Source organism: Balaenoptera acutorostrata, chromosome 2 (assembly GCF_949987535.1).
Source record: "Balaenoptera acutorostrata chromosome 2, mBalAcu1.1, whole genome shotgun sequence".
NCBI classification, from domain to species: domain Eukaryota; kingdom Metazoa; phylum Chordata; class Mammalia; order Artiodactyla; family Balaenopteridae; genus Balaenoptera; species Balaenoptera acutorostrata.
Window position 1 is genome coordinate 180,501,656 of NC_080065.1, and position 66,439 is coordinate 180,568,094.

Sequence of the window (66,439 nt, forward strand, 5' to 3'; positions counted from 1 at the left end):
ATAAATAAATAAAGGCTACACTCCCTTCCCCTCCTGAAGAAGGCCATGAGCCTTGGATGTGCTTGTCATTACAGGAAGTTAAGGCCCCATTTTCAGAAGTAGAAGTGGCGGACAAGGGAGGAGGGGGCAATGGGGCAGAAGAAAGTCACGGCTGTCCCCCACCTCCCTCCCTCCGGCGCCTATGCGCCTTGCTCTTTCTGAAGATGCCAGCTCAGTCACCCACACCCCACAGAAGACACAGCACAGGGCCCGGGCTTTCCCCATCATCTTCTCGGAAGTTTATTTCCAGCCCCGCCCCTCCGAGGCCTGGCCACGCCCCCAGGCCAGCGCCCCACCCCCCCGCAAGCGCAACCTTAGGCTACTCGGCCCGCAGGCGACAGCAGCGAGCTCCGGTCCAGTCCATGCCGGCGCACTGGCAGTGGCACGTGGTCTCGGCGCGCACGTCCCACGAGCCACAGGCAGAGCCACAGGTGCAGCCGGTGACGGCGAAACCTGCGAGGGGGAGCAAGGAGGAGAGAGCCTGGACTCTGAGCCAGAGGCTGCGGGCCTGGGGTTCCAGGGGGCTGGCAGCGTGGGCGGCGGGGAGGCCGGGGGCCTGGACACCAGTGTCCTGAGGAAATGGGGTCCGGGAGTTGGGGGAAGGGACAAGGCTGGGAGTGCAGACCAGGACATTGCAGAAATAGAGGCTGAGACTCCGTGGTCCTAGAGAGATAGAGGCTGGACGTAGGGGAGGGGGTTATGGGGTACTGAGAACAGAACTGAGAGCCTGGACAACGGGTTCTGTACTCACCTGAGGGGCAAGAGGCCAGGTCCCCCCTGGAGGTGACACTCCGGCAGTCCAGGCCAATGTTCCTTATTGCCTCAGGAACTATGGAAGGAGTGACGGAGGTAACTGTGAAACCGAGCTGCCCCTCCCCCAATCTCATGCTGCCCAGGCCCTGGTGGTTTGGAGATGGGCAGGGGGCTCAAGAAAACGCCCCTGGGGAAGGCCCAGGTGGTCGGGAGCGCATCACCTCCCAAGATTCTGTTTTGAGGTGGGTGTTTTGGAGGGAGGAGGGTTTGGAGCTGTTGTTAAAGGTGGAGCTGGGTGGGAAATGGCGTTGGGTTGGGTTTGGGGTTGAGATTTGGTTGGGGTTGGAGTTGGGGTTGGCTTGATGTTCGCTCCATGTCAGGAATCAGGGGGGCCCCTGAGGCCCCTGCCGAGGTTGGATGCGAGGGCGCTCACTTAGGGAGCTGGTGACTTCCTGGATCTTCTCACTGATGGCTTTATCCATGGGACACAGCAAATTGCCACACACCAGCAGCCCCAGGACTGGGAGGAGGAGGAGGGAGAGAGCCTTCATCCTGTAGGTGCTGCAAGAGGGAACCGAGAGACCCCAGCTGGGTCAGCCCCTCTCCAACCTGGGAAGGGTCAGGCCCACAGAATGTGTGGGATTGGAAACCCTGGGTCCCCATGGGGGATGGGGCTGGAGGCCCAGCTTTGCCCCTAAAGGCGGGAGCAACTGTCACTTACCCTCTCTGTGGACTCAGCAGGCCAAATTTTGGACACGAATGACATGCCTCTGCCTCAGCTCTCTCTTTAAGGCCTCCAAGTGTGGGGCTTCCTGTCTTGGCTAAGACCCCTGGCATCCTGGGCCTCCCTTCCCACATCCGGGGCTAAGAGGAAGCCCTCCGGGTAGAGTCCAGGGACCTAGTGGTGCCACAGCCTCTCCTTCAAGAGCCTTCCCTTCCCACATCCAGGCTGGGACTGGTCCAGAGGGTAGAACCTGCGGGATAATTCCAGGAACCATAGTCGACGGGGCAGAGAGAGATACAGGAGCTTGCACGGAGGGGAGGGGGGCACACAAACATAACCAAAATAATGTCCTTGTTTGAGAACTGCATGCATCTTCATTCCCAAATACCTATCACCATAGAAGAGATAGATAAAAATCATCGTTTATTCCTTCGATACAATAATCGACAACTGAAGTGTGCAAACTACGGCCCATGGGCCAGATCTAGCCCACCATCCTTTTTTTTTTTTTTTTTTTTTGGCCACACTGAGCATCATGAGGGATCTTACTTCCCCAACCAGGGATCGAACACCCGTGCCCCCTGCAATGGAAGCACGGAGTCTTAACCACTAGACCACCAGGGAAGTCCCACCTACCATCTATTTTTGTACGACTCATGAGCTAAGAATGGTTTTCACATTGTTTGGGTTTGTTTTGTTTCCAATATGGATGGATTTTTAAAAATTGTGGTAAAACACACGTAACATAAAATGTACCATTTTAACCATTTTCAAGTGTAAATTCAGCAGCATTAAGGCAGTGTGACCACCGAGGCAGACACTGGAACACTGTGGCCACAAGCCAAGGAATGCCAGAAGCCACCAGAAGCTGGAAGAAGCAAAGAACTGACTTTTCCCCTAGTCTTTAGAGGGAGTATGGCTTGATTTCAGCCATACGGTGTTGTGTAATCATCACCCCTGTCCATTTCCAGAACTTTTTTTCTATCATCCTAAACTGAAACCTTACCTATTAAACACTAACTCCCACTTCCTCTTCCTGCAGCCCCTGGTAATCTCTAATCTAGTTTCTATTTCTATGAATTTGCCTATTCATATAGCAAATAAGTGGAATCATACAATATTTATCCTTTTGCGCCTGCCTTATTTCACCGAGCATAACATTTTAAGATTCATCCATGTTGTAGCATGGATCAGAACCTCATTCCTTTTTAAGGCTAATATTCAATTTTATGTCCATACCGCATTTCGTGTATCATCTGTTGATGGACAGTTGGGTTGTTCCCACCTTTTGGCTATTGTGAAGGATACTGCTGTGAACCTAGGGGCAGGACAGGATAAAGACACAGACGTAGAGATGGACTTGAGGACACGGGGAGGGGGAAGAGTAAGCTGGGGCGAAGTGAGAGAGTAACATTGACATATATACGCTACCAAATGTAAAATAGATAGCTAGTGGGAAGCAGCTGCCTAGCACAGGGAGATCAGCTCAGTGCTTTGCGACCACCTAGAGGGGTGGGATAGGGAGGGTGGGAGGGAGACGCAAGAGGGAGGGGATATGGGGATATACGTATGCATATAGCTGATTCACTTTGTTATAAAGCAGAAACTAACACACCATTGTAAAGCAGTTATACTCCAATAAAGATGTTTAAAAAAATTAAAAAAAAAAAGAGGAATGGTGTGGAGGCGAGAGGGAGAGTCTGACCACAGCTTCCTGACAGCCTTCACCTCGTGCCCCATTTCACAGATGGGAGAACTGATGTTGGGTGAGGCTAAGTCACTCCCGAAGGGGAGATTTCAGATCCAGATTTGTTGGATGCCGAAGTCCTTATTTATTTATTTATTTATTTGTTTGTTTGTTTGTTTGGGAGCAGCTCTTGGCTTGTAGGATCTTACTTTCCGGACCAGGGATTGATCCTGGGCCCCCAGCAGTGAAAGCACTGAGTCCTAACCACTGGACCGCCAGGGAAGTCCCTCAAAGTCCTTACTTTTAACCAAGGCATTTTTCCACCCGTACCATGAGGTGGGGGGTACATGGAGTAGGCAGGGTGTCGGGGGAGAACACGTGGAGGGCAAAGTAAGGGGCAGGTAGGCACAGTTTCCTAGAACCCCTTCTGACCAGCCCAGCTCTTGGGGCCCTGACCACCCAGGATGAGCTGTCTCCCCAGCCCCTTCCTGTGGTACCTGCCCACTCTCCCCTGCCCAGCATATCCAAGCAACAAGAGCAGATGTCAAGGAGCTTCAGGGATGTTCTGGTGGTGATGCCCGCGGAGGCTGCAACCCCCTTCCTGGGAGTCCCAGCTCAGCCACTGACTAGCTGCATGACTTTGAGCAAGTGGCTAAAGCACCTCTGCACTTCAGTTTCCCCATCTGTAAAATGGGATTATTCTCAGTGACTACCTCACAGGGCCTGGGTGACAATTAAGTGAGTACTCCCACCCCCGCAGCTTTATTGAGACACAACTGACATATAACACTGTGTGCGTTTAAGGTGTATTACGTGACGATATGATACATGTGTTATGTTGCAACATGATTACCACATAAGGTTAGATAACATCTCCATCACCTCACATAAGTACCTCTTTGCGTGTGTGGTGAGAACACTGAAGATCTACTCTCTTATCAGCTTTCCAGTACACAATACAGTGTTACCTGTAATCACCATGCTGTCCATTAGCTCCCCAGAATTCATTCATCATCTAACTGAAATTTTGTCTCCTTTGACAAACATCTCCCCATTTCCCCCACCTCCCAGGTCCTGGTCACCACCATTCTGTTCTCTGCTTCTATAGCTCAACGTTTTTAGATTTCACATATAAATCTTTAAAAAAAAACCAAAAAAAAAAAAAAACAAACCAAACTCACAGAAACAGAGATTGGCAGTTACCAGGGGCTGGGAGGTCGCAGAAATGGGTGAAGGTGGTCAAAAGGAACAAACTTCCAGTTATAGGAGGAATAAATTCTGGGGGTGTAATGTACAACATAATGACGATGGTTAACAATACTGTATATTGTGTATTGAAAAGTTGCTGCGAGAGGAGAATTTAAAAGTTCTCACCACATGCACACAGCAACTATGTGAGGGGATGGATCTGCTATCTGACCTCATTGAGGTTATCATTTTGCAATGTGTTGTCGACGAAAATAATCAATAAACCATCTATAATAGGAATAGAGAAGAGAGGTTTTTTTGTTTTTGTTTTTGTTTTTGGGCCACGCCACAAGGCTTGTGGGATCTTAGTTCCCCGACCAGAGATCAAACCCGGGCCCACAGTAGTGAAAACGCCGAGTCTTAACCACTGGACCACTAGGGAAGTCCCAGAAAAGAGTTTTATTTGAGCCAAACTGAGGACTATAGCCTGGAAGACGGCCTCTCTGATTACTCTGAGGAACTGCCCCAGAGACGCATGGTTTTCAGCGCAGTTTTATATCTTGTCAGAAAAAAGAACATCAAACAAGTCATGGAGACACTCCTTCAAGGTTTCAAAAAAAAAACAGATCATCATGTACACAGCGAGTCGGTATGACCTCGGTGCCTGGGAAGGGAGTCTTATCATCAAAGGAGGACCAGCCCTAGCATCCCAGGAAGGGAGGCATTTAATCTTTATTTTGAACATGGACATTCTTGACTTCGGTCATTGTGCCCTTTTCTTTAATAATTAAAGCAGATGCACAATCTAGTTTTCATAGGCCACAAACAGGCTGTTCTAGTTAGCATAAAATTCAAGTTAACTCATGTATAAGCCAGAATGACTTTCCCTATATCTCAATATGTGAACATTTCTTTGATCAGTATGTACGTATTAAATCACTACGTTGTACACCTTAAGCTTATCTCAACGAAGCTGGGGGAGAAACAGATTCTACATTTAAGTATTTGTCTGTCTCCATCTGACTTATTTCATCCAGCAAGTACTTTATGTAAATCTATGTAGATGATACAGAATGAGGCACGGTATGTAGTGGATGCTTCAAACGTCGCTTTTTTTCGGGGGGGGGGGATCAATATTTTCCCAGAATTTCCCCAGCCACAGACAGGGATCAAGGCTCCGAGTGATCATTCAATGTGGAGGGGCCACCAACCAGGACTTCCTCTTCCTGTCCTGTCCCCTCAATACCTCAGCCCTGGGGACCCCATCTCAGCCCAACAGGAACAGAACTTTCCCACTTTCAGGGCTATTTCCTCACCTCCAGGAGTCTTTTCACAATATTCTTGGCAGTAGCTGTTGGTTAACTTGTGTTTTCAGATTTTGAGCAACTTTACAGGAAAAAAAAAAAGGGGGGGGGAAGCTTGCCTTGCTTCCTTAACGTCTTCTGGGTTCCCCGGGGCCACTCAGCCCCTCCCCCAGAGGCCTCAGGCAATTCTTGCTTTGCTAGGGTCCTGGGGGTTTCACCATCCCACCTCCACCCCTCTCCGCCCAGCCGGCAGCTCCACCATGTCTGGGACCCTCACTTTTTCGTTCTTTTTTAAAGCAGCTTTATTGAAGTATAATTTACATACCACATTCATCCATTTCAATTGTACAACTCAATGATCTGTAGTAAGTTTCACAGGGTTGCACAGCCATTACCACAATCCAATTCTGGAAAGTTTCTATCACCCCTAAAAGGAATCTTGTGCTCCTTTGCAGTCACTCTCTATTCCCACCCCCACCCCCTAGGCAACCACTTTCTGTCTGTGAATTTGCTTATTCTGGACATTTCATATAAATGGAATCGTACACTATGTGGTCTTTTGCATCAAGCTTATTTACTTAGCATAGTGTTTTGAGGTTCATTAATGTCGTAACATGTATTTTGGTCCTTGACTGAGCTGCATTCCATCGCCTGGATGTACCACATTGATTTCCATTCACCAGTTGATGGGCATTTGGATTGTTTCCACCTTTTGGCTATTATGAATAAGGCCATGAACATTCCTGGACACGTCTTTGTGTGGATGTATATTTTCCTTTCTCTTGGGTGAATTCTTTTTAATGCAGGGTCAGTTTCCATTATCTAAATGTACCGTAAAGTATTTAACCTTTTATTTTTTTAGCTTTTTAAAAAAACTGAAGTAGAGTTGATTTACAATGCTGTGTTAGTTTCAAGTGTACAGCAAAGTGATGCAGTTATACGCACATATATATATATATATATATTCTTTTTCAGATTCTTTTCCATTATAGGTTATTACAAGATACTGAGTATAGTTCCCTGTGCTATACAGTAGGTCCTTGTTGTTTACCTATTTTATATATAGTCGTGTGTCTATGTTAATTCCAAACTCCTGGGAATTCCCTGGTGGTTCAGTGGTTAGGACTCAGCACTTTCATTGCCATGGGCCCGGGGTTCCATCCCTGGTAGGGGAACTAAGATCTGCACAGTGCAGCCAAAAAAAAAAAAAAAAAAAGAAAAGAAAAGAAAAGAAATCCAAACTCCTAATTTATTTCCCCCGCTCACTTTTTTTTTTTTAAGTAGAGCAAATTCAAGACCACAAACTTTTCCCTCCTGTTAACTTGGATGAGATATAGTTCTAGAAGAGCCCCCTGCCCTGCACAGCGCGGGCTGAGAACTCTCCCTGCTATGACGTGTCCCCATGTCCCCACAACCAAGAACATCAGTGCTCACGACCCCAGGGGTGCCCTCCTGACCTTCCGAAGCCCTGATGCTGACCTGAGGAATCCTTTTTTCTCACTTTGTGGAGTCCTCCTTCTTAGCACATCCTGAGAACCACCACCCAGCCGGGGCCAGACCATTTTACAGTATTAAATAATGATGTATTATTATATTAATACTATATTATCGTGGTATATATTAATATTATATTAATGTATTATTATTGTGGCAGTCAGTGGTTCCTGGATGTTGCCTCTAAGCTTATACCATGACCACCGGTGACTCTGGGGTCTGTTCCCACCCCAGGCCTCCCCGATGAGCCCGTGTGTCCAGCTGCCTCCCGGGGATTCAGCGACGTAATCCACACCCACAATAACACGTAACAAAACGCGCTAGGTTGTAACTTTCCATACGAACCAACTTTAGTAGTTGCTGAGAGTCCTTTCAAGAAGGATCCCAGCTGATTCCAGTGGGAGGAATGACAAGTTTGAAAATAATCTTCAAGAGATATTGGCAATAAATAAATAGATAAAATTTTAAAGTACAGGAAAAAAAAATTGGAGAATTCCCTGGCAGTCCAGTGGTTAGGACTCTGCGCTTTCACTGCGGTGGCCTGGGTTCAATCCCTCGTTGGGGAACTAAGATGCCACAAGCCTCGCAGCGTCGGGGAAAAAAATAATAAAATTAAATTAAAAAAAAAAAAGGAGAGATCGGAGGGAATCCATGGCTGCTAAAACCTTTACGTGGAGAGTTGCTGGAAACCAGGGACACCTGCCCCCGGCCCCCAACCCACCGACCAATTGTAGGGACATGACATCATGGAGCTCCTGACGTGAGGCTTCATAGGATGCAGAGAGAGAGGGTGGATTTTACTCTCACACGAGGGTTTTGAGAATTCTGTGTAATGCGTGTGGAGGGCTTGGCAGGATGCCTGGGACGTGATCAGGGCCTGACACTACCGGCTGCTGTGGCCCATTTGCGGGGGCGGGGATGGGGGTGGTCCGTGAATATTTGTACAATCAAAATGTCCTGAGGTGGGAGACTTTACAACATCATCTACGTACAAATAAGGGCCAGAGGCCGAGGCGATTTAAGCAACAGAGTTTCGCTGGCGCTGAGAACTATTGAGTAACTCATGACCTTCTCCCCCTCCCCCACCCCCGCCGTCTCTAACTAGGGTCACCCAAGCTCGGGTTACAGACGCTAAAGATCAAAGCAGCCGGCAAATTGAGCCACAGCGCCCCCTGGCTGACCTACCTTAAGCGGGTTCCGGAGGAAAACCGCGGCTTCCCCAGGAGGCGAGTTTAAAAGTTAAACTTTTTAAATAAATAAATAATTAATTGATTGATTTTTGGCTGCGTTGGGTCTTCCTTGCTGCGCGTGGTGGCGTGGCAGCTACTCTTCGTTGCGGTGCGCGGTCTTCTCATTGCGGTGGCTTCTCTTGTTGCGGAGCACCGGCTCTAGGTGTGCGGGCTCAGCAGTTGTGGCTCGAGAGCTTAGCTGCTCCGTGGCATGTGGGATCTTCCCCCACCACGGATCGAACCCGTGTCCCCTGCATTGACAGGCAGATTCTTAACCACTGCGCCACCAGGGAAGTCCCTAAAAGTTAAATTTTTAAAACCATCTCCCTCCCACTCCGTCTCCCAGTTGAAAGGCTTCCCTGCCAAGGCCGTAAGGGGGGGGGTCATCCAGGGTTGGCCGTCTCAGTGGTCTGAGATGACCCACTTTCTCCCCTGCACCCCATCTACTCAACAGCCTTGCACGTCCATCTTTCTGCCCTATTAGGCATTTCGCATAAATCTTAGTAGAATTGCTGAATCGGAGGGGTTTTTGCTTCTCCAAGGCCCTACCTGCAAAACTGTCCGTGCGATTTTTCTGGGAAGAGTGTCTTTAGATTTCTCTGAAGTCTCAAAAGGATAGGTGACCTCAAAATCAGGGCCAAGTCTTCCGTGGGCAGGGAAGGAGGGCCCCAGGTGTCCTGTGTCCGCCCACGCCACCCTGGTCCCAGCCTTGGAGGGGTCACAACTCCAGAGGTGACAGGATGGAAATGAGTAGCACTCCACTGGGGGGGCGCTACACCCAATTTACCCGCCCACCAGGGCCCCCTCCCCAGGCACTCATCCCAGCTGAGCCCCATCGCCAACATTAGACTTGAGGTCCCCACCTGACCCTGCTCAGATCCTTTCTGTAGCTTCCCATCACCCCAGCAGGGGCCAAATCCTCACTCAGGCCCCAGGTGGCTCTCAGACATTGTCGTCCCTCAAGACCTTTCCCTCTGGCTCCATTCTGCTCTCTTGCCTTTGCCTCCACTGTGCCCTCCCCTCCCTTCCCAGACTCCTCTTCACTTTCATTCTCGTAAGTGCCACCTCCTCCAGGAAGCCTTCCCCGGCTGCCCCTGACTGAGTGGATTACCGTGTTCTTGGGGCTCCCACAGCCACCTGTGCCACAGACTGCCAGCCTGGCTGTGTGTCTGTGCCCCAGAGAGAAGGGCCTTCATCTATCTTATTCAGGCTGTGAACACTCACTTTAGCTGAGTGTTATGGGCTGAACTGTGTCCCCATAAAATTCATATGCTGAAATCCTAACCCCCATGCCTCAGAATGTGACTGTATTTGGAGACGAGACTTTTAAAAGATAATTAAGTCAAAATGAGGTCATTAGTGTAGACTTTAAGCCAATATGACTGGTATCCTTATAAGAAGAGGAGATTAGGGGCTTCCCTGGTGGCACAGTGGTTAAGAATCCACCTGCCAATGCAGGGGACATGGGTTCGAGCCCTGGTCCGGGAAGATCCCACATGCCGCCGAGCAACTAAGCCCGTGCGCCACAACTACTGAAGCCCACGTGCCACAACTACTGAAGCCCGCACGCCTAGAGCCCATGCTCCACAACAAGAGAAGCCACCACAATGAGAAGCCCGTGCACCTCAACGACGGGTAGCCCCCGCTCGCTGCAACTAGAGAAAGCCCACGTGCAGCAACGAAGACCCAATGCAGCCAAAAATAAAATAAATTAAAATAAATAAATTAAAACAAAAAAAGAAGAAGAAGAGGAGATTAGGACACAGACACACAGAGAGGGAAGATCATGTGAGGACACAGGGAAAAGACGGCCATCTACAAGCCAAGGAGAGAGGTTTTAGAAGAAATCAACCCCGCCGGCACCTTGATCTTGGACTCCCCGTCTCCAGAACTGTGAGAGAATAACCTCTGTTGTGTAGGTCACCGGAATGTGGCACTTTGTTATGGCAGCCTTAGCAAACTAACACACCCAGTGAAGGGTCTGATAAGTCCTGCAGTTAGGAGCCCCTGTGAACAGCCTGGAGAAAGTGGGGGTGGGGAGGAGGATAAGCAGGGGGAGTTCCTACTCTCTGGGGCGGGAACTGGGCATCGTTTGCTGTGTTCCTGTCCTCACACAAATGCAGATTCTGATCCTAGGAGCCTGAGAAGACCCCCGGCCTTGTGCGGCTGCAGGCCCCACTGAGACAGTTCCTGAAGCGCTGGGGGTGCTGGGATACAGGGCCTGTTCTGCTTGTCACTACTACTACCGATGGTCCCGTCGGAGCAGCCGAGATAACCCTAGTACCAGCAGGGGAGCAGCTGCTGTCGCTTTCCCGTGCCGTCAGCTTTCGGCGCCATTTCACCTCCTCTGCAAAGCCACTGCCGTCATTGGCCCCCATGTTTTTGGAAGGGGAACCCAAGAAGTTGGCCAAAACTTAGCAGCTAGTACATCTTGGAGCCAATATTCAAATTAGAGCTTGGGATGCCCTCTGGAAGGACCACAGGGTGGGGTGGGGCCTGAGGCACAGGTCAGGGAATGGGACCCAAGGGTGGCGGTCCCCGTCTAGCTCCCATGTAAAGAAAGTGAGGTGGGTGCCAGCTGGCAGAAAGATGGGCGTTTATTTCTCTGAAAAGGGAGGGGGCAGGTCAGGCGGGGGCGGGAGGGTCAGGGCAGGGAAATGTCCTCCAGCTTCTGGTCCAGCGTCTTGAGGTCATCCAGGAAGCGGGTCGGGGTGAGGATGTGTGAGGAGCCTGGGCAGGAGGATGGGGCTGGGGGAGCGGCCTCGGCCCCTGACACCCCCCAGGTGGGGTGCTCGGGAAACCAGGCCCTGATTCTAAGGATTCAGAAGGCTCACCCCTTGGAAAGAGAGGGGTCCACTCCTAGGTGACCCCTTCCCTGGGAAGCCAAGCCCTAGCCCCTCAGGTATCCGGTATCCTCTCACCCAGGCCCTGCGGAGGCTCTAGGCTTTGGGGACCCAGAAGGCACGCAGCTGTCAGTCCCCCAGGGACCCACACACACAGGGGCAGGCTCCCGGCCCCACCCCAGCCCAGGGGCCCCAGTCCTGGCCACTCACCAATAAGTACCTCCCACTTGCCATCAGTGGCCCTGGTCACCTCATAGGCGGCCCGCATCTCTGACATCGCCACACCGCCCATGATGTAGACGATAAGCCGGGGCCCTGCCCGTGCCTCCACGCCCGTCTTGCTCTTGTGCCAGTGGCCGAAGCGGGCGCTGTCCGGGGGAGACAGGGAAAGGTCGGTCTCAACAGCAGACCACCACCCCCATACCCAAGCCTCACCTCCCACGGGCCTGGGCACAGTGAGGGGGGGCATCCCTGGGCCTCACCTGACGGCAGCCTGGGAGCTGGGCGTGGGTGCAGGGTCAGACACGAAGGGCCACACCTTCCGGTCCAGCCGGTCCTCCACGGCATCCTGGGGCCAGAGGAGGAGGGTGAAGAGAGGGGCCCGGGCGCCGGGGCCCAGGGTCTGGAGCCCCCTCCATAGGGTGTGTTCATGGGCCAAGGTCCTGGCAGACAGGAGCCACCATCTGTATCTCCAGCCCCTTGGCGACCCAGGACCCTGGGCCCCTAGCTTCTTAAGGACCCTGCTCCCGCTCAGCTCCTCAGGGACCCAGGAGTGTGGACCCACAGACCCATGGGAACCCAGGATTCTGAGCTCCCTGCCCCTCAGGTACCCAGGAGTCTCAGCATCCAGAGTCCATGGGGATACGGGGGCCAAGGGCACTGGCCTCCAAGCAGGCGGAGGCGCCAGGACTCCACACAGACGGCAGGAAGCCAGGAAGCCAGGCCCCTGGCCTGGTCCTTTTTGTTGTCGCTGCTTTTGGTTCCCAGCATGGGCAGGGACTGGCATGGGGAGGGCAAAGGGGGACCCAGGGGGCTTTCTGGGGGGCAGGAGCGAACAGAGGGGGACAGAGGAGGGGACCAGCAGGTGGAGAGGAAATGAAGCTCCCCTATGAGGGACCCCTCCGACACCCCACTTCCTCCAGTGTGGGCTTGGGATGCCCCCATGACACAGCAAATCGGATGCCACAGGGATGCCCATAATGAAGGATTTCCCCTTAAGCCCGGGGGCTTAGGACAGTGAGCAGGAAGAGGGCTGGGCGTTGCCTGGATAGGGGCGGGGGTTGGGGGTCAGGCCCCAACCCCCCACCAGCGGTACCTCCATCACATCCTTGATGATTGGGGTCCAGCGGGACAGCTGATAGGTGGGCTCCAAGCGCTCCCTCCGCTCCAGCCGGCTTGTGGTCCCAGAGCCCTACAGGCGGGGTGGGGCGGGGCGGGGTCAGTGGGGGAATCAGGGAGAACGAGGCGGGTCATAAATGGGGCTGGGGGCTTGTCGGACTTGGGAAGGTTGCAGACAAAGATGGAGAAAGGGAACAGAGAACCAGAGAGAAAGATAGAAGGAGGGAGGGAGACAGAGAGAGAGACAGACACAGAGAGAGCGAGGAAGGGAAAATGAGAGAGAGGGAGGAAGAAATACAGAGGCAGTGAGACAAAGATGCGACAAAGAGAGAGATCAGGACTAAGAGAGAAAGATGGAGACAGATGTGGGAGGACACAGAAACAAGGGAACTGAGAGGTGGCGGACAGGGCGACAGACGGGTGCCTGGGAGAGAGACGGAGGACCAACTGGCGAGGGGAGAACATGAGAGATGCGCGCGGCCAGAGGCGGAGGCAGGGTCAGGGGAAGCGGGATGTGTGGAGATCGGAGCACAGGAAGCTGCCATGTGTGTCCCGGCCGGGTTGGTGGCCCTCAGACCTCTGGGAGCCCAGGGTCAACTGTGTGCCCCATGCTGGTGACCCGGCTATCCGCCCCCGGGACTCAGACCACACGGACTGGGGCTCTGGCTACGCCTCACCCGCCCTGTTTCTCCTATGACCGCCGAGGCTGGGGACAGCCCTGGTGCCCCCCGGTCCCCAGACCCCACTCAAGCCTCCCTGTCCTCCAAGAACCACATCATGCCCTGCGTATCCCTGCCCTGGTGATGTGCCCTCCGCCCCCAGTCACTGCCCTCTGACTCAGTGCCCGCTCCCCAGGCGGCCCCACCCCCATATCCGCCTCCCCCTCCCAGTCTCTGACCCAGCGTACCCCGGGGTTGGTGACAGTGCCCCCCAGCTGCTCCAGGTTCCGGATGAGGCTGCTGTGCGCCTGCACGTTGGCGTGCTGGATCAACTTGGCCAGGTTCTCCTCGCTCACACCTGGAGGAGGCCGACGGGCGGGCGGACGTGGATGGGACGCTCACGGGGTGGCGGGGGGGAGGGGAGGGTGGGGGGACGGAGGTGGCCATGCACGCTTCTGGGTTGAGGGGCTTGCGGTGGGGTGAGGAGGTGCCAGAACCATGAGCAGCCTGCAGTTCAGAGGCCCTCGGGACCAGGGGAGCCACCCAGGCTGGCGCGGGGGGATTCCTGATGTTAGAATTCTGGATGCGAATCCCAGAGGGGGTAGTAGACTGGGGGATCCTCTGGAATCAGTTGAGGGGGCCAAATTTGGAGACGTCATAGATTTGCAGGCTCTCCATGCCAACGGAGGCCAATGGAGGGAGGCCCAGGGTCCAGAGGGGTATCTGTGGGGTTTGGGGGCATCCCGAGGACAGGGCAACTGTGGGGTTTAGAGAGTCCCAGGATCACTGGAGACTGCGGTGAGTGGCGGTATTCCAAGGCCGCCGCCTTGCCCCCTACCCACCGTTCCGTAGAAGAATGTAGAGCAATAGAACCCGGATCTTGTCGTAGGCTGGCACCGCGGCGTCCAGAAGCACCGGCACGATCAGCTTCATGGCGTCCTTGATCTTCTCGCCCTCTGCGTCAGAGCCCATGGCTAAGTCCTGTGGGGCATGGGGGTCAGCCACTATGTGAGGGGACAGGGCAGGGCAGGGACATCCCAGGGGCCTCGGTAAGATCTTTGGGCTTCATTTCATCCTACCACCAGGTCTCTGAAGGTTCTACACGTGTTTGCAGAGAGGCCCCAGCCCTCGCACAGACCACACCTCTCCATAGGCCCCGCCCCTTACCCTGGTCCTACCTTTCCATGGGCCTGGCACCCCCACAAGCCATACTCTACCCCAGAAAACGCCCCTCCAAGGCCCCGCCCCCACAGCCCCCGCCTCCCTCGCAGGCCCCGCCTCCCCACAGACCCCGCCTCCTCCACCGACCCCGCCCCCACATGCCCAGCCTCCCCTCCACAGACCCCACCCCTGCCCCGGGCTCACCCCACCTGCTCCACACTGCACAGCTTCTCCACACTGCCCTTGAAGTGCTTCATGCAGTCATCGGCTAAATGCAGGTGCGTAGAATACTGAGGGGCAGGGGTGGGAGTTGGGGTAACAGAGGCTGAGTCAGGGTGGAGACGGGGTGGCAGTTGGAGGGGGCAGGTTCCCCGCCCCCGCTCACCTTGTTCAGCTCCTTCTGGTACTGTGGCATCTTTTTCAGGATGTGGGACAGGTCTTTGATGTTGGCCTGGGGACAGGGAGGGGCGTGAGCCAGGCCCTGCCTACCGGAGGCCCCTGCTGCAGGCTAGGGATCCAGACTGAGGCCCCGCCCCCATCTTTGGGGGGGGGCGTGGGAGGGGCGTTCCTCCCAAGCTGCCCACCCTGACACAGGCCCACACCCTACCTTGTCTGTGGTCAGCCTCTTGCTCTCACAGAATGTCTTCAGGAGCTCCGTGACCTTCCTGGCGGTGAGAGCGGGCAGGCGGGAGGGTGGGGACGGGTGCCAAGACCGTAGTTTGATGGCAGAGTTGGGGGGGCATTGCACGGGCAGGGGATGGGAGCCAGGAGACACAGGCCACGTGCGAGCCCACAATGGGGACGCATCGGGGAGGCCAGCGGAGAGGTGTGGCTCGTGGAGGGGCGCTCACCCAGAGCGGGAGGCCACGTACCCGGTCCACAAAGCGGGGGGAGGGGGTGGGGACCGCGTGCGGAAGGGCCCACACCCCCGGCGCCCACCACGTGCCCGTACTTGGACACATCTGCGATGTGCATGTGCCGCAGGTCCACCCACAGGTCATCATCCTCGTCCAGCAGCACGGCCTTCTCCCGGGCCTCACTGAGCCCCGTGGTCTCATACCTGGGGGAGCAGGAGACGTGAGGGTCGGGAGCACTGGCTGAGGACCCAGGTCCGCAGTGATGGCAGATGGCGAGTCCCGGGGTCCACCCACCTGTACGTGTCCTGCTCGATGTCCAGCAGGTCATAGGCCATGGCCTGGAAGGTGAGCTCGTGCAACAGTGGGGACACGGGGTCGGCCGCCCGGTCCATGATGAGTAGCTGTGAGCGACTTTTCTCAGGGCCCTGGGGTAGAGGGGGTGGGCAGGGATGAGGACATTGACCCTGACCCTGGCTGGGCCCTCCCCCCACCTCCCCAGAAAGCCCCCTCACCTCGCCCAGACTGGGAGTGTCTGCCTTGAAGGCGTTCAGCTTGGCTAGGACGGCGTGGGCCAGCTGGGCCGTGTCCTCTGGGCCCCTGGGGGTGGGGTGGGCAGATGTGTGTGGGGGAGCTCAGGGCGTGGGGTTGGGGAGGGCCAGGCGCAGACTGGGGGTCGGGGATGGGGTTAGGGACCAGGGTGAGGACTGGGGCTGGGGTTGGAAACAGGATGGGGTCAAGGTCAGAGGGTGGCATCCAGGTGGGGTCCCTACTTGTGGTAGCGGATGGCCGGGTACTCTTGCAGTGTGGCGCACAGGGTGGCGATCTGCTGGGCCAACGCTTCGAGCTGCCGTGCCCGCTCGCCGGCCCGGAAGGGGCAGTAGAGATTGTAGGTGCTGTGCGGGGCATCCAAGGAGAACACCTGGGAGGGCACAGAGCCGCCGCTGGAGGTGTACCCCTGCTCAACTCCAGCAGCCGCCATCTGCCACTCCCCGGGGCTTCCTCTGGTCTCTGGAGCCTGCTCTGCCATCTAGGAGGCAGGCCTGGGGCAGCCCCCAACTCCTGTCTAGAGGAGGAGGTGGAGAAATACCTCAGCCCCCTCCAACTTGGGTGGGACGACGCTGAGGTGAGCTCTATGCTGCCCCCTGCCGTTGCCCATTGGGACAGAACTCCGGGTGCCACAGCGCTACGAGCTCATCCTGTCCGGTGTTGGCTCCTTTGCTTTCTGATTCAGTGTCCCCTTTACTTGTCTCGGTGCCTGTTTCTGACGGAACCTGGGACGTTTAGTGACAGACCCCCACCCCTGCCCAGGACTAGGCTGGGCTGTACCTGAGCCTCGTATGGGAGGAAGGCAAGGTGGATCTCTTTCAGCGTCTTCACCACCTTCGCCAGCCGGGAGCGGCTCAGCTCACAGAACAGGGGCTCGGGGCAGGCTGGGGTGGGCAAGAGGGGGCATCAGGCCAGGGCAGCCCACACACCCCCTCGCCCTGACCCCCACCCCACTGGCTCTCCTCACTCACTGTCGGTGAAGAAGACGTGTGCCGCTTTGTAGGTGAAGGTCGGGGTCCCCTGGAAGTCTGCGATCAGGGCCTGCACCGACTGAGGAATGCGGATCACTCTCCAGGCCTGGCCCCTAGACCGACCGTCCCCTGCCCCAGCCTCCAGCCAGCTGCCTGTCCCCCATACACTGCAGACATGCCCACACACACCCGCTCACATAGGCACCTTCTCCGTGGGGCTCAGCAGATAAATGGCCTCCAGACTGGGGATGGGTTCTCGCCGTTTGTTGATATCCTCCACAACTAGTAGGAACAGAGGAAGGGGCACATGTGGATGGCAGTGGGGCCAGGGCACATGGGGAGTCTCTGACTCAGGGAGCTGGACACTTGGGAAGGAGGGTCAGATCCTGGGGTGAAGCAGGGGGACTGCACTCCCTAAGGGTCCTAAGCAGGAGGTGCACACCCATGGGTCACACGGCTAAGAGCTACATGGGCAGGGTTCTGCACATTCGGGGGTCACAGTCATACCCCCTGGGGATCGCCCATAGAAAGTTATCCATTCTGGAGGTCACACACTGAGAGTCCTACATGGGGTTCCACACACAGGGGCTGCACAGCCAGGGAGGCTGACCCCTTAGAGATCACAGCCAGGGAGCCCTGCATGGGAAGTCTGCCTATCATGGGTTCCCAAATCAGGGCTGTCTGTACAGTAAGCTGCATATTTGGAAGTTCTGGAGAATTTGAGGGGATCCCACACTCAGGTCCCATCTGGGCAGCATGGGGTGGGAGTGTCCACTCACTGGTGATGCCCTCAGCCAGGATGTCTGACATCTTGCAGCAGGACGACAAGATGCGCATACTCGGGTGGTCCATGATGAGCACCTGTCCAGATGGATGCACAGATGGACCGGTGGACAGACAAGAGGGCGGGAGAGGCTGAAGCTGTCCCTCAGGAGGGGCTGGGGCAGTGGGCAGGCCTGACAGCTTCAAGAGCTGGTTGAACACGAGGACCCAGGACCCCATCCCCACTCCACCCCATCCCAGACTGGCCCACCTGACCCCACCTCTGTGGACCAGCAACCTCCTCAAGGATTTGGAGGGAGTCCCACATTCAGGGCCCCCCACATGGGTTTGGACAAGGCATTCCAAGTCTCAGCCCTACCTTCCACTCCCCATCCTTCTTGACGCTCCGAATGACTCCGCTCAAAATTTCTGCGGGGAAGTGAGGGGTAGGCTCAGGATGCCAGGTCCTCTGGCCCCACCGTGCCCCCAAACCTTCTGGGTCCCGGGCTGGACCTCCATCTGAACTCCCATTTACTCCTTCCCCCAGTCCTGTGAGGTAGCTCCTAGTCACCCCCAATTTATAGACAGGGCCACTGAGGTTCAGAGAAGAGAAGTAAGTTGCATAAGCACCCTCAGCACTTAAGTGGCGAGTGCCTGAGGCATAAGTAGCCACTGGATAACTATGCTTTAGATAAACGAAAAACTGGAAAGCCAAGACTCACATAACAGGTCTACCTGCCTCCAGAGCTGGGCTCTCAGCCTCCCTATCTGCTACTCAAGTACTCCTGGCCTGTATATTTCAGCCACACTCTTATTCCATCTCCGTCAGTTTCCCCTGGACCAGAACGCAGGACCCCTGGATCCCTGGTCTGAGGCACGCCTGGCTGTGGTCATCCCATTACCCAACATCCAGCCTCAGTTTCCTCATCTGTAAAATGGAATCAGCGATTCTCCTGTCTCCCCATTAACTCCTATGTAGGAGGCTCCTTTTTCAGTTGGGGTTTTGGGGGTTTGAGCCATACTGGGCCCTGCCTGGCAAGAGTGTCGTGTCCACAGTTATCATGACGGCCAGGGCGGAAGGAGCCGCTGAGGCCGGAACTACCGGAGGTGGGGGAGGGGGCGACCTCCACCCCTCCCCCAAGAACCCAGCCTGCGGGGCCTGGATGCCTGGGTCCTCACGCTGCATGGGGCTCTTAGCGACCGGGCAAGGAGGAAGGCGTCCCCCACCCATGGACCTGGATAGGGGCTCGGACGCGCCCCCTGAGCACTCTCACCACCTGGGGTCGCTGACCAGCGCACCCAGGCCCGGCCCCCGTCCGCACCATGGGGCCCCAAGAGTCCAGCTCGCCGGACTTCGCCCGGCTCAGAGATCCGGGAGTCTGGATGTCCAGCTGTGCCCTCCCCCCGCTGGCACCCTAGGGGTCCCAGGAGTCCCTGCCCAGCGCCTGTCTACGCCACCCTTAGTCTGATTCCTTTGGGTCCCCGGAGTTCCGTCTCCCAACTTTGTTCCGCTCCCTCCAGGGAGAGACGGGACATCCAGCTGAGGCCAAGTCCCCGTCCGCCCCCTCGAACGTCAGGTGCTCGACGCCCAGCCAGGCCCCCAACTCCCCGCCGCTTGGGTCCCAGAGTCCGTGCGCACCCGGCCCCCAGCCCCCAGGGGGCGGCACTCACTTTCCCCCACCACCGCCTTCAGCCCCGAGGGCGCCATCTTCCCCTAAGGGCGCCGCCGCTTCCGGGTCTGTTCCAAGGTGGGGGCGTGGCCCTGAGCGTCATCCACGTGGACTCCGCCCCGCGGGGCCTGGCTCCCGCCCCCTGCGCACCTGGCCCCGCCCCGCCGTCGGTTTTCAGAGAGGAAGATGGGTTCCGTGTGGAGCCGACCCGCGAATGAGTCCACGCAGACGCGCACCAAGTCGCCGGACGACGCACTCACAGACGTGAGCTCAGGCACACTTCCCTAGCTTGTGTGCAGCGAGAAAGTAGGATCGCAAGGCAGTAATAACCTCTTCATCTTCCCCAGGCACAGCTCCACCCTGCCCGAAGTTTCTCTCTGTCTGAAAGATACTGTGTGCCCACCCGGAGCCGCGGGGCCACAAACCCGTGACCCACTTATGTAATGTCCCCGAGTTTAGCAGCAGCAGCGGGCTTGGGCAACACTTGATAAACTGGGGAGGAGGCCTGGTTAAAGCTAAGCCTGCACCTACTGTGTGCTAGGGACCTGTGCCAGGTCGATCCTGCCAGAGACCCTGACGGGAGATGCGGGATAGACAATGAAACAGCGGCTCGGCCGGACCCTTGTCCAAGGCCACGTGATGAGTAGGCCTATTGCAATCTGAAACACGAGTCTGTCCCAGGAGGTATGCTGGTCATGGCCTTGCTGATACGCACGTGGATTCAGTGGCATGCTCAACCGCTTGCATACTCTCTCTCTCACACACACACACACACACACACCTCAATTCACGCTCGACTAGAAATTTCAGGGCCTGCCCCTGCTGTGCACCAGCAAAGGGCTGACACCTTGTCATTGCAAAGGGCCCAGTCCAGCAGCACCTCATCCTTTAAATGAGGATTTAAAGTGTGACACACGTGTGTGAATGCAGAGTCCTAAGCTGGTTCAGTCCTGAACCCGTGCTTTTATTTGGCCGTGTTTCTTAAGAGTCGGCCAGGTGCCAGGTCCTCTGCCACTTTCATGGGACAGGCATGGGACTGACGACAGTGAATAAGACCAGAAAGCCTGCCAGGCAGCACTTAAAGTTGAATGGAGGAGGAGGGGATAGAAAATAATCGGTTATGCCTTAAGGAAATAAACAGTGACCTGATAACAAGTGCCCCGGTGGGGGGGTGCTTTATGGAGGGTGGTACCAGAGGGGTACCCTATGGGTGTGGCCTTTAGGCTTAACCCTGAATGACATCAGGGGGCAACCATGCAGAGAGAAGGGAGGGATGAGCTCAGAGGAGTGGCTGGAGTGAGGTGAGGTTGGAGGGGCCACGGAGGCCAGACCTCTGTGGGACATGGTAGGACTAACCCGATTTGCCTTGGATTGAGAGGTTCACAGGACCCAGGACTTTCAGTGCTAAAATTGGGACAGTCCTGGGCAAACCAGGATGGCTGTTCTCTCTATGTAGGAGTTTGGGGTTTTCTTTCCTTTTTCCTTTTCTCTATTTCTTTCTCTTTCTCTTTCTTGCTCACCTTCTCTTTCTCTCTCCCTCTCCCTCCCATCCTCTCCTTTTCCCTCCTTCTTTCATAGTTTTATTGCAATATAATTCACATACCATACAATTTGATCACTGAGAGCATACAATTTAATGGCTTTTAGCATATTCACAGTTGTGTATCCATCACCAGTCAATTTTGTTTTTTTAAATTTATTTTATTGACGTATAGTTGATATACAATGTTAATTTCTGCTGTACAGCAAAGTGATTCTCAGAATATACATATATGTATATATATATATTTTTTAAATTAATTAATTTATTTATTTTTGGCTGCGTTGGGTCTTCCTTGCTGCGTGCAGGCTTTCTCTAGTTGCGGCAAGTGGGGGCTACTCCTCATTGCCGTGCACGGGCTTCTTATTGCGGTGGCCTCTTGTTGCAGAGCAGGGCTCTGGGAGTGGTGGCTTCAGTAGTTGTGGCACACGGGCTCAGTAGTTGTGGCTCATGGGCTCAGTAGTTGTGGCTTGCAGGCTCTAGAGTGCGGGCTCAGTAGCTGTGGCTCACGGGCTTAGTTGCTCCAGGGCATGTGGGATCTTCCTGGAGCAGGGCTCAAACCCGTGTCCCCTGAATTGGCAGGTGGATTCTCAACCACTGTGCCACCAGGGGAGTCCCTATGTATATATTCTTTTCCATTATGGTTTATCACAGGATACTGAATATAGTTCCCTGTGCTGTACAGTAGGACTTTGTTGTTTATCCATTCTATGTATAATAGTTTGCATCTGCTAATCCCAAACTCCCAATCCATCCCCCATTCCCCACCTTGGCAACCACAAGTCTGTTCTCCATGTCTGTGAGTCCATTTTTGTTTTGTAGATAAGTTCATTTGTGTCCTATTTTAGATTCCACATATAAGTGATATCATATGGTATTTGTCTTTCTCTTTCTGACTTACTTCACTTAGTATGATAATCTCTAGGTCCATCCATGTTGCTGCAAACGGCATTATTTCATTCTTTTTCATGACTAATATTCCATTGTATATATTTACCACATCTTTATCCATTCCTCTGTCAATGGATATTTAGATTGCTTCCATGTCTTGACTATTGTAAACAATGCTGCAGTGAACACTGGGGTGCATGTATCTTTTCAAATTATAGTTTTGTCTGGGTATATGCCCAGGAGTGGGATTGCTGGATCATAATGTAGTTCTATTTTTAGTTTTTTGAGGAACCTCCACACTGTTTTCCATAGTGGCTGCACCAATTTACATCCCCACCAATGGTGTAGGAGGGTTCCCTTTTCTCCACACCCTCACTAGCATTTGTTATTTGTAGATTTTTAAATGATGGCCAGCATAACCAGTCAAGTTTAGAACATTCCCATGATCCCAAGGTGCTCGGGTTTTCTCCTGAGGACAATGGGGGCCAAGAGTGTTCTGAGCAGGGGAAGGAGGGGACCCTTGCAGCTCCTGGGAGGAAGGATGGATTGCAGGGGCAAAGGAGGGAGCTGGGAGACCCTGAGGAAGCTGGGACCACCTCTAGCTTCTCAGCCTGTCCCCTGGTGGTGAGGCTCTGTAGGGTCTGCCACCTCTCATTATACTCAGTGAGGGTGACCAAGGTCTTCTGCTGTTATGGGCTCAAGGCTGCCCACGGAACAAAAAAGCGTGTTGAAGTCCTAACCCCCAGAACCTTAGAACGTGCCCTTATTTGGAAATAGGGTTTCTGCAGGTGCAATTAGTAAAGATGAGGTCGTGCTGCAGGAGGGTGAATCCCTAAAGCAACGTGACTGGTGTCCATGTCTTATGACAGCCATGTGAAGGACACAAGGGGGACATCTGTGACAACAGAGGCACAGACTGAAGTCCTGCTGCTACAAGCCAAGGGACACCAAGGACTGCCGGCAGCCACGAGAACCCAGGGAGAGGCAAGGAAAGACCCTCTCTTCCATGCTACAGGAGTATAGCCCTGCCAACACCTCGATTCTGTACTTCCGGCCTCCAGAACGGTATGACAATAAACGTCTGTTGCTCTAAGCTACCCAGTTTGGGACACTTTGTTAAGGCAGCCTGGGAAACTAATATGTCCGGGGAGGAGCAGGACATCACGTTGGCATCTGGGTCTCGGGGCCATGGAGAGGGTGTGAATGGGGGCTCTGGATGGTGGAGGGCTGCCTGGGGAGGAGGACCAAGCTTTTCAATTAAGCAGAGGTGATGAAAGCGTGGCCCATGTATTCCCAGAAGAAACTTTAACTGGTTTCCAGAAAGGCATCCTGGGGATGGGGTGGGGTGCAGGTGGGATCCTCCCAGCAGCACCCTCTCACGGGGCGCTGAGGGAGAGCCATAGCTGCTCAGCGGAGGGGGCAGGGGCTTTCCTCCCCAGGAGTCTAGCCTCCAGTCCCTAGGCCGGGCTGGGGGGAAAGATCAGAGGAGACAGACCAACTTGGCATTGGCGGTGGGGAGACAGGAGCTACCAGACCTTCTTGTTTTGGGAGTCGGGGGTGGACAACCAGACCAGGGGAGAGTGAGTAGAGGAAGGGTGGCCAGTAGACAGAGGCCAGCTGGTGGTGCCTCAGGGGTCCTCGGGCCCAGCTTCCCCTCCTCCCACCACCTGCGGATGGCAACTGCCTTTCTGGCAGATATGGGTGGGCAAGCTGGGTAGCTTCAGACCTCACCTCGGCTGCCCTATGGCCCTGTCCTCTCCCTAGGGGACCCAGCCAGCCCAAGCTCCCCACTGTGGGGACGCTGCTTTGGCCAACTGCTGCACCCCACCTGAGAGTCTTTGGGGCCCAGCGAGTCCTGCTGGGCCAACAATGTCCGAACCCAGGTCACCCTGCCTCCTACCCCCCACAGCAGCCCCAGCCTCATGCTGCAAAAACAATTATCTGGATCATCTTTATGGGGCTTAAGCTTGGGTGGGAGCAGATGGGGCGTGAACTGGGGATTTGGGGCTGGGTATCCACTCCCCGCCATGTCCCAGTCTCTTAAAAAGCCTTCTCTGGCACGGGGCCAGGGCAGAGGCCAGTGGAGAGGTGGACAGGACCCAGGGGAGGGGAGCAGGGACAATGATGGACCAGGAAGAGAAGGAGGATGGGGGCTCAGCCTCCTGCGACAAGGTGAGCAGGCCCCGCCCCCCCCACACCGCCAACTCAAGGACCCATGAATGACAAGGCTAATTAGTTTGTAGGGCACCTAATTAGCAAGTGAGTCTCCTGGGACCCCCGACCCAGTTGCCGCCCAAGAAGGTGCTGGTGGGCGGGAGGGTCCGAGTGCCTAACCCAACCCCAGGGCAGAGGTCAGGGCTCTCAGTGGTGACCTCCTGTGAGGTGAGGGATGCTGGGATTTAGGAGCTGTCAGGGGGACGTTCCCCTGGCTCGTGTCCCAGCCCCCGGGCCACCCCACAGTCAGGCCCCAATCTAGGACGGTGGCCCTCTCCCTCGGGGCAGCACCACGTGACATTGCACTGCTGGTGGGGCCCCTGGGGCGGGGGCCAGGATTGAGAAGGAGACTCATGTCTCATTTGGAGCAGCTCTGCAGAGCAGCACACCGGCGGGCACCATGGTGAGAGCCACAGAAGGGGCAGGGCAGGCCCGGGGGTCGGGGGGAAGCTGGCCGGCCAGGAGGGGAGTTGAGGGCTCCTCCAGCTGAGGGGCCGGCCGGACTGAGTGTGTCTGTCCCCCAGGCAGGCTCCCCAGACCAGGAGGGCTTCTTCAACCTGCTGAGCCACGTGCAGGGCGGCCGGATGGAGGAGCAGCGCTGCTCACTGCAGGCGGGGCCGGGCCCAGCCTCCGAGAGCCGTGAGAGTGGGCAGGGAGGTGTGCGGAAGTGGGTGTGATGGGGGGGCGTGAATGGGGCAAGTGGCCATCTGGGGGACCAGTGGGCAAGGGTCTGAGAAAGTGAGCAGGCAAGTGGGGACAGAGATGCCTGTGGGTTGCGGGCAGATGTGAGCATGCTTCCTGGAGGGTGTGAGTGGGGGTGGAGGGGTGGGTTGGGGGCCTCCAGCTGGGCTGTCTGAGTTCTTCCCCACGGCCTCTGCTTCATGCAGAGAGTGGCCCTGCACCCGAGATGGACAGTCTCATGGACATGCTGGCCAGTACCCAGGGCCGCCGCATGGATGACCAGCGTGTGACAGTCAGCGCCTTGCCTGGCTTCCAGCCTGTGGGCCCCAAGGTAGGTGATGTTCTGCCAGGGCTGAGGAGAGACCAGCCACACTGACCCCTCTAACCCTGCCTCCCACCCCCACCCCTGTCCATCATCCGCCCCTGGGGATGAACGCCTGGTAGGAGCGCCCACCCTGCGTACTTGCCAGTCACAAGACCCCGGCCAATCCAATACCCCAGTTCAGAGGTACGACAAAGGCCCAGACAGGGCTGGGAAGAGATCAAGATCATGCAGGGGGCATGTTAAAGTCAGAGCTGTGGCCAGAACTTGTGGCTCCTGCTCCCAAGTCTGAGAACTTCAAGGAGGCGAGAGAGAATAGACCCGCTCCTGGGAAGACACCTTGAGGGTGGAGGGCACGCGAGCTCATGCCCAGGACACATCCAGACACCCATGTGTCCATGTCACACGTACTCACCCACAGCTTGGGTTCTGATCAGGATCCCAGGGATGTCCCCAAGACCCATCAGCTCCCAAATACCACCCTAAATGTTGAGTAACTGAGGAGTGGAGAAGCTCAGGGATGGTGGGGGCAGATGGGGGGAGGTGGGACTCCGGTTGCCACCTGCACTGGCCAGCACTGCCCTTGGCCCTCTGGCTGACCCCTCTGCATCCACAGGATGGAGTGCAGAAACGAGCCGGGACCCTCAGCCCCCAACCCCTCCTCACCCCTCAGGACCCGACTGCACTCAGCTTCCGTCGAAACAGCAGCCCCCAGCCCCAGACACAAGCCCCATGAGGGCCTGAGGTGTCCTGGGCCCCACTTGGCCCCCAAAAGCAGACAATAAAACACTTCCACGAGCAATGAAGAACCGTGTATGTGTGTCATTCTGTGGGCGGAGAGGCAGGGATTCAGGCACTTGGAGGCCTCAGGACCTCTGCTGGGCAGCACGAAGGAGCTTTTCCTCCCGCTGCTTCCGTATCCTTTCTTTGAATTCTTCTAGCTCTTGGCGCTGGGTAAGGGAGTGGGATGGGAACAAAGGAGGGGCGTACACACCTCAGGGCCTGGACCCCTTTCCCAGCATCCCTCCCCTTAATCCCCCAGACCACCACTTCACAGTTCAGTGTCTACACTGGAAGCCTGTGCCAATTATAACCCGGGTCCAAGTGGGATTAGCTTCAACCTTCAGGGAGAGGGCAGTAAGGAAATCATGTGTCCCTCCACTCTCGGTTCCCTGCCCATGACTGAGGGTCCCATCATGGCCACAGGAACCCAGGCTCTTCCCTCCTCTGATGGGAGAAAAAGTAGGTTGCTTACCTGGTCTTCCTTCTCAGGGGGCCACAGCTCCCTCTGTAGGGACAAAGTCACAGCTGGATACACAAGCCAGGAGCCTCCAGAGCCCCACATCCGGGGCAGGGTTGGCTCAGGGGACGCAGACACTGGTCCCCATCAGGTTGGTGCCCCATACCCTCCCCCACCCCCGGAATGAACCTGTGCCCACCTTGCGCTGTACGACATAGTCCTCAAACCACTCGGCCTGATTGGCAATCCAGAACATAGCCACAGGGAAGGTGAGGTAGATGGTCATCTGGAAGGGCAGGGGCGGGATAAGTAAAGCCAGGAGTCACCCCCACCCCCCCAAAACTGTGCAGAGGCTGCTTAGAGCCTGGAGGACCATCCCCTGACAGAGACCAGTGGTGCTTCCCCAGCGCCCTCAGAACCCCAAAACTCCCATCAAGGGTACAGAAGCCACACACCTTAAAGTCTAGCCTCCATAATCCAAGAGCCCCCTCCAAAAGCCCCCCCTCCGAGTCTGGGAGACTCCCTCTCAAAGAAAGACACACACACTCTCTCTTACACACACACACACACACACACACACACACACACACACACACACACACTCGCCCCAGGAACAGAAAAACTCATACTACAGTAAAGGCATCTCTTTGAGACCTCATTATCCCACCCCCAGTTAGATCCCGGAGCACATTCAGACCTAGGCCTCATTTTTCAGTCTACTCCCCTAACTCTAGGAGTATGCCTACGAGAAAGACGCACACCCACTCTGACCCCCGAGAGCTCCCCCAGAACCTGAAGCCTTCCTTCTTAGAGCCCCCTCCCCAGATCACCCTTCTCACAAGGCTTTCCTCACACCAGCCCTCCCAGAGCCCCGAACCCTGTGCCCCCTTCTATGGGGTTCCAACCGTAAAGGTCCCTCTCAAATCTCAGGAGCTTTCGCTCCAGAGCTCCCTCTCTCAGAGGTCCCCGTTTTCAGAGCCTCCTCCTCAACCAGGAAGACCCCGCGCTCAGGCCTGCAACCGCTCCATTCCTCACTGACCCGAAACACCTCCAGCTTCACCCCCATCTCGCTCTTCTCAGGCTTCAAAGCCACTTCCGCCCAAACCCAACCATCCAGCAAGACAGCAGCTCATTGGGAGTCCGAGGGTTCCACTGCTGAACCTGATTGGTCCGATGAGCTTCGTGATGACGTCATATTCAGGCGCTTCTTCTCTGCTTCCGGTAGCTGGACGCCTACGTGAAAGTCAACAACGCAGGGCGCGCAATCGGGAAGGGTTCAACCAATAGGAAATGGGCCTGGTTCAAGGGGGCGGGCCTTCAGCCGGAGACGTCATTATAACGCGACTCCTGCGCGTACCTGGAGTGCCAGGAAAATGGTGGTGATGGCGCGCCTCTCGAGGCCCGAGCGGCCGGACCTTGTCTTCGTGAGTCCGCGGCGGGCCCGGGGGTGGCCTGCCTGGGGGCACTGGGACTTAGATGCCTCAGGAGATTCGGGCCTGGCCGCCCGGGGGATCTAGGCCAAAGTTATGCCGGTCTGAGGGCAGGAGGACCCTTACGGGCCAGAGACCGGATCATGATGTACGGACCAGGCTGGTCAGGAGCAAAGGTCTGGTGCTAGAGCCCAGGTGACCTGAGTAAAGAGCAGGTGGTTGAAGTTCAGGGCCTGGCGTCCTGGGCCTGGGGCGGAAATGGGAGTGGGCGAGAAGGGAGACTCGCGTAGCTCAATCTTGAGAGGCCTGGTGTTTGAAGTAAAGGCATGACGACCAGTCCAGGTCTCTGGTTTCAGTGGTAAAATCTTGGTGTCTTGGGTAACGGTCTAGGTTTGGTCCTGAGCGTTATAGTTTCTGGGATAAGGGCATGGTGTCTGGACCGGGAGAACCCTGGAATCATAAGTAAAGACCGGGTGATGTGGAGCTGATCAGGCGATGGCCCGTGGAATCCTGAAGAGTCAAAGGCTTGGTGTTTGAAGTTGAAGCCTGGCATCTTCACTAGATTCTTGGTGTCTCGAGTTAAAGGCTAGGCATCTTGTACATACTTTTCTTTTTGAGATAAGGGTCTAGCTTCTAAGTTCTGGGGCAGAGTTGAGCTAGACTCTGGCTAGTGGGGGCCTGAGGTGCCAAACGTCTGGTGTCTGGGAAGAGCCATGTTGTGAGGAGGTGACACTTGACGTCTAGGGCAGAGGCCTGGCGTCGGACCAGGGTCTTGGTGGCAAAAGAGTCTGGTGATCTGGGCCAGAGAGTGGATAGCTTGATTAGGAAGGCCAAAAGAGTGATGTCTGGGTGACAGTCTCATATCTGGCCTAGAACGCTATGACCAAGGAGTCTGATGGTCTGGGTCAGATTGTAGGCAGTAGTATTCTGAAGGGTCTGGACCAGATTCCTGGTATCTGGGTGTCTGGTGACCGGGCTCCCGATGGTGGGGAGTGGGATCTGGGACCTGGGGAGGGGTCTGGAGTTTGGAGTGGAGTCGTGCTGCACGCAGGCTCTGAGAACAGGTCTGTCTTCTCCCCGTACCCCGGCCCTGGCAGGAGGAGGAGGACCTCCCCTATGAGGAGGAAATCATGCGGAACCAGTTCTCCGTCAAATGCTGGCTCCGCTACATTGAGTTTAAGCAGGGTGCCCCGAAGCCCAGACTCAATCAGCTGTATGAGCGGGCGCTGAAGCTGCTGCCCTGCAGGTGAGATTGGTTGCAGCTGCCCTGCCTGCCGCAGCCCCACACCCACCCCACCTTATCCAGTCACCCCAGAACCTGCTAGTAGGTCCCACGTGACTGCTATGTGTTGTGTCGCCGAGTATACATCCCCTGATCAGTGAACACACCTTCCCTGACGTCCCGGCCATTCTCCCATCGCAGAGACTTGTCACCCCTCCCTGGGCGCCTTCTCCCAGCACTTGTCTCGTGGGGCAGAATGAAGGGTCCTGAGGTCCATAAAGCTGACCAATCGCTGTCTGCCCCTCCCCTCTCCCCCCATCCCCCCAGCTACAAACTCTGGTACCGCTACCTGAAGGCGCGCCGGGCACAGGTGAAGCATCGCTGTGTGACCGACCCTGCCTACGAAGATGTCAACAACTGCCACGAGAGGGCCTTTGTGTTCATGCACAAGGTGGGGAGGGGGCCTGGCTGGGCCAGCGGATGAGTGGGGAGGTGGGGCTCAGAGTCCACGGAGGTGGAGAGAGCAGGGGGTTGGAGTCCTGTGGCCTCTGTGCACTCAGGGTTGAGCGAGACTTGGTTCCAGGGGGACGGGAGTTCCGGGTCCTGCTGCAATGGACATCTGGTGTCTTCATGGCCTGGTGGTGGTGCTGGCAGCTCAGACCCTGCCTCTCCCCACACCTCCAGATGCCCCGGCTGTGGCTAGATTACTGCCAGTTCCTGATGGACCAGGGACGCGTCACACACACGCGCCGCACTTTCGACCGTGCCCTCCGAGCGTTGCCCATCACACAGCACTCTCGTATTTGGCCCTTGTACCTGCGCTTCCTGCGCTCACACCCCCTGCCTGAGACCGCCGTGCGGGGCTACCGGCGCTTCCTCAAGGTAAGCCCCTCAGTTGGCGAGATGGGGCCAGGCTCAGGCAGGTGGGCCAGTTCCCCCAGGTCAAGACTTTCCAAAAACTGGCTCGTTGGGACACTGTCTGCCCTAACAGACAGAATATGGGAACAAGGCTTCTTAAGACAGAGTTTTGTTTGTGAGTTCTGTGTTTAATCTCCAGACAGTTTGCTAGTTACCACATCAAGCATTAAGACAGGTGCCGGGGACAGCGTGGCTAAGACAGCCGCTGCCTCCACGGAGCTTTCAGTCTAACTTTGCAGACAGATGCATATGACCTGACCACACAAATCAGAGTAAAAGTGCAACCATGGGAGGGCAGGGAATAGGAGATAAACGACTAGGGAAACAGATAACAGGCAGGGCTGAGAGTCGAGGTGCAAATAGCGGGGAGGCATTGTGCAGTTTTCCTGAACTTATAATGTCTCTTATGCGTCGTGAAATGCTTAGCATAGTACTGTTTAGGGGCTTGTGATGAAAGCAAGTCTTGGCCTGTGCAGGCTGGACCACTGATGTCTAAGCTAGACCAGTCAGGACTGAGACTGGACCAGTGGGGCCCAGGTTGGACCAGTCAGGGCTGGGGCTGGACCAGTCAGGGCTGGGGCTAAACCAGTGGGGCCCAGGCTGGACCAGTCAGGACTGAAACTAGACCAGTCGGGGCCCAGGCTGGACCAGTCAGGGCTGGAGCTGGACCAGTGCGGCCCAGGCTGGACAGGTGTGGCTGTGAGTGGGTGTGCGGGGCGAGCTCTTGCCCGGGACAGTGGTGGGCGGCTGACAGAGAGCCCAGAGTGGGAGGGGGCACGGTGGCATGGCCCCGTGGCCCCACTGACAGCTGGCGGGTGGGTGGGTGCCCAGCTGAGCCCCGAGAGTGCCGAGGAGTACATCGAGTACCTCAAGTCGAGCGACCGGCTGGACGAGGCTGCACAGCGCCTGGCCACCGTGGTGAACGACGAGCGCTTCGTGTCCAAGGCCGGCAAGTCCAACTACCAGGTGGGCCCCGGGGTGGCGGCTGGGCGGGAGGGCTCGCCCCCTTAGGGACAAGGGTGACGCTCCTTCCCGTGCCTTGCAGCTGTGGCACGAGCTCTGCGACCTCATCTCCCAGAACCCAGACAAGGTGCAGTCTCTCAGTGTGGACGCCATCATCCGCGGGGGCCTCACCCGCTTCACCGACCAACTGGGCAAGCTCTGGTGCTCGCTGGCCGACTACTACATCCGCAGCGGTCACTTCGAGAAGGTGCTTGAGCACGTGGGGCTCCGGGAGCGGGGTGGGGTCTCCCTCCAGCACATAGTATTGGGGGATGCCTGAGGACACGCATGTGAGCAGAAGACGTGCACATGGACCGCTTGGGCACACGTGTGCGTGTGTGCGCCGTGCACATTTGCCTTTCTGAAGGCGGGTAGGGGCAGGCGTCACAGCTCTGCCGGCCAGTGCACCCACCTCAGGCCAGCCAGACCTGGATCTCTGCTCTGGCCTTGGACCTGCTTCAGCTTGAGTGGCCTCATTTGCAGAATGAGAGCGACAGTCACTTCCTTGCCTCCTGGGACTCAGGCACCGAGCGGGTGTCCGGTGTGAGGGTCCCTCCCGAGGCGTTGGTGTTTCTGTCAGTGTCCGTGTTGGCTGTTCTCCTCATTGGGCCATGGAGTGGCGAGCTTGGGGCCGGGCGGGGGCGGGGTGTGGAGCTCTGAGAGGTCCCCAGAGGGGCTGGCTTGGGACTGGCTGGGGAGGGGGTGGGCCGGGGGGAGCAGAGTGAGAGGGAGGGGCTGCAGTCGGGGCTCAGGGGGTGGTGCAGGACTGGGAAGGGGGAGCCCTGCAGGCTGAGGAGGGGCAGGCTGTGTCCTGCTGCAGGGAGCCGCCAGCCAGCCAGCCGCGAGCAGGACATAGGCCTGACCAGGTGTGTGTCTTACAAAGACCCTTCAGGCTGACACTTTGAGCAGAACGCACAGGCTGAGGCCGGCAGCACGAGGCTGCTGGAGCCAGCGGCCAGGCAGAGGCCGAGGGGCAGGATCAGCCAGGGGCAGGGGCAGAGTGGCGGGCCCGCCCTTGGTGGGGATGCGCCTCGCCCATGCCAGCACTTTCCTTTCATGCTGCCCTCGGGGGTTGGTGGGGGGGTGACTGGGAGAATGTGAGCTGGAGAAGGGGGGTCCGGCAGGCGTGAGGGGTACTTTGTAGCAACGACTGAGCACTCCATGGCAAGCTGAGGTTAGGGTCCCTGCAGGGTGGCTGGTCGCCTGTCGGGTCTCACTGGGGCCAGACCCTTTGTGCATCTCACTCGAGCCCCACAGTGAGTCTGCATGAGGGGCTGTCACCGTCGGTTTACTGATGAGGAGCCGAGGCCCCCAGCTCACTCTGGCAGAGGAGGGGAGGGGAGCTCCGACCATGGCTGGGCACTGACGGAGCTGGGTGGGCCCGGGGAAGGCCCTGCAGCGGTGCCGATTTGGGACTGGTGCCAAGGGCGGTGCCGCCGGATGCCCTGTGTCCATGCGGTGGGCACACGTGCCCCTCCCCTGCCAGCACTTTCCCCATCCCCACAGGCTCGGGACGTGTACGAGGAGGCCATCCGGACCGTGATGACCGTGCGGGACTTCACCCAGGTGTTCGACAGCTATGCCCAGTTCGAGGAGAGCATGATCGCGGCGAAGATGGAGACTGCCTCGGAGCTGGGGCGGGAGGAGGAGGGTGAGCTGGAGGTGTCCCGAGTGGCTGGGTCAGGGGAGACGTGGGTCTTGGAGTCAGAGGCCAGCAGGGAGGGAGTCTGAATGGGCGGTGCGGGTGGGATGTCGGCAGGTAGCCAGGACTGGGAACACATCTCAGTGGGGCTTGGGCCGGACACTGGCGGGAAGGGAGAGCTGGGTGGACAGCAGGGGTGGGGAGGGGGGCCTGGGCCAGAGCTTGGCCAGGAAGAAGGGCTGGGGGCATGGTGGGGATTGGAGGGGGTTCCAGAGTAGCCTGGCCCCGGGGCAAGCATGGGGTCAGGGTGGCCCTGGGGCAGCTCAGGGAGGGAGTGCCCGGATGGACAGTGGGGGGGGAGCTGGAGGCTGAAGGGAGAGAGAGCTGAGAGACGGAGGGGGCCAGGGGGCCGTGTGCTGAGGCCTCCGCCCCTGCTCCCGGCTTTTCCCACGGGTCCCAGACGACGTGGACCTGGAGCTGCGCCTGGCTCGCTTTGAGCAGCTCATCAGCCGGCGGCCCCTGCTCCTCAACAGCGTCCTGCTGCGCCAGAACCCGCACCACGTGCACGAGTGGCACAAGCGCGTGGCCCTGCACCAGGGCCGCCCGAGGGAGGTACGTGGCGGCCCCGCCCCCAGGGGCATCATCCGCGCCCCGCCCTCCGTCCCCAGGCCCCGCCCTCCCCGACCAGGGCCCCGCCCAGCCTGACCCTACCCCTCCTGCCCAGATCATCAACACGTACACGGAGGCCGTGCAGACGGTGGACCCCTTCAAGGCCACCGGCAAGCCCCACACCCTGTGGGTTGCATTCGCCAAGTTTTACGAGGACAACGGGCAGCTGGATGACGTGAGTGCCGTGTCGCCTGTGCGCCTCGCATGTACTGGTACTTACAGGTCCTCCGCCCCGCGCCCACAGGCGGGCGGGCGGGCAGGGTCTCAGCCTGGCCTCTGCCCGCCCCACAGGCCCGCGTCATCCTGGAGAAAGCCACCAAGGTGAGCTTCAAGCAGGTGGACGACCTGGCCAGCGTGTGGTGCGAGTGTGGCGAGCTGGAGCTGCGGCACGAGAACTACGACCAGGCCTTGCGGCTGCTGCGAGTAAACACAAGCCCGGGATGGGGTGGGTGGGGGAGCCTCAGGGTGTGTGATCTGGTCCTGGACACCCGCCGTGGGTTTCCCCCTGCTGGCACTGCCCGTGCAGAAGGCGACGGCGCTGCCCGCCCGCCGCGCCGAGTACTTCGACGGCTCGGAGCCCGTGCAGAACCGCGTATACAAGTCTCTGAAGGTGTGGTCAATGCTGGCCGACCTGGAGGAGAGCCTCGGCACCTTCCAGGTGAGCTGCCAGGATGGGATGGGAGCGTGGGATGGGACACGCCCCGCGGGGGGCCGCTGACTCCGCCCCCGGGACACGCTCTGACCGGCCCCCTGCCCCACAGTCCACCAAAGCCGTCTATGACCGCATCCTGGACCTGCGCATCGCCACGCCCCAAATCGTCATCAACTACGCCATGTTCCTGGAGGAGCACAAGTACTTTGAAGAGAGCTTCAAGGTGAGGGGGCCCCGGATGGCATTGTCCCCTACCCGGGCTGCCATCACCGCCGATCGGGAGGCTTAACCAACAGAGATGTGTTTTCTCAGTCCTGAAGGTCGGAAGCCCGAGATCAAGGTGTCGGCAGGGCTGGTTTCCTCCGAGGCCCCTCTCCTTGGCTTGTAGAGGCCGCCTTCTCACTGTGTCTTCACATGGACACCTTTTTGTGTGTTTCTGGTGTCCCTCCTGTGCCCAGATCTGCTTTTGTGAGGCTGTCAGTTGTATTGGAATGAAATTTACCCTAATGATCTCATTTTTTTTTTTTAATTTATTTAGTTTTGACTGCATCGGGTCTTTGTTGGTTGGCTCGGGCTTTCTCTAGTTGCGGTGAGCGGGGGCTACTCTTCGTTGCGGTGCGCGGGCTTCTCATTGCGGTAGCTTCTCTTGTTGCGGAGCACGGACTCTAGGCACACGGGCTTCAGTAGTTGTGGCTCGCGGGCTCTAGAGCGCAGGCTCAGTAGTCGTGGCGCACGGGCTTAGCTGCTCTGCGGCATGTGGGATCTTCCCGGACCAGGGCTCAAACCCGTGTCCCCTGCTTTGGCAGGCAGATTCTCAACCACTGTGCCACCAGGGAAGTCCTCTCAGTTTAACTTAGTTACTCCTTTAAAGATCTTATCTCAGAACACAGTCTCGTTCTGAGGTACGGGGAGTTAGGGTTTCAACTTGAATTTGGGGGGACACAGGTCAGCCTGTCACAGGCACGGAGTTCTGCCTGTGTGTGTGGGGGTGTCCCTGCCTTGCTGTTCAGGCTACGGGTTGTAGGCACATGGGGTGTTTTCCACGTGCATGTGTACGTGTGGCAGGGCTTTGCCCCACTGTCTGAGGTTTTGTCGTGTACACGTGGGGACTGTGCACATACGTGGACGGGGAGGTCATGCACGCACGCGAGTGCTGCCGCTGCCTGAGTGGCAGGCCCCACCCTTCTGCCTGGGTGGTGAACCGTCTTCCAGGACACCGGGCCCCAGCGTCTGCCGAGCTGAGGTTCCACGCGCCTCTTCAGCCACAAAGTCACTGACTGATCTCAGTGAGTCCTAGACCAGCTCTGTCTTTGGGGTCCTTGCAGTCTGTCCAGGGAGACAGGCAGCACACAGACCCTTCTGGCTGCGCTCTGATCGCGTGATCACAGGGAGAAGTGGGATGGGGAGGGGTGGACAGACAAGGGGCCCACTTGCTGAGCCCTAAGGAGTCTCCCCCTGCGGACTCACACGACTCCCCCTCGGGGCAGGCGTACGAGCGCGGCATCTCGCTGTTCAAGTGGCCCAACGTGTCCGACATCTGGAGCACCTACCTGACCAAGTTCATCGCCCGCTACGGGGGCCAGAAGCTGGAGCGGGCACGGGACCTCTTTGAGCAGGCGCTGGATGGCTGCCCTCCCAAATACGCAAAGAGTGAGGAGGGCCAGGCAGGCTCAGTGTGGGGGTGGGGGGGGGCATCACGGGCCTAGCCACTGACCTCTGACCCCCCCACCCCCACCCCGCCGCATCCTGTCACAGCCCTGTACCTGCTGTACGCGCAGCTGGAGGAGGAGTGGGGCTTGGCCCGGCACGCCATGGCCGTGTACGAGCGCGCCACCAGGGCCGTGGAGCCTGCCCAGCAGTACGACATGTTCAACATCTACATCAAGCGGGCAGCCGAGATCTACGGGGTCACCCACACCCGCAGCATCTATCAGAAGGCCATCGAGGTGCCCGCCGCAGGGGGTGGGGTGGGGAGCTGGGGGTAGGGAGGGGGAAGAAGGGGTCCTGTAGGCGAGGGATCCTAGCAAGCCTGCGCGATGCGTCTGTGGGGAGGCCCGCCCGCCCAGGGGCCGGCCTGGTATGCTGGGAACCACCGGGGCTCCCCGAGAGGGGCGGCCCCCTCCGCCTCACATCCCACCCTCCCTGATCCCTCCCGACCCCGCCCAGGTGCTGTCAGACGAGCACGCCCGGGAGATGTGCCTGCGGTTCGCGGACATGGAGTGCAAGCTCGGGGAGATCGACCGCGCCCGGGCCATCTACAGCTTCTGCTCGCAGATCTGTGACCCCCGGGTAGGGACGGGTCCCGGGCCCGTGGGTGTGGGAGTCTGCGGCTGAGCCAGCCGGCTCACGTCCCCCGGCCCCGCCCCTCCACAGACGACCGGGGCCTTCTGGCAGACGTGGAAGGACTTCGAGGTCCGGCACGGCAACGAGGACACCATCCGGGAGATGCTGCGGATCCGCCGCAGCGTGCAGGCCACGTACAACACTCAGGTCAACTTCATGGCCTCCCAGATGCTCAAGGTGTCGGGCAGCGCCACGGGCACTGGTGAGCAGCTGTGGCCCAGTGTGGGTCTCCCGGGTCTGGGAGCATCAGGGTCTCCTCTGCCTTCCATGCCTCAGGCTGGGAACGCCTCGAGGGCCGGGGCCTCAGGCCCAGGTCGGGGGGCGCCCGGCGGCACCCAGGCCGACGCAGGCACCTAAGGCAGTGGTTGAGGACAGCCTGCCCACAGCATCTGACCCCCACGCTTCCCCCGCAGTGTCCGACCTGGCCCCCGGGCAGAGCGGCATGGATGACATGAAGCTGCTGGAACAGCGGGCCGAGCAGCTGGCGGCTGAGGCCGAGCAGGACCAGCCCTCGCGGGCCCAGAGCAAGATCCTGTTTGTGAGGTGAGGGCGGGTCGGCGGAGCGGGGCTGGGAGCGAGCCAGCTCTTCAGAAGGGGAGGCGCGGGGAGGCTGGGGGGCTGCCGGGCCCAGCTGAGCCGTGTGGCCCCCTCCCCCGGCCGCCTACCTTCCCCAGGAGTGACGCCTCCCGGGAGGAGCTGGCCGAGCTGGCCCAGCAGGCCAACCCGGAGGAGATCGAGCTGGGCGAGGACGAGGACGAGATGGACCTGGAGCCCAACGGTAAGAGGCCGGCTGGCCAGGCGGGGTGGTGGGCGGAGGCGGGGGCAGGACCCCCTCCTGGAAGGTGACCGAGTCCTCCTCGCCTCACCCCCAGAGGTGCGTCTGGAGCAGCAGAGCGTGCCGGCCGCCGTGTTCGGGAGCCTGAAGGAAGACTGACTCCCATCCCCTAGCCCCTCCACCGCTCCCCCAGTGAAGCTTGTGTTTGTACGTTCTGGTCTGAGCCTCCTTCCTCCCCGACCTCTCCTACTGCCTAGGTGCCCGTGGGATTGCCAGCTCAGTGCCGCCCTGCCCCCCACCCCACCCCCCAGAGTGGCCGGTGTGGGGAGGCGGGGCAGCTGGGCTCCGGGCCAGGGCACACGCTCCACCCTAACCCCGCAGAGCCAGTTCTGGGCTCTGAGAGGCCAGTCTCTCTGCCGCCTGAGGCCCTGAGCCTGGAGGGGGCCCCTGTCCCCCTCCCTATCAGCAGGTAGAGATACTCAGCCTCCCCACCACTAACCCTTCTTCCCTGGGTGAGGGCACCCCCTCCCCTTGGGCAGAGACTGGGCTGAGAGCTCCGGAGGCAGGCGGGCCCCAGCCAGCTCTGTGATCTTAGCGAGGCGCTTCTCTCCCTGGACAGCTGCCAGGAGCCAGACCTCAGCCATGGGCCGTGGCCTAGGTGTGGTCCTTAGTCCTAAGCTCTGGGAAGCCATTAGCGGGCTCTAAGCTAGTAAAGGATTTTAAGCATTCAGGGACTTAATCAGATTTGTGCCCTGAACAGGCCAGGCAGGCTGCTGTGGGGACCGGCTTGTGGCAGGAGGTGACTGGGGGTGCAGTCACGGGGACAGAGAGAGGCGAGCGAGCCAGAGAGGCCCTCGGGAGGAGAATGTGCGGGATCCGGTGGCGTTGGAGAGGCTGAGCTGCAGGGAGACCCGAGCTCTGCCCGGCTCGAGCTTGTGATGTAGCTCCTCCACCTGAGACGCCCAGCGGCCATGCCAAGGCGGCAACCAGACCCTTGGACGTGGAGCTCAGAGGAGGGAAACAGGAACCCCTGGCCCAGAGGCGGTCACGGAGCCTAGAAACGTAGGCAGACAGCTGGAGGAGAGATCACGTTTAGCAGTTGGCCAAGGACCAAATGCCAGGAGGGGCCGATAATAACAGCCGCACTGAGGAGAAAAGTGAAGCAAGCGGGGCGGGGAGGGCTGGCCAGAGGCCTCAGGTGCCCAGAAGTCAGTTAAGAGGCAGCTGGGAAGTGGCCACGGGGCCCTGGGGGGCGGGTCGTGTCGAGGGGGCAGAGGAGAGGCTGGAGCAGGTTTAAGAGGGAACGGGAGACAGGGAACAGCCGGCGAGTGTGGGAACCCGTCTCGGGCAGAGATGTCACCGGGCACCCCAGCCAGCCTCGGGGAGACGCCAGCAGTCGAGCTCTCTTTAATTTACTTTATTCGAGAAGGTGGGGAGGACAGACGGGGGACTGAGCTGAGCCCTGAGTCCCTGAACCTCCCAGCTCAGCCCCCACAGCAGGACGGGACCAAAGTTAGGGGGTGGGGACTCCAGCCCCACCCAGGCGAGGTCACGGGGGGACAGACAGGACCCGGGCATACCGACGGACTGTCCTCTGGGCTGTCCCCCAGGAGGGCGGTGGCCAGAGCACATGGGGCCCGGCCTGCGGAGCACCCGGGACGGGGCTATTTGGGGGTGCTGCTGCCCTTCTTGGGAGTGGTGGGCTTCTTGCTCTGCCAGAGGTGCCCCTGGATGGTGAAGGCATCCACGCTCATGGACATGGTCTTGGCGGGGATCTGGGTGAAGCGCTTTCGGTCCGAGTTGTACTTGTAGATGCCTTCCACCATGGCGGGCGTGACCGTCCGGGGGCCGTAGCCCGTCAGCCGCGATAGCTCCTCCGTCTCCCCGGACGGCGTGTACAGGGCCCGGAACTGGCAGCTTGAGTCGCGGAAGAGGATCAGGAAGTGGTTGGCCTTGCTCTTCTCGATCTCCTGGCGGGGGCGGAAGCAGTTAGCCAGGCCAGCAGGGCCCCGGCGACCCGCCCGCCGCCACGCCCCAGCCCCGCCCCAGGCCCACCTCGAGAATGCGGTTCTTCTGCGGCTCGTTCACCTTGCCCGCCAGGCAGCAGTGCGACAGGGCGTTGTGGATGATGAACTTGTTGGACTTGGCGCTCGGCTCCTTGTACAGCCGCGGACCTAGGGGGCGGGGCGGTCAGCAGGGACGACGTGGGGTGCTGGTGGGGCCCGGTGCTCACCCCCCAAAGTCCCACCTACCCGTGTACTCAGGCACTGAGGCCGGGGAGGAGGCGTTGCTGCCGTTCTCCCACTCACGTTCTCGGCTGCCAGGCAGGCGGCTTGGGGACATGAGGCTGGATGGAGATGGAGCCCTGCGGGGGGAGGGGTGGGGTGGGGTGCGGTCAGCGGCGGACGAAGCCTCCCAGTCAGTATGCGGTGGGACCCGGGAAGGGCGAGCCCAGGACACAGCCGAGCAGGCAGGACGTGTCCACTGACATCATCTGGGCTACCAAGTCCACGCAGGGCCCTCTTCCGGCCCCGGGCACATTGAACACGGGAGCAGAGAGGCACGACCTCGGGTCCCGTCTCTCAGGTGTGCATCCTTGCATCTTTGGTGGCAGATGCACTCCCTCGTGCCCTATCAGCCTAAGGCACTCTCTCACACACACACACACACACACACTCTCTCTCTCTCTCTGAGAGGCCACCTGGGACACAGACGCCTGCCCGCCCAGGCTAAACTCACCGAGACGTGGGCCTCTTCACGCCGAGGTTACCAGGGGCCTCGCTGGCCACGGTGGACAGAGACAGCGTGGACTGGGAGTAGACTTTGCTGAGCCGAGAGCCTGGAGCAGAGGGCGGCGGGTCAGGCCCCCCCGAGTCCCCCCGCCTCCACATTCGCCCAGGGGACCTTAGCTGGGCGGCTGGGGAGGGATGTGCGGTCAGCCCTGTCCAAGACCCTCGCCCTGCGCGGCCTCGCTGGAGAATGGCCGCCCCACCTCACCCCACCACGCCAGGCTGTGCGAAGCGGCCCTTCACCTGTTACACTGTGGAGAGAACCCCAGGCCAACTCTGCCCATGGCCCTCACCCCGCTGTGGCCCCACATCCCTGTGGAAGCCTTGACCCCTGTGAGCCCACGCTTCGGCCCTGCGGACGTACCCTGCACCGCCCGCCCCACATACCCACGGGGGCCTCACCCAGCAGGCCACGGGCTGGGCTCCGTGCCAGGGCCGAGTCATCACAGCAACCGGAGCGTGGCCGGGGGGCCCTCCGACCGCCCCGGCCTGGCCCCCCGCTCCCCGTCGCCCGGGGCCGCAGCACCTTGTCGAGGTCGTCCATCAGCTTCAGCTGGGCCCGGCGTTCATACTCGAGCCGCGTGAAGTCCCCCCGCCGGGGGCCCACCTCCTCCTCGGCTGGGGCCCGGCCGGCAGGGGCTACTTCCTCCTGGGCCAGCCTGCAGATTGAGGGGATTGCAGCGGTCAGGCTGTGGGCACGCCAGTGGCAGGGCTCCCCCGGCTGGGCCCAGCCTCACCTGGCAGCCTCCTCCCTCCGCTGCTCCTTCTCAGCCTCCTGCCACTGCTTCCGCCGCCGCGCGTCCTCCACCCGCCGCTGCTGGCGCTCCAGCAGGCTGGCCCTCTTCTGGGCCATCTCGTCCTCGGGCTTGTCTTCATCCTGGGGGCAGGCACCGAGTGTAGCTGGCTGTCCCTCCCCTGGTTCGGCTGGAGTCTGATCTTGTGTCGACCCAGCCTGCCAGCCGCTCACCTGTCCTTGAGTTTTTGTAATTGGTCTGAAGGCACTGGGTGGGCACCTGCGGTGCGCACAGCCCCATGCTGGGTTCTGGGCACACCAAGCGCTTAACCCAGCGAGGAAGGCAATCAGGTATTGCACCAACACTGGTGAACACCAGCAGAGGCTGCTGTCAGTCTACATTGTGGGGAGGGACCTATCCTGGCCTGGGGACACAGAGAGGGGCCTCCCGGAGGAAGCAACCTCGGAGAACGATGATGAGGACTGAACTGGGTAGGGGTGAGCGGTGAGGAGAGCATTCTGGGCAGCGCGAATAGCAAGTGCAAAGGCCCTGAGGCCAGAACAAGCCTAGCAGGTGTGGAACAGCAGGGAGGCCAGTGTGGCTGGGATGCAGAGCTGGGGAGGATGCCATAGGATGAGGTCAGGGGCGAGCAGAGCCTACGGCCATGGGAAAGACTTTTATTCTAAGAGCAAAGAGGAACTACAGAAGGGTTTTAAATAAGGGGGTGACAAGGTCCAATTTACATTTTAAATAAATCTTGCTGACCGCTCAGTTGAAAATGGCCAGGGATTGGTGTGTGGTGAGGGGTGGGCAGTGGAGACCAATCAGGACGTGACTGCAGGTGTCCAGGTAAGAGGTGGTGGCCCAGGCTGGGGATGCCAACAGGAAGAAGAGTGATTGGATACGGAAGAGTCAGGAAGGGGAGCCGGTAGGGGATGAAGGAGGGAGCAGGAGGGAGGGGATGCCATAGAGGACCCTAGCCCCATCTGTCTGTATACCCACTCCTGTCCATCTGTCCGTCACCCACCCATCCATCCATCCGCCCACCCCTGTCCAACTGTCTACTACCTGCTCTCCCTCTGTCTATCCACCCACCCCATCTATGTGTCCATCTGGACATGCACACCTTGTCTGTCTGCCAGCCGCCGCCTGGCTAACCACCCATCCACCTCTGTTCCCCCACCAGCTCCATCTGTTGGTCCATCCACTGGGAAAGCCCTATCCATGCGTCCACCTGTCTAGCCACCCGCCCACCCATCCACACCCCCCATCCCTGACCATCCATCCATCCACCCACGGCCCCTCCCCCACCTGCTCAGGTGACTCTCACCTTATAGAAGAATCCCAGCCCGGTCCGGGGCTCTCCCTCTGAAGACGCCTCCTCTTCTAAGGAATCCTCAGCGCCAGGGGGGCTCCCGTCTCCCTCATCCTCAGCCGTGGGCTCTTCCAGGCTGCTCAGCGGGATCTCGACGAGGCCAGGCCGGGCCGCGGGCTCCTCGGGAGGCGGCCCCTCCGCCAGAAGGATAGAGGAGCGCGTCTGCATGGGCACCTGGCTCGGCGAGAACTTGCGCAGGTGGGGGAGGCTGTCCACATCGTGGGGAGGCGTGAGCACCCTCGTCAGGGGCGCCAGCCGCAGCTCCGCCGGCCGCGCGTGCTTCGGGCTCCGGGGTGTGGGGCTGGGGCCAGGCCCGGGGCTGCGCCGGGCAGCTGCAGCGCGCCGGGCGGGGCTGGGGGACGCGGCTTTGGGGCCCGTCGTGGGACCAGGGATGAGCCACGCGGCGGGAGGCGGGGCGGGCCCGGAGGGCTCTGGCGGGGCCAGGAGCCGCTGCTGCTGGTCCGTGAGCCTCTGCATGTCCCGCTGCAGCGAACTCAGCGCTGCACTCAGCTTGCTGACCGCCCGGTTATACTCCCCCAGCCCTTCGGGGGGCGCCGGACCCAGTTCCGGCGAGAAGGTCACTGCCTTCGGCCGTGGCGACGGCTCACCCTGGCCCTCGCCTGCCGGCCGCTCCCCACCAGGGGCCAGGCCCGGCTCCGCCTCTGCCTCCCCGCCGGCCTCCCGCGGCTGCACCTGCAGGAACGCGCTCTTGCCCAGTCGCTGGCGGTGCTTGGCAAAGATGGCCTCGATCCGTCGCTTCTGAGCCTCTATGGCCCGGCGTTTCTCCTCTAGCCGGGCTCCAAGCTCACTCATCTCCGAACTCAGGGCCTCTGGTGCCACTGGGGTGGCTGCCGGGGACCCTGCCTCAGCCTCGGCCTTCACCAGCTGCTTCTTGCGTTCAGCAAAGCTGGTCATCTTCACTTCAGAGTTGCTGGCCACTGGGGACGAAGCCGCCGCCTTCGGGGAGCCCTCAGACAGGGCTGGCGGTTTCGATACCTCCCCCGCTAGGCAGGGAGACGGTTTCGAGAGGCCCTCGGGGTGGGGCGAGTAGGTGGGTGCTTTGGTGGGCCCGTCGGGCAGTGGTTTTGAGGCCCCCTCGGGTGGGTAGGGGGAAGCCAGTGGCAGTTTGGAGGACCCCTCGGGAGAGTGGAGGTAGAAGCTGCCGTCGGCAGCCCCATCCGGGAGCAGCCGGGGCTCGGCACTGTGGATGATCTGCAGGGCCTCCTCGATGGTAGGCAGGTCGCCAGTCTCCGGGGGTGGTTGGGTGGGGGTCCGGGCAGGCACGGAGCGTGGGGGACCCAGGCTGTCTGAGCTGACGGAGCGGAGCAGGACGGGGTCTCCCATGACAACATCCACGTCGCTGTCCAGGCCAAAGGGAGTGCTGAACGACACGGCCTGGGAAAGGGGACGGCTGGGCGGCCGGAGGGAGGGGTCAGCCCCTGGGACAAGCCTGGGCCCCACCCGCTCCACTGCCCGGGCCCTTGCGATGCGCTCACCTGAGCTGACGGTTCCAGGCTTTGCCGAGGGCCTCCACGTGGGACATGGACGGGGAGGACTTCAGCGACCCTGGGGAGGGGCAGTGAGTGGTCACTCAGTGCTCACTCTGGGGGGTCACTGGGGACCCTGGGTGGCATCAGCCACGGGTTGTCAATGTGTGAGTCGCTGATGGGTCATTATGCAGATGGATAACTGTGGGTGGTGTCACTAGGGGGTCCTGTTGAGCCACTGGGGAGGTCACTGTGGGGGCCAATGAGTGTCACCAAGGAGTCATTCAGGTGCCAGAGGGACCCAATGGAGGGGTCTAGAGGGACAACATGAGGTCAGCTGGGGTGGTCTTTGGATGGGGGTCTCCAGTGACAAGCCATCTCCCTGCCCTCACCTGTGGATCCTCGGAGTGGGGACTGGGGGCTGCCGTGCGACAGGAGTGGATGGCGGAAGTTGAAGACAGGAGAACTGCCAAGAGATGCGCATCAGCCGAGGGGCCCCCTCTCCCCCTCCCTCGCCCCTCCTGGGAGTGGAGACCAGATCATCTCCCTTCCCCGTCCCCGCAGGAGGAGGAGCCCATTGTGGCTGTGTAGTCTCAACCCAACAGGGGAGTGGTACCTGCTGCCGCTGTTGTTCTGAGGTGGGGAGGCCTCCGTGGCCCTGTGGGAGGCAGCTGCAGCACAGAGCGGAGGGTCAGGCAGGGCTTGGCCTCCCCCGCCCCCATGCCCCCCGGACCCAGGGTCGGGCCTCACCATGACCATCAGGCAGATCCTTGACCTGCACGAAGTCGGGTTTCAGCACCTCAAAGCACATGAACAGCTCCGCTAGCAGCACCATCAGGTTGATCTGGAGGTGGAAAGCAGGGTCAGCCAACCAGCGCACGGCACCCGACACACCCCCCCTCGGCCCACAGGGCCCCGAGATGGCCTTACCTTGAGGGGCGGTGGGACATAAAGCAGGTCCTCGAGAGAAAGCGGGCAGCCCCGAGGAAGGCGGGAGGCGCAGAAATCCTGCACCAGCTGGAGGTTGTACAGGCTGTCCGCCACAGACATGGGGTCCTTGAGGCACACCTCTGTAAGGACAGGATGCCTGCATCCCCAGCTCTAAGGGAAGGAGGATGGGGCCCCGGGGAAGCGGGGGCCCAGCAGCCAACGTGCACAGAGGACCTCTGACGAGCCAGGCTAGGCCCCCTTCACAAGGTGTGCACCGTGACAGGCTGTTCCTCAGGCCTTTGCATCTGCTGTTCCCACCACCTGGAGTGCTACTCCCCCAAGAACTCAACTCAGAAAGCTAATCCTGACTACCCAGTGCCCTTCAGAGCACCTAACATCCGGAACATTCCTCTTGAACTTATTGTCTTTCTCTCCCAACTAGGATGTGAGCCGCCTGAGGTCAGGAACATGTCTGTATTGTTCTGGCTGGATCTCTGGCACCTAAAACAGGATCTGGCAGTTTGTACTCTATCAGTATTTGCTGCAGGAGTGAATTGAATAAAGCGCAGAGAGGTTTAGACACTTGTGCATGGTCACACAGCTCATTACGGGAAGAGAGAGGTTCAAACCCAGGTCTGCCAGTTCTGGGAGCTGCACTTATAATCGCTGCACTACTCTGGGGACAGACGCCAATGCCTGGGTGCCAGGCTTGCAAGGACGGGGTCTGGCTCAGGCGCATTCACTCACCCTCGAGTCGCAAGAGCTGGGGACAATAGCAGTGGATCGTGGCGGCCAGCGCAGCCCCACTTGCCAGGTCCTGGAGGCTGGTCACGGTCGGAAAGCAGGGGGCGCGTCGGGCCACGGCGCGGTCCTTGCGATATCGGATCTGTGGGTGGGAGCCGGGTCAGGTCAGAGGTCAAGCTGGCCCCCCCCAGGTCAGCAGTCATGCAGGCTGGGCGGGGAGGCCTGGGGTTTCCGCCACGAGGGGGCGTGAAGCCGGGGGTCCCAGAGCCAGAGTGGGGGGGCCAGCCTGGAGCAGGGGAAGGGTAGCAGCAAGAGGCAGAGGAGGTGTCTGCGAGCAGCCAGGCCAGCAGCGGGGGCTGGGGACAGGGACTCCTGGGACCCTGGGGTGGGGGATACGTTACCATGGGGGGTTTGCTCCCCGACTCCTTCAAACAGAAGGCAATTGCGTGCTGGGGGGAGAGGAGCAGCTGTCAGCGGGGCGGGAGGGGTGCTGACTTGCTGGGCCCCCAACCACACCTCCGGCGGGGGAGGAGATAGCCCTGACCCCTGTCCTGAGCCCTGGCCATCCAGCTCCCTGACTGCGCCCTGGCTGGCTTTGGGGACCCCAGCTCCTCCCAGCCAGGAGGGACCCCACAGAGCAGCCACTCATGCAGGGAATCCTCTCCCCCCAACAAAAGACCCAGGTCCCAGCTAGGGGAGGGGATGCAGAGGAAGCAGGAAGGCAGGAGAGGAACCCCCAACCCAGGCCCTAGTGTTGGGGGGAAGGAGGCCCTGAAGTGAGCAAAGGCAGGGACTTCAGCCCAAAACCTACCCCCGCCACTTGCAGTGGTCACTTTCCCCTTGTTGCACTTCAGGGATGGACACTCCACTGCCCCCAAAACTGAGACCAGGGAGCTGTCCTTAGGGAAGCTGGAGTCTCAGTTAGGAAGGTTCTTCTACCCTCTTTTGGGTTTGAGGATCTTTCTCTTGGCTAGAGGGGTCTTCTCCATGTGCCCTGCCTGTTGGGGTCAAGATCCATGTGTCTGACGGTCTGGGGTCCTCCCTCTCCCCACCTTGGCTCAAGTGGACAAGCCTCTTGATTACTGGGAGGTGAGTCATGTACCGGGGAGAAGTCTGTCCTTTCAGGAACAGCAGAGATTCCCCCCTTCCCTTGGTTCCCAAAGGGTTTCTCTCTGTCCCCCCAGGGCTGGGGTCCTACTTCCTTTGCTCATATCTGGGGAGAGATAGGAGAGGGAGCAGGACAGGCAGGCAGAAACAGACACACAGACAGACAGCGACAAGCGGGGCAGGCAGACGGGGCGGAGAAACAGCCCCACTTACAGGAACCAGCTTCCAGTACCAGCGTGTGGGACACTGATGCCAGAGAGGCAGAGAGGAGAGTGGCAGGGGTGGCAGAGGGGAGAGGGCAGAGAGAGAGAGAGTCACCTCCAGCACCCCCAGTGCAGGAACGGCCTCGAGGCACAGCTCCAACCTGCCCACCCAGCCCTCGAGGGTCCGCCCTTCCTTCCTTCCTTCCATCCATCGCCCCAGGCTCACCGAAGTCTGCGCTGGGGCCACCCCATCGGCAGGGGCCGTGGGAGATGCTCTCTGGGCAGCTTCCTGCTCCGTCTTCTCCTGCAGCCGCCGGATGGTCTGGGGAGCAGGGAGAGGTCAGTTCCAGTCACTGGGTGATCCTGGCCCCCGCCAGCCCACCTTGGCCCAAGCCCCACCTACCGTGTCCACCCAGAAAAGGAGCTTGTGCTCCAAGCTGGCCAGGGCCAAGGGACCAGGCAGTGTCTTTGTCCACTCAAAGGCGAAGGCAGCCATGAGGGCATCAATGACAGCGAGGTGGGCTCCCTGTGGAGGCAAGAGCTGAAGGGTGAGACCAGAGCGCCTCCCAGGGAGAAGAAAGAGGAAGAACCTGGCGGTGGGAGGGGCTCGAAGTGGGAGGGGCTTGGGAGGCAGTCCAAGCTTTGAGGTTACAAACTAGGCCTTAGGGATCTGGTGGGCCGGGTAGGCAAGTCCTCAGGAGCCAGAGTTAGCGCCTTTTGGGAGGCGCCAGGCTTGGTAGGAGGAGCCTGGCCTGGTGGGAGCAGCCATGAGGGGAGGAGCCAGGCCTGGTGGGCGGGACCTAACGAGGTAGGGGCGTGGCCTACCATGAGGATAGGCTGGTGCCTCAGGTCGGCCTCCTGCACCGGGCGCTCGGGCAGCGCGGGCACCATGCCCCTCCGCGCCAGCAGGGCCAGTAGCGCAGAGGGGCTGGGGGGTGTCTCGAGCTGCGGCAGCGCCTGGCGCCAGGCCCGGCAGTAGAGCTCAGCCGAGAGCAGCAGCCGCGTCACCGGGGGCTTCACGTGCTCCTGCGCATACTGGTCGGTGTAGAAGGGCTCCCACAGCTCCGAGGGCACATGCTCTGCCGGGGCGAGGAGGGGGAGGTGGATCATGGCGGGTCAGGGCCACCGGACATAACCCCTCCGCATACATACAATTACATGGACCCAATTAAAGGGGGGGGGTCGTTGCGGGTGTGGACCAGGGAGGATGGAACCGGGACCGGAGAATAGGGCACCTGGGCTGAGACACGAGGCGCAGGTGTGGGGGAGTTTGCCGGAGGAAGGGGTGACGGTGCTCCAGGCAGAGGGTCTGCATACAAAGGCGAGGAGGTGGGAGAGAGCACGTGCCTCGGGGAGCTGGCGTGCTCTCGGACCCGGAGGAGAGGCGGCGGAGGCCAGATGGGCGGGGTCTTGTAGCCACCCCTCTCGCCCTCACCTAAGGACTGCACGACAATGGACAATGTAACTTAATCGATCTCCCTGGGTGCCCTACACCACCCCCACGGACTCGCTTTGCCTTAAGGCAACCCTCGGAAGAAGCAGCCAGGCACACGTGGTAACTCCGCTTTACAGATGAGGAAACCTAGGCACCAAGAAGGCCACACAGCTCTGGACTGGGATTCAAACCGAGGCCTTAAGCAGGGGCTGGGATGAGCTGTGGAGTGGGGGGCTGGCTGGCAGGGCATGCCATGGGGGAGGGGGGCAGACTGCAGACACTTTGTGGGGGGGTGAATGGCCTGAGCTTGGTGACTGAAGGGGAGGCGGGGAGAGGCACCCAGGGCCCCATTGGGAGTGAGGGGGAAGAGAGACAGAGGGAGGCGGAAGGCAAGGGAAAGAGGGTGGTGGCTGAGATGCGGGTACAGGAGGGGCTGGGGCTGAGGCAGCCACAGAAACCCTGAAACAGGGGCAGCGTAGGAAGAGGCTTGAGGAAGCCCCATGTGGAGCGAGGAGGGGTGGCAGAGCCCCAACCAAGTGGGACCCAAGGGTGGGGAGGAGAAAGGTCAGAATAAGCCGCCAGGAAGATCTGGGAGGCAGACAGGAGGCAACAGAGGCCAGCGCGGTTGGATGTACTCTTACGGGTCTTCCAGGGAGGCCCCAGCTCATCCCAATCAGACCTGCTGCTTTGTATACTGGGGTTCTGCGTGTGTTTGAAAGGATGGGAGGGGGCAGGATTCTACTGCTTAAAAACATTTGAACGTGTCGTACCAGGCCTTCCTCAGGTGCCTGAATTCACAGCGATGCTCTCCAGAGGCCCCTGCCCTCACCTACAAGGACCCAGGCACCCTGGCTTTCAGCCCCTCCTTGCCCACCCCCCCCCCCGCTCTTTTCCTACCCCCTAAACTCACACTTGACCTTCCTACTTAATACCCAAACCCTGTGTAGAGTTGGGCCATCTCTCTGCCCCTTGAAAGAAGAGTTCTCCAGACCTAGAGATTATCATATTATGTGAAGTCAGTCAAGGACAAATATCATATGATATCACTTATATGTGGAATCTAAAAAAAATGATACAAATGAACTTATTTACAAAACAGAAATAGACTCACAGACATAGAAAACAAACTTAGGGTTACCAAAAATGATGGGCGGGGGAGATAAATCAGGAGTTTGGGATTAACATATACACACTACCATATATAAAACAGGTAAACAACAAGGACCTACTGTATAGCACAGGGAACTATACTCATTATCTTGTAATAACCTATACTGGAAAAGAATCTGAAAAAGAATATATATATGTATAACTGAATCACTTTGCTGTACCCTTGAAACTAACACAACATTGTAAATTAACTACACTTCAATTAAAAAAAAAAAAGTTCTCCAGGTTTTCTTTCTTTCCACCCTACGCCCGTCCCAACCTCCCTGATCTGCCCTTGCCCTCCTAGCTCCCGGCCTCCCCAAGGCCAGCAGTGGCCTTCCAACGCCCACTATCTTGCCTGGGCTCTCTGCCGAGTACCTCCTTCTTCCGGAAAACTTCCTCCCCCTGGCATCTTTTTCTCTCTCTCCCACCACTCAAGCCAGGCCACCTCCTGACATGCCTCTTTGATGCTGGGCTCCCAACAGCTCTGTCTGAGCAGCCCTGTCTATGGACTTGCCCCCGCTACTATGATGGCTTCTACGGCCATCTGAGCACTGCCACCTGCCGCAGCCCAGGCATCGCCCATCATGCTCAGCGTCTTACTCCAAATGTGCTCCCTCTCTCTGTTCCCATCACAGTGAGAGATCACCATCTCTCCTCTCTCCCCCCCCCCAACCTCCAACATCCAATCAGTCATCTGGTTTCAGCTCCTGGCATCCCCTGAAGCCAAACCCTCCTCCTCCTCTCTCCAGCTCCCGGTTGCTTCCTGCTCCCATCGGCAAAATTAAAGTTTCTTTCCTGCAGGGCTTGTCAGGGCCTTGAAGATGACAACTTGAGCTAGAGCTACCGATAGCTAATGTTTATCAAGTCCTTCCTTACTTTACACCAGTCTGTCTCCACCTCGGCACAATTGGCATTTGGGGCTGGATAATTTTGTGTTTAGTGGGGCTGAGGTGTGGGGAATTGGGGCGGGGGGGGGGTGCTGTCCTGTGCATTGTTAAGATGTTTAGCAGAATCCCTGGTCTCTCCTTACTAGATGCCAAGAGTACTGTCCTCTCAAGTAGCAACAACCAGAAATGTCTCCAGACGCTGCCAAATGTCCCTTAAGTGACAAACTCATCTTTGGCTGAGGACCACCGCTCTATACTATAAAGTGTTCTATTGAGCATTTACTGTACAGCAGTCCTGTCCGATAGGAATAGAATGTGAGCCACACAGGAAGTTTAAAATTTTCTAGTTGCTACATTAAAAAAGTAGCAACAAGTAACATTAACTTAGTAATATACTTCACCCAATATATATCCAAACTATCATCATTTCAACACGTCATCAACATAAAAACATTATTAACGAGATATTTCACTTTTTTTTTTTTTTGGTACAAAGTCTTCCAAAGCCATTGTGTATTTTACATTTACAGCACCTCGCAATTCAGACCGGCCACACGTTGCTCGTGGCTACCACACTGGACGGCACAGCTAAAGCGCAGCTAGCCCTTGGACCACCACCACCACCGCCTTGTGTGCATTTGCTCATTGTATTATTCCGAGACTTATTCTTATCTGTTGTACAGGCCCAGAGAGCTAAGATGACTTGGCCAAGATCACAGAGCTAGTAAGGGGCAGAGCCGATGGAACCCTACTTCCCTAAGCATCACCTGGAGGTTCTGGCGGCCTAAGGGACTGCATGTGGTGTTTCCCAAACTTGCATAAAGCTCTCTGAGCTTGAGTTCTGTGGAGCCCACTAACCTGCATTCCTGCTCAGCCTCTTCACGCCTGTACCCTGGGGCCATCAGAACTACCCCTTCCCACAGCCGTTATTCCCCTGGGGCAACTGCGTATCTGATCTCATCTGGTCAGTCCCCAAACACCTTCCATGGCTCCCCAGGGCCCTCAGATTCCCCATCCAATGCCTGAGAGGCCCTCATCACTTGCACCAGACTCCCTCATCTCCCTGGCCACTCCTGGCCACCACTGGGACCTGTACACTCTTCTCGGAGAACTCGCTGTTGGTCTCCTCCCCCTGGCAAACTCCTACACACCCTTCAAGGTTCAAATGCTCCCTCCTCTTGGGAGCCTTCCTTTCTCCTCCCCTCCCTGGAAGATTTCAGGGATTTCCTCCCCCAGCCTGCTCACTGGAAGGCCCGCAGCACGCCTCAACATTAACTGGACATCACCGACTTTATCACTCTAAGCAGCAATGATCTGGTTTCAAGTCTCATCCTCGTCTCTCCATCCTGAGCGCCCAGCACTGGCCTGGCACCCAACAGGCATCAGTAAAGAGTCCCAGAGTTCATGAACCAAGCAGGGCTCTGCTCCCCACTTCCCGCTCAGAGCCTGGGGTCCCACCTTCCTCAGTCCCCCTCTGTTTAGAGAATGTGGGTGGGGGACAGATGCAACGTGAACTTCGGGGAGGATGTCACACAACGCAGGGGAGCTGGGTCAGTGAGAACAGAACCGGGTGAGTCAGGGCATCCCCCAGGGACCTGACTTTTCTTTCTGGGAAATGGAATAGTCATTTCTCTTCTGTCCCCTGACCAGATGATGAATAATATTATCATTAATAAAAATACCACTGGTCGCGGCAGCAGGAATAGCAACAACCACTTAGTATGTACTGTGTGCCAGAAACAGAATAATGCTGTGCTCAGTCTCCCTCACCTTGTGAAAGAAGGAACTGGGACCCCAATCACCCCAGCACTGCCCTGGCACTTAGTGGGTGCCCCGCAGACATTTGTGAAATGGATAACAAAGTGAACAAATGCCTTCTTTTATAGAGGACTAAACAGAAGCTTAGAGAATTGGGTTAATTCGTCCACATTCTGGTGGAGCGTGGGACTCAAAGCCAATTCTGATTCTCAAAGTTGAGTCCTCTGGGGCCTCATAACCTGGGATGCGAGGGGCTGGGGCAGACCTGGGTCTCTCCCCGCCAACCATCCCCCACCCCCCACCCCCTTTCTCAAGCAGATCCTTGTGGGTAGGTGAGTCCCAGAGTGGACCCTGCTTGGGAGGGTGCAGGGAAAGAGACTGGGAGAAAGACAGGCTCAGGCGGAACCAGGAGACGGACAGCTGTCACCAAGACCCACACCCAGAACAGGTTGATCTGGGAAGGCCACTGAAGGGAGGATGGGCTGAGCTCAGCTGGTGCCAAGACCAGTGGGCAGGACCAGTGGGAGGGCAGGGCGTCCCCCCAGAAGGCCCAGACCGTAATTAATTAACTCGTCTTCCCCACGGCCAGGCCCTGACTCTCAGCTCTGGCATGGGGCCATTACTGAGCCTTCCCTGGGCCGCAAATCCTAGGGACCCATTCGCATCCTCCCCGGTGGGATGGCCTGAGTTCTTCACACACGTGGACCGGGGGGAGGAAGTGGGAGAAGGCCCTGCACCTGGGCCCCCACCCCCCGGCGATCTTGGATAAGCCATTTCCCTTCTGCTGGGCTCGCCCGCCTCCTAAGCAAAATGGGGCAATAAGTCACAGCTGCCAGCCGCCGGCCGGGGCCGTGGAGGCGAAACAGGGGCTTCCCGCTCCCCTTACCGCCCGCAGAGCAGGCAGGGCCGACGCGGGGTGTGCGTCCGGGCTGGACGGGGGCGGGGGTCCTCGCGGGCGCGCACGATGTGAGTGTGTAAAGGGGGGGGAGGGCGGCCAGGCGAGGCCCGCAGTGGGAGACACCACTCGGCCCGCACAACCTGCCCGGGTCACCTGGGGGCCGGGACGCCCGGGTCCCGGCGCGGAGCTGGGCCGCCGGCCCCACCCCCACCGCGCTCCCGCAGCCAGCCGGGCAAAGTCCACCGCCTGGGCCGAGCAGGAAGCCCAGAGGCCCGGCGCGCAGGGGCCCGGGCCCGGGGACCCCCGGCGACCGGCGCTATTGTTCCCACGGCCCCGGCCTCCCCGGCGCGGCGCCCCGCCCCCCGCACCTGCCGCCCCCTCTCCCCCGGCCTGGTACCTGCACCCCCGAACGCGGCCCGCAGCACCCACGCCAAGCTGGCCGCCGCCTTGGCCCGCGAGAAATCGTACTGGTCCAGCGATTTGATCTCGGGCACCAGGAAGGTCCTCCGCAGCGGCCCGGGCCCGGGGGGCGCCGCCTCCACCATGGCGGCGCCGGGGCTGCGGGCACCGGCTCTGCGCTCGCTCCGGCTGAGCTGGGCTGGGCTGCGCCGCGCTAACACCCGGGCCGGGCCCGCCGTCACCACCACCGTCACCGCCGCGGCCGCAGGCGAGCCAGGTGCGGCCGCTCGCGCTCGCGACGCTGCGTCGGCCCCGCCCCGGGGCGGAGCCCAGGTGCGCCCCGCCCCCGGGCCTGGCCCCCGACCCTGTCCCCTCGCCTCTCCCGGCCCCTCGCCGCCGCAGGGTGGGGCGGGCCCAGACTGCGGTGCTGGCGGGGGAGGCTGCGGAGGAGTGTGTGTGCGCGCGCGCGCCTGTGTGTGCGCGCGCGCGCCGGGGAGGATGAGGGACCCTCTGCTTGCGGGCGTGTGTGCCTGCCGAAGTGTTTCCTTAGATGTGAGCGTGAGCTTGTCATTCCCGGCCTGGAGGCAGCGCGCGCGCGTGTGCACCTGTTTCTCATTGTGTCTTGTGAGCGTGCAAGAACGTGTGTCTGTGTTCGCATCAGTGTGTGCATCTCTGGACGTGTTTGGGTGGCAAAGGAGGGTGTTGAGTGTGAGGGTGTCTGCGTGTCCGTATCTGTGCGAGTGTGACAACGCGCGCGTTTGGGTGTCCTTGTTTTTCATGTGTGTTGTGTGTACAAGGATCTGTGTTGTGTAGGTGTTGGTGTCCTGAGGATTCAGGAGTGTGTGTGTATTTGTGTTTTGTCAGTGCATTTGTGAGTTTGCCTATTTGCGAGCATCTGAATGTACTTCTCTTTTGTGTCAGGGTGTGACGAATGTCAATGAAGGAGTATGTGCGAGAAATTGAGAGTGTGTGTAATTATGCAGGAGTGTGACTGCTTGTATCTGTGAGTGTGGTTGAATGGCTGTTACTGGGTATATTTGCAAAGGTGTGTGTGTGCATTTGTGGCATCAACAGAATTTGTTGGGGGCCGGGCTCCGATTGTGTGTAAGTGAGGATGATGAATTTGTATCTAAGTGCATTTGTATATGAGTCTATGAGTATGACTGTGTGCACACGGGTGTGTGTGGGGGGAGCGATTGTGGAATGTGTTTTGCTCATATATGTGTATTTACATGTGAGTGTATTTGTGGGTGACTGTGTTTGGGTATATGGTGTGAGCTAAGGTGGTGTGACAGGGTGTGTAAACAGTGGAAGTGGGTATAATTGTGGAAGAATGTCCATTTCTGGATGCATTTATGAGAGTGCAAGTGTGCCTATTTCTCTAAGAACTGCATATTTGTGTGAGCAAATCTATGTGTGGTATGAGCTTGATTGTGTACGTCACTATGGAGGTGTGTGTGTGTGTGAGAGAGAGAATATATTTGTGTACATGATGCAACTGTGTGGATGTTACCTGGTATACTTGTAAATGTCTGAGCCTCTATTTGTGGATATTCAATATATGCTTGTGTGTTCCATGGTGTTTTTTTGTCAAGATATCTACTGTGTGCCTCTTAACTGTGTGTAATTGTGAATGCACAAGTGTTTGTGTTTGTGAGTGTTAGGTCCTTGCGTATGTCCCGATGTGTATACCTGAGTGTAGTTTCGTGTGTATAATAAGTGTACGTATGTGTTTGGGTTTATATGTTATCTGTTTATTTGTTGACATGTATCGCTGAGTGTATTTTGTGTATTTGTGTGTGTGAAGCTGGTGTTTACATCTGTGTGGATTTGTGGATATTTGCACGGATCTGTGAGTGTGAGTTTGACAAGGTGCACATGTATGAGTCTGTGTATCTGGTTTCTGAATGTAAACTGAGTATCTGAACGTATCTCTTTATGTGTAAGTGCATTTATGGGTGCCTGGTTGTGAACATATGGCTGTAGTGTGTGAGTAGGTGTACATGTGTAAGGAGTTGTGTTTTGAATGGCTTTGTGGGTGTGTAAGGGTAAGTATTTGTGTGCATCTAGATGCACTTGTATGTCATATATAAGTGAGACCACATGGGTGAATTTTTACAACTACGGTGGGGGTTTCAATCTATACACACACACACAGAACAGTGTTTTCTTGACTGTATAAAATTCTATGAGATGAGGGCTTCCCTGGTGGCGCAGTGGTTAAGAATCCGCCTGCCAGTGCAGGGGACACGGGTTCGAGCCCTGGTCCGGGAAGATCCCACACGCCACGGAGCAACCAAGCCCGCGCGCCACAACTACTGAAGCCCGTGTGCCACAGCTACTGAAGCCGGCGTGCCTAGAGCCCATGCTCCGCAACGAGAAGCCACCGCAATGAGAAGCCCGCGCACCGCAACGAAGAGTAGCCCCCGCTCGCCACAACTAAAGAAAGCCTGCGTGCAGCAACAAAGACCCAACGCAGCCAAAAATAATTAATTAATTAATTTAAAAAAGAAAGTAAATGAAAAAAAATTTTTATGAGATGAGAAATCACTACAGGAAGTCAGGCTCCTGAGAACCACCCCTCCCCCCCACCCATGGTGGCCCCTGAGCCCCAGCCTTTGTAGAAATTCCCCATCCCCATCCCACATGCATTGCACAGGCGTGTTTGAGGTGTGGGTGTCATGGTGCGGGGCAGCGGGTGGGTGTGCCTGAAGCAGGGGAGCTGGGGCGTGGGCCCTCCTGTCTGGATGTGCCCGTGCAGGAGCAGGTGTGGGCGCACGCACCAAGGGGCCAGTGTAGATGTGTTTGAGCGCACGTGTGGGATGTGTGTGGTGCGTGTGCCCTGGCCCGTGTCCCAGCGCCCCCCGCGAAAGACCTGGACAAGTCCTTTTCGCACTGGGCTTCTGTGTCCCCATCTGCGGCTCTGTCGGGGGATCTGGGGCTCAGGGCATGGGGAGGCGACATGGCGGGAAAGGGCATGCCTTCGTGCCCATCGCCTCCTGGGAGCGTGGCGTGTCCTGCCGGCTCACACGTGTGTTTGCTTTCCCTGGGGAGATTCTCGTGACCTTTGTGAACCCCAAGGGCAAACATGGGTGAAGACGGTGCCTGCCGCTTGCTGGCACTCTCCGCCGGGGGACGCGCTGTGACCACGCAGGCAAAGGTTTTCTCGCCTTGGGAGGTTCCCCGCAGGCACTCAGCCGTCCTCGGAGGCGAGAGCCAGGGGACTTCCGGCGGCGTCAGAGCAGGAGCCGGGGGCCTCCTGGAGCCCAGCCCCACACCGGCCGGACTGGAATGCCTTGCTGGGCTGGACCGCCCCACCCACGCCTGCTGGAATCGACGTCCCACCTCTCCCCGGGGGCCTGTTCCTGGGGCCCAGGCAGCTCCGGACACACTGGCTCCCCTGTGTGCACCGGGTGGCCCCCTCCCCGCCGTCCCCTTTCGTCTTCCCGGCATCTTTGCTTCCAGCCTCCTCGCTCACACGGGGGCCTGGCTCTCAAGCCTCCTAACTCATTCGATGGGCCCTGGTTTTATTAAGCTGGGGGTGGGGATGACTTAGAGGCTTTATAGGTCAAGGGTTCAGGACTAGGTTTAGGGAACTGTATGAACCCCCAAAAAGTCATCTGCAAAATTCTGCACGTGTGTGCACTTCGGGGATCATGCTACCAGGTAACAATTTTCGAGAGTATTATATGCCCAGCACAATCTCATCTAATCCTCACCGCCACCCCAGCATAGTGAGTATTATACCCATTTTATAGACAGAAGAACTGAAGCCAAGAGCCCGGAAGTCACATGGCAAGGAGAATGGAAGGAGGCTTTGAGCCCAAGTCACCTGGATCCAAGTTCCACCCGCTGAGACTTCCATCCCGAGGCTGGCCCACCTTCTCTAAATATCTATGACCTTCAAATGGGGTTGGGTAAGGCCTGTAGTTGTGGGGATCTCAGAGCAGAGGAGGAGGGTTGGGGGTCCCCTCTCTGTGCCTCTAGCCCAAAGCAAGCTGTGGTGATGGGATTCAGGTATGGCCACTGTTTCTGTCCCCCTCAACCCGACAGTATCGCATGGTGGCCCCTCTGAAGTTTGGCCAGAGTAGAGGGAGATTATTATCAGACCCCCAGGGACCTCAGGGAAACATTTCTAACATATTTCAAAATAATGTTTTTAAAAACCAAAACACTATTGTGCATGCCCAGGGTTGTCCCTGTCCTTATGACACTCCCATTTAGAGGCAATAAACAAATACATCAAAGACATCATTTCAGAAAGGGACAAACTATTGGGATCGTAACAAAACAAAGCGAGTGTACTGGAGATAACCAGGGTGGCGCTGCTTTAGTTCGGAACAGGGAGGCTTCTTTGAGGAGAGGGAGATGGGCAGAGACAGGAATGATGACCCGGAACAGTTGGAGGGAGAGCATTCCAGGCAGAGAGAGCTGCCAGGGCAAAGGCTCTGGGGCAGGCACAAGCTTGGCGCTCGGGATGGGTCATTGTAGCTGGGTGTGAGTGAAGGACATAGAGGAAGATGCTGGAAGGTTTTGGAGTGCTTCTCAAATTCTTGCCAGTGCAGACCAATTTTTTCCCCCAATCCCTAAAATGCAATAAAAATGAATTTCAATAGGAAAATAAGATTGAAAAAGGCATGCATGGGACTTCCCTGGGGGTCCAGTAATTAGGACTCCACGCTTCCACTGCAGAGGGCATGTGTTCAATCCCTGGTCGGGGAACTAAGATCCCGCAAGCCGCGCGGTGAGGCCAAATAAGAAAAAGACATGCATAGTGCCAGAAACCAAGGAACAGCTGACAAGGATCAAGGATGGGGGTATATTATGGGTCCACAAGAGCCAACTGAAAGAGCTCCCGATGGCCAAAGCCAGAGCCATGTGAACAAAAAAATTAATATAGTATTGGATTGTAACTCCAGGAATGAAATAAATGTCCATGAGCTTGCACTGATACAAAGAAATGATCGAATACATTAACAAATGAAGGACAGGTATGGAAGGTTTCCAGATAATTTATGTAGGTGCTTCACCCTGAGGGATGGTTAGATCTGCACACAGTGATTTCCTTCCAAAAGGAACAGTGAGTAAAGGGGGCAGGGCGGGGGGGAAGAATAACTTTTCAGTGGAGAAAACTGCCAAACACACTACATCACCTGGCTGGGTGATTAAGGTCAACACCAAAGTCATAATATGTACTCTTGAGATGTTGTGATGAAAATGGCACTTTACCTCTGTGATCTCTCTCCCCCCAAACCCATAACCCTAGTCTAAACATGAGGGAAATATTAAAAAAAATTCCAGTTGAGAGGCTCCCTCCTGTATACCTGACCATAATCCTCAAAACTGTCAAGGTCATCAAAGACAAGGGAAGCTCAAGAAACTGTTCCAGCCAAGAGAAACCTAAGGAGACGTGTCAACTAAATATCATGTGCGATCCTGGACCAGAAAGAGGACATTCGGGGAAAATCGAAGGAATATGAATAACGCGTGAACTTTAGTTAATAATAATGTATTGATATTGGTTCACTAGTCCCAGACCAGTGTAAGATGTTACTAATAGGGGAAACTGTATGTGTGTGTGTTGGGGGAGAGACTATATGGAAACTGTACTATTTGCTCAATTTTTCTGTAAATTTAAATTTGTTCTAGAAAAGTCTATTAATTAAAAAAAGAATTTACATGGAAAAGAAATCTGAAAAAGAATATACATATATACACACATATATGTATATGTGTGTATATATGTACAACTGGATCCCTTTGCTGTACACATGAAACTAACAAAACATTGTAAATTAACTATACTTCAATTTTAAAAATGGTTAAAGGGGATTTCCCTGGTGGTCCAGTGGTTAAGACTTCACCTTCCAATGCAGGGGGTGAGGGTTTAATCCCTGGTTGGGGAGCTAAGATCCCACATGGCTCGTGGCCAAAAAACCAAAACATAGGGCTTCCCTGGTGGCGCAGTGGTTGAGAATCTGCCTGCCAATGCAGGGGACACGGGTTCGAGCTCTGGTCTGGGAGGATCCCACATGCCGCGGAGCAACTGGGCCCGTGAGCCACAATTACTGAGCCTGCGCGTCTGGAGCCTGTGCTCCAGTGAGAGGCACGCGCACCGCAATGAAGAGTGGCCCCCACTTGCCACAACTAGACAAAGCCCTCGCGCAGAAACGAAGACCCAACACAGCCAAAAATAAATAAATTAAAACAAAACAAAACAAAACATAAAACAGAAGCAATATTGTAACAAAATTCAATAAAGACTTGTAAAAAAGAAAAAAAAGGTCCACATAAAAAAAAATTCTTAAAAAAATAAAAAATGGTTAAAAAAAAAGGAATTTATAAAACATGCAAATCACAAGCCCAATAGTCCATAAATGACGAGGCCAAGTTACTAGAAAGTTTCTAAACGCTTATTATTTTCTGTACTCGCTTATCTGGATGGGTAATCAGCTGGATGGGGCCAGCACTGGTCTGTAGATGGATCTGAGTGGTTCTAGGACAATGTTTCTCACCCTCGGCTCTATTGACATTTCGGGACAGATCATTCTTTGCTGTGGGAAGCTGTGCTGTGCGTTGTTGGATGTTTAACAGCACCCCTGACCTCTACACACTAGATGCCAGTAGAAGTCACCCTCCAACTGTGACAACCAGAAATGTCTCCAGACATTGCCAAAGGTCCCCCGGCAGCCTGAATTAATCACTCTCCCATTGGAAACCATGCATGTGTGCAGGTGATGAGGTCAAACCTGGAAACTTAGTCCAGAATGACCTAGGCATGTCTGCGAGACTCAAGGCTGCCTTTGAGGGCCTTGGGATCTCCAAAACAATCCTACCTGTGCCAGGTGGACCACAGAAGCGTGCGTGGCTTAGGAGGCCGATCCTAGGGTGTGGCTTTGGGACTAGAGAGAAAGCAAGCATTCAGAATGTGTTTAAGAGAAAGAATTGGGGAATTCCCTGGCAGCCCAGTGGTTAGGACTTGGTGCTTTCACTGCTGAGGGTCCGGGTTCAATCCCTAGTCGGGAACTAAGATCCTGCATGCGGCCAGGCCAAAAAAAAAAAAAGAGAGAGAGAATTGATAGGACTTGCTTAATATTGGGGAGGGGGGAGGGAGGAGTTTTGGAAGATGCCCAGATCTCTCTACCTTTCGCAACTGGGTAGACAGTGGAGTCATGGGCTGAGATGGGGACATGGGATGAGAGGCCGGGTTGGGTGAGGGAGGGGAAGATGATGAGTTTCATCTTGGACAGGTTGAGTTTCAGGTCCTGGAGGGATGTAAAGAGGGCAGAAGTTCATAATCTTTTACAGATCACGATGGGTGATGCCCCGTGTGTTTCTACGAATGTAAAATAGTCTCAAAGGGATAATTTGGCCCCTTTTGCTCCTCACACAAAAACACAGCAGAACTTTTTTTTTTTTAATTTGGTTGCGGCAGACATGCTCCTCAGTTGCGGCATGCGTGTAGGATCTAGTTCCCTGACCAGGGATCAAACCTGGTGTCCCCTGCATTGGGAGCACGGAGTCTTCACCACTCCACCACCAGGGAAGTCTCACAACAGGGTTTGAAAGTCACTAAAATGCCCTTCAGCAGGATAAATAAACTGTGGGACATTCAGACAATGGAATGTTATTTGGTGCTAAAAAGAAATGAGCTATCAGGCCATGAAAAGAGATGGAGGAACTTTGGAAAATGCACATGACTAAGTGAAAGAAGCCAATCTGAAAAGGCTGTATGATACAGACTGTAGGATTCCAACTTTAGGACATTCTGGAAAAAGCAAAGCTATGGAGACAGTAAAAGGATCAGTGGTGGCCAGGGGTTAGGGGGGGAAGGAGGGATGAATAGGCAGAGCACAGAGGGTTTTTAGGGCAGTGAAAACACCCTGTGTGATACTATAATGGCAGATACATGTCATTGTACATTTGTCCAAACCCATAGAATGTACAACATTAGGGTTCATTAGAGTGAACCCTAATGTCAACTATGGACTCTGAGTGATGTTGATGTGTTAGTGTAGGTTCGTCAGTCGTAACAAATGTACCGTCTGGTGGGAGATGTTGATAACGGGGGAGGCTATGCATGGGAGTGGGAGGGGGTATATGGGAATTCTGTATTCTATGCTCAATTTTGCTGTGAACTTAAACTGCTCTAAAAAATAGTCTATAATAAACACATGCAATGGGAGACATATATAAGTACTAAATAAATATCCATAAATACATACTTGGACATTTAAAATATACCTAATGGGAAACATGCGGGGGGCGGGGGGAAGGATAAATCAGGAGCTTGGGATCAACATACACACATTACTATATACAAAATAGATAACCGACAGGGAACGCTACTCAATATTCTGTAATAGGGAATTCCCTGGTGGTTCAGTGGTTACAACTCCGTGCTTCCAATGCAGGGGTTGCGGGTTTGATCCCTGGTTGGGGAACTAAGATTCCACATGCCCATGCAGTGCAGCCAAAAAAAAAAAAAAAAAAAAAAAAAAAATCTGTAATAACCTATACGGGGAAAGAATCTGAAAAAGAATGGATGTATGTATATGTATAACTGAATCACTATGCTGTAACCTGAAACTAACACAACATTGTAAATCAACTATACTCCAATAAAATTTTTTAAAATACCCTATAATACCCACACGATCACACTCATGAACGCAAGTATCTGTACAGGCACACACACACACACACACACACACACACACATTCATGCACATACTCGTTACTGATGTAGGTCAAGGGAAAGAGATTATCTCAAATGTGCTTCTGTCCTCTGCATGTCCTTGATGGGAAGAAATTTTCTATCCACTTCATTCCTTTCTCTCTTTCCCTCCTCTGGTAGGAGGAGGTCTGTGGGCAGACAGAAGGGAGGAAGTGACTTCGCAGGTTAGAAAAGCAAGGTCTAAGTGATCGTAGGGGAAGGAGGAAGAGGGGGAGAGAGAAGGGGGCTCTGATTGCTCTTCGGACATTGGTGAAGCCTGTGGGCATTCAACGCAAATGAAGGTTCTGTTATCATCCTCTGAATTCATTGCTGTGCTCACCCACCCTTTTCAACTCCAAGGGCACAGCTAAGGGACACACTGGAAAAAGCAAATCACACAAACTTTGGGGTCTTGTGATGGCCCCATCTGCTATGATCCCATGGTGTGCGAGCCCCTCAAGAGTCATGGTCAGGGCTGAGGATACCCTGTGGAGTCAGAGAAATTGAAGCCCCAAAGAAAATGAGACACAGGCTGAGGACAAAGCAGGTGAGAGCTTCTGGAAGGTGAGAGGGATCCCCAGTGTTCAGGGCTGGCTTGGAGGGTCCACGGGAGAAGGAGTGAGCAGTCACAAGTAGATACAAGGGCATAGCAATCAATGGTGACCTTGGGGAAAGTGGTCTCAAGGGTATCTGTGTGGGGAGGCCCAAGGGAGGGAGTCAGATGAAGAAGCGAGATGAGAGAGAGTGGAAACTTCACCTAAAATTTCCCAGCCACCATCCATGCCTATGCTCTGCTCTCTCCAAAGCTGTTCTCCCCCCCACAGTTCCATCCTTCCTCCTCCTAGCATTCCCCCTTTGTGCTCCTTTTCCACTTCCTATCATTCCCCAAACTTAATCCCTGCAGCAGAACTGTAGACTATTAGAAACCAAAGAGGTACAAACTTCTGTACCTCATGTAATGTACAACATGATAAATGTAATTACCACTGCTGTATGTTATGTTACATATGAGAGTTATTAAGAGAATAAATCCTGAGAGTTCTCATCACAAGGAAAAAAAAAGTCTATTTCTTTAATTTTTGTATCAATATAAGATGATGGATGTTCACCAAACTTATTGTGGTCATCATTTCATGATGTATGTAAGTCAAGTCATTATGCTCTACACCTTAAACTTAGACAGTGCTGTATGTCAGTTATACCTCAATAAAACTGGAAGATAAAAAAACTCTGGGGAAAACAAAAAAGAATATTAGACACGAAAGGAACTCAAAACATTGGCTAGTACAAATCTTCACCCAGAGCTCAAACAAACACCCCCCCACACACACAGAGCATCTCTGTCTCCTCTCATCCAGCCTATCCTTGATTCTTTCCATGAAAAGGGAACTCACTTCTGAGAGAAGCAGCCCCTTCTAGCTCTGCTGGCCACAGAGTCATTCCTTTAGCAGAATCATGCATATAGTAGGTCCTCAATTCATGCTTGTGGAATCTGCTTCACTGCCCCCCTCACCTAGTTGCTCAGCTTCCCCATTAAATTATGTATCCAAGACATGAAGATAATTGTCAAGGTGTGAGTCATGTGTAGCATTGTAGGTTTTCATTTAGAATATATTAATTAAAGAGCACCTATGCGGCCCTAGAAGTTGGGGATTCAAGCCAGACAAAGACAGACACAGTCTCTGTCGTTGTGGAGCTTATGTTCTAGTGGGAACAGACATTGAATAGCTGCAGACACAATTCATTAATTACAGCTGCAGTGAGTACTCTGAGAGGAAGAGATGTAGGGTGAAGTGTGGAGAGGTAGACCATACAACAAGCAGTCTTGATGTATGGCCAATAATCGCGTTACACCTATATAAATAAAACTGGTCACGCAAAATCACTAAGCCAGTAATATGAACAAATCTGTTCCTTAGGGGCAGAAACTTACCACAAAGAGGAACCGTGTGCCAGATTATCGAAGTAATGATTTAGCCATGCGACTTGTTTTGGCCAGTGGGACAATAGCAAATGTGACAGAAGCAGAGGTTTGTAAAGAACTTTCACATTGTCATAAAAGAGGGGATATCACTATAGGCCCTTCAGACACTAAATGGATAATGAGGGGATTTTTATGAACAGATTTATGTTGATAAATTTGACAGTTTACATGGCATAAACAAATTCCTTGAAATGCAAAACTACCAAAGCTTACTTAAGAAGAAATAGATAGGGGAGATTGGTTCAAGATGGTTGAGTAGAAGGACGTGCTCTCACTCCCTCTTGCAAGAACACCAGAATCACAACTAACTGCTGAACAATCACTGACAGGAAGACACTGGAACTCACCAAAAATGATACCCCACATCCAAAGACAAAGGAGAAGCCACAATGAGATGGTAGGGGGGCTCAATCACAATAAAATCAAATCCCATCACTGCTGGGTGGGTGACTCACAAACTGGAGAACACTTATACCACAGAAGTCTACCCACTGGAGTGAAGGTTCTGAGTCCCACATCAGGCTTCCCAACCTGGGGGTCCGGCAAAGGGAGGAGGAATTCCTAGAGAATCAGACTTTGAAGGCTAGCAGGATTTGACTGCAGGACTTCGACAGGACTGGGGGAAACAGAGACCCCACTCTTGGAGGGCACACACAAAGTAGTGTGCGCATCAGGATGCAGGGGAAGGAGCAGTGACCCCAGGGGAGACTGAACCAGACCTACCTGCTAGTGTTGGGGGGTCTCCTGCAGAGGTGGGGGTGGCTGTGTCTCACCGTGAGGACAAGGACACTGGCAGCAGAAGTTCTGGGAAGTACTCCTTGGCGTGAGCCCTCCCAGAGTTTGCCATTAGCCCTACCAAAGAGCCCGGGTAGGCTCCACTGTTGGGTCGCCTCAGGCCAAACAACCAACAGGGAGGGAACCCAGCCTCACCGATCAGCAGACAAGTGGATTAAAGTTTTACCGAGCTCTGTCCGCCAGAGCAACAGCCAGCTCTACCCATCACCAGTCCCTCCCATCAGTAAACTTCCCCAAGCCTCTTAGACAGTTTCATCCACCAGAGGGCAGACAGCAGAAGCAAGAAGAACTACAATCCTGCAGCCTGTGGAACAAAAACCACATTCACAGAAAGATAGACAAGACGAAAAGGCAGAGGGCTATGTACCAGATGAAGGAACAAGATAAAACCCCAGAAAAACAACTAAATGAAGTGGAGATAGGCAACCTTCCAGAAAAAGAATTCAGAATAATGATAGTGAAGATGATCCAGGACCTCGGAAAAAGAATGGAGGCAAAGATTGAGAAGATGCAAGAAATATTTAACAAAGATCTAGAAGAATTAAAGAAAAAACAAACAGGGATGAACAACACAATAACTGAAATGAAAACTACACTAGAAGGAATCAATAGCAGAATAACTGAGGCAGAAGAACGGAGAAGTGACCTGGAAGACAGAATGGTGGAATTCACTGTTGCGGAACAGAATAAAGAAAAAAGAATGAAAAGAAATGAAGACAGCCTAAGAGACCTCTGGGACAACATTAAATGCAACAACATTCATGTTATAGGGGTCCCAGAAGGAGAAGAGAGAGAAAAAGGACCCAAGAAAATATTTGAAGAGATTATAGTCAAAAATCTGCCTAACATGGGAAAGGAAGTAGCCAAACAAATCCAGGAAGCACAGAGAGTCCCATACAGGATAAGCCCAAGGAGAAACACGCTGAAACACATAGTAATCAAATTGGCAAAAATTAAAGACAAAGAAAAATTATTGAAAACAACAAGGGAAAAACGACAAATAACATACAAGGCAACTCCCATAAGGTTAACAGCTGATTTCTCAGCAGAAACTCTACAAGCCAGAAGGGAGTGGCATGATATACTTAAAGTGATGAAAGGGAAGAACCTACAACCAAGATTACTCTACCCGGCAAGGATCTCATTCAGATTTGATGGAGAAATCAAAAGTTTTACAGACAAGCAAAAGCTAAGAGAATTCAGCACCACCAAACCAGCTCTACAACAAATGCTAAAGGAACTTCTCTAAGTGGGAAACACAAGAGAAGAAAAGGACCTACAAAAACAAACCCAAAACAATTAAGAAAATGGTAATAGGAACATACATATGGATAATTACCTTAAATGTGAATGGATTAAATGCTCCAACCAAAAGACACAGGCTTGCTGAATGGATACAAAAACAAGACCCATATATATGCTGTCTACAAGAGACCCACTTCAGACCTAGGGACACATACAGACTGAAAGTGAGGGGATGGAAAAAGTTATTCCATGCAAATGGAAATCAAAAGAAAGCTGGAGTAGCAATACTCATATCAGATAAAGTAGACTTTAAAATAAAGAATGTTCAAGAGACAACGAAGGACACTACATAATGATCAAGGGATCAATCCAAGAAGAAGACATAACAATTATAAATATATATGCACCCAACATAGGAGCACCTCAATACATAAGGCAACTGCCAACAACTATAAAAGAGGAAATCGACAGTAACACAATAATAGTGGGGGACCTTAACACCTCACTTACACCAATGGACAGGTCATCCAAACAGAAAACTAACAAGGAAACACAAGCTTTAAATGACACAATAGACCAGATAGATTTAATTGATATTTATAGGACATTCCATCCAAAACCAGCAGATTACATTTTCTTCTCAAGTGCGCATGGAACATTCTCCAGGATAGATCACATCTTGGGTCACATATCAAGCCTCAGTAAATTTAAGAAAATTGAAATCATATCAAGCATATTTTCTGACCACAATGCTATGAGATTAGAAATCAATTACAGGGAAAAAAACGTATAAAACACCAACACATGGAGGCTAAACAAAACGTTACTAAATAACCAAGAGATCACTGAAGAAATCAAAGAGGAAATCAAAAAATACCTAGAGACAAATGACAATGAAAACACGATGATCCAAAACCTATGGGATGCAGCAAAAGCAGTTCTAACAGGGAAGTTTATAGCTATACAAGCCTACCTCAAGAAACAAGAAAAATCCCAAATAAACAATCTAACGTTATACCTAAAGGAACTAGAGAA

At 56.3% G+C, this 66,439-nt stretch overlaps 6 protein-coding genes across 11 annotated transcripts; 2 read left to right on the plus strand and 4 right to left on the minus strand.

Moving 5' to 3' along the window:
* Window positions 1-358: 358 nt before the first annotated feature.
* RETN (resistin) lies at window positions 359-1,546 on the minus strand. The gene is made up of 4 exons (XM_007169061.2): window positions 1,514-1,546; window positions 1,226-1,353; window positions 791-868; window positions 359-492 (listed from the first exon to the last, which is right to left on the minus strand). The coding sequence occupies exons 2-4, from the start codon at window positions 1,341-1,343 to the stop codon at window positions 359-361; spliced, it is 330 nt and encodes a 109-aa protein (XP_007169123.1). The 5' UTR covers window positions 1,344-1,353; window positions 1,514-1,546.
* Window positions 1,547-10,986: 9,440 nt separating this feature from the next.
* Window positions 10,987-19,299, minus strand: STXBP2 (syntaxin binding protein 2). The gene is made up of 19 exons (XM_007169062.2): window positions 19,227-19,299; window positions 17,935-17,984; window positions 17,573-17,654; window positions 16,999-17,075; window positions 16,794-16,872; window positions 16,603-16,706; window positions 16,047-16,195; window positions 15,789-15,873; window positions 15,571-15,701; window positions 15,372-15,479; window positions 15,027-15,084; window positions 14,805-14,870; window positions 14,629-14,709; window positions 14,101-14,239; window positions 13,507-13,616; window positions 12,577-12,672; window positions 11,744-11,829; window positions 11,472-11,629; window positions 10,987-11,148 (listed from the first exon to the last, which is right to left on the minus strand). The coding sequence occupies exons 1-19, from the start codon at window positions 19,261-19,263 to the stop codon at window positions 11,063-11,065; spliced, it is 1,782 nt and encodes a 593-aa protein (XP_007169124.2). The 5' UTR covers window positions 19,264-19,299; the 3' UTR covers window positions 10,987-11,062.
* A 4,478-nt stretch (window positions 19,300-23,777) lies between these two features.
* Window positions 23,778-25,609, plus strand: PCP2 (Purkinje cell protein 2). Of its 3 annotated transcripts, none has more exons than XM_007169067.3 (4): window positions 23,778-23,828; window positions 24,395-24,509; window positions 24,758-24,882; window positions 25,490-25,609. In XM_007169067.3, exons 1-4 carry the CDS (start codon window positions 23,778-23,780, stop codon window positions 25,607-25,609), a joined length of 411 nt encoding a protein of 136 aa, XP_007169129.1. The 3 variants fall into 3 exon arrangements, with proteins under 3 accessions (XP_007169129.1, XP_007169127.1, XP_007169128.1); XM_007169065.3 differs by lacking the exon at window positions 23,778-23,828 and adding an exon at window positions 24,192-24,273 and having other exon boundaries at window positions 24,395-24,527; XM_007169066.2 differs by lacking the exon at window positions 23,778-23,828 and adding an exon at window positions 24,192-24,273.
* Window positions 25,610-25,670: 61 nt separating this feature from the next.
* LOC103015345 (protein PET100 homolog, mitochondrial) lies at window positions 25,671-27,234 on the minus strand. Its single transcript, XM_007169064.3, has 4 exons — window positions 27,153-27,234; window positions 26,313-26,399; window positions 26,129-26,161; window positions 25,671-25,823 (listed from the first exon to the last, which is right to left on the minus strand). The coding sequence occupies exons 1-4, from the start codon at window positions 27,177-27,179 to the stop codon at window positions 25,740-25,742; spliced, it is 231 nt and encodes a 76-aa protein (XP_007169126.1). The 5' UTR covers window positions 27,180-27,234; the 3' UTR covers window positions 25,671-25,739.
* Window positions 27,235-27,404: 170 nt separating this feature from the next.
* XAB2 (XPA binding protein 2) lies at window positions 27,405-36,976 on the plus strand. Its single transcript, XM_007169068.2, has 19 exons — window positions 27,405-27,537; window positions 28,641-28,789; window positions 29,093-29,216; window positions 29,450-29,647; window positions 30,515-30,649; window positions 30,729-30,893; window positions 32,192-32,336; window positions 32,788-32,939; window positions 33,052-33,171; window positions 33,288-33,419; window positions 33,523-33,654; window positions 33,758-33,871; window positions 35,136-35,298; window positions 35,404-35,594; window positions 35,815-35,937; window positions 36,022-36,193; window positions 36,405-36,534; window positions 36,666-36,769; window positions 36,864-36,976. Exons 1-19 carry the CDS (start codon window positions 27,487-27,489, stop codon window positions 36,923-36,925), a joined length of 2,562 nt encoding a protein of 853 aa, XP_007169130.1. The 5' UTR covers window positions 27,405-27,486; the 3' UTR covers window positions 36,926-36,976.
* A 1,267-nt stretch (window positions 36,977-38,243) lies between these two features.
* Window positions 38,244-52,908, minus strand: CAMSAP3 (calmodulin regulated spectrin associated protein family member 3). 4 transcript variants are annotated; one of them, XM_057541038.1, is made up of 19 exons: window positions 52,663-52,908; window positions 46,961-47,214; window positions 46,539-46,661; window positions 46,362-46,457; window positions 46,146-46,178; window positions 45,227-45,274; window positions 44,829-44,967; window positions 44,082-44,221; window positions 43,902-43,995; window positions 43,768-43,822; window positions 43,544-43,617; window positions 43,161-43,230; window positions 41,620-43,024; window positions 40,293-40,432; window positions 39,958-40,214; window positions 39,506-39,605; window positions 39,019-39,131; window positions 38,822-38,940; window positions 38,244-38,736 (listed from the first exon to the last, which is right to left on the minus strand). In XM_057541038.1, exons 1-19 carry the CDS (start codon window positions 52,808-52,810, stop codon window positions 38,431-38,433), a joined length of 3,714 nt encoding a protein of 1,237 aa, XP_057397021.1. In that variant the 5' UTR covers window positions 52,811-52,908; the 3' UTR covers window positions 38,244-38,430. The 4 variants fall into 4 exon arrangements, with proteins under 4 accessions (XP_057397021.1, XP_057397020.1, XP_057397023.1 ...); XM_057541037.1 differs by having other exon boundaries at window positions 41,620-43,075; XM_057541040.1 differs by lacking the exon at window positions 45,227-45,274 and having other exon boundaries at window positions 41,620-43,075.
* Between the last annotated feature and the right edge of the window lie 13,531 nt (window positions 52,909-66,439).

Excerpts from the sequence above, each read along its gene's own strand:
- PCP2 (XM_007169067.3), top strand. The coding sequence starts at position 23,778 with ATGATGGACCAGGAAGAGAAGGAGGATGGGGGCTCAGCCTCCTGCGAC. Across the intron at positions 24,510-24,757 it reads GGGCCCAGCCTCCGAGAGCC|AGAGTGGCCCTGCACCCGAG; the intron begins GTGAGAGTGGGC and ends TGCTTCATGCAG. Across the intron at positions 24,883-25,489 it reads TCCAGCCTGTGGGCCCCAAG|GATGGAGTGCAGAAACGAGC; the intron begins GTAGGTGATGTT and ends CTGCATCCACAG.
- CAMSAP3 (XM_057541037.1), bottom strand. The coding sequence starts at position 52,810 with ATGGTGGAGGCGGCGCCCCCCGGGCCCGGGCCGCTGCGGAGGACCTTC. Across the intron at positions 45,275-46,145 it reads GGTACTGGAAGCTGGTTCCT|CACGCAATTGCCTTCTGTTT; the intron begins GTAAGTGGGGCT and ends CTCTCCCCCCAG. Across the intron at positions 43,823-43,901 it reads GGATCTGCCTGATGGTCATG|CTGCCTCCCACAGGGCCACG; the intron begins GTGAGGCCCGAC and ends TCTGTGCTGCAG.
- STXBP2 (XM_007169062.2), bottom strand. The coding sequence starts at position 19,263 with ATGGCGCCCTCGGGGCTGAAGGCGGTGGTGGGGGAAA. Across the intron at positions 17,076-17,572 it reads CCTGGCTGAGGGCATCACCA|TTGTGGAGGATATCAACAAA; the intron begins GTGAGTGGACAC and ends TGTTCCTACTAG. Across the intron at positions 15,480-15,570 it reads ATCGAGCAGGACACGTACAG|GTATGAGACCACGGGGCTCA; the intron begins GTGGGTGGACCC and ends CTGCTCCCCCAG.
- RETN (XM_007169061.2), bottom strand. The coding sequence starts at position 1,343 with ATGAAGGCTCTCTCCCTCCTCCTCCTCCCAGTCCTGGGGCTGCTGGTG. Across the intron at positions 869-1,225 it reads GGAAGTCACCAGCTCCCTAA|TTCCTGAGGCAATAAGGAAC; the intron begins GTGAGCGCCCTC and ends CTCCTTCCATAG. Across the intron at positions 493-790 it reads CCTGGCCTCTTGCCCCTCAG|GTTTCGCCGTCACCGGCTGC; the intron begins GTGAGTACAGAA and ends TCCCCCTCGCAG.
- XAB2 (XM_007169068.2), top strand. The coding sequence starts at position 27,487 with ATGGTGGTGATGGCGCGCCTCTCGAGGCCCGAGCGGCCGGACCTTGTC. Across the intron at positions 29,648-30,514 it reads GCTACCGGCGCTTCCTCAAG|CTGAGCCCCGAGAGTGCCGA; the intron begins GTAAGCCCCTCA and ends GTGGGTGCCCAG. Across the intron at positions 32,940-33,051 it reads ACCAGGGCCGCCCGAGGGAG|ATCATCAACACGTACACGGA; the intron begins GTACGTGGCGGC and ends CCTCCTGCCCAG.
- LOC103015345 (XM_007169064.3), bottom strand. The coding sequence starts at position 27,179 with ATGGGGGTGAAGCTGGAGGTGTTTCGG. Across the intron at positions 26,162-26,312 it reads ACTATGTCGTACAGCGCAAG|AGGGAGCTGTGGCCCCCTGA; the intron begins GTGGGCACAGGT and ends TTGTCCCTACAG. Across the intron at positions 25,824-26,128 it reads CCCCTGAGAAGGAAGACCAG|CGCCAAGAGCTAGAAGAATT; the intron begins GTAAGCAACCTA and ends TCCCTTACCCAG.